The following is a 72,089-nucleotide window of genomic DNA, read 5'->3' as shown; positions in this document are numbered from 1 at the left end:
TGCTTTGCTAGCGGGAATGTAAAACAGCACAACTATTTTGGAGAAACAGTTTGACAGTTTTTTATAAAATTAAATATATAATTACTTTATAACCCAGTAATCCTATTCCTGGGTATTTAGCCAAGAAAAATGAAAATGTATGTTAAAAAGACTTGTACAAGAATGTTCATACCAGCTTTATTTATAATACCCTCAAAATGGGACTAAGCCACGTGTCCATAAATAGAAGAATAGGAAAATAAAATCAAAAAATATTCACACAATGGAATACTGCATAGTTTTGAGAATGAATAAATTATTGCTAAATGCAACAATATTGGCGAACCTTAGAGGTATAATGAGTGAAAGCAGCTAGCCAAAAAAGAGCACAGTACTATATTATTTCTTTTATATAAAGTTCAAGAACAGGGAGAACCAATCTATAGTGATAGAAATCAGAATAATTATTGCCTCTGTGGAGATGACTAGAAGGGGCAAAATAAACTTGCTCGGGTGATTAAAAAGCTCTATATCTTGGTTGGGGTTACGTGAGCTTATATATAATTGTCAAAATTCATCAAATTGTACACTTAAGATCTGTATGTAAATGATAATTCTATTTAAAAAAAAAAGAAAAAGAAGCCCCCCCCCCCCGAATCATGGTAAGGAACTGAATGCTGCAAAGAAAAAGAAAACTGTCCTGTAGCCCACATTCTATAATCCAATAGGTACAATTTCTTCAAAATTAACCTAAACTGGTAATTATCTTATTTAACAAAAATATATTGTGTACCTCCTGTGTATGAGGCATGTTCTCTCATAGGAATTAGTGAACAGAGCAAAAAATAGCCTTGTTTTCATGTGCTTTACCTTTTAGGGGAAGTAAAGGATGGGGTTGGAGGGAAAAGCAAAATATAAGCAAGCAAACATCTTAAAGGATAAACTAATTTCAGATATGTGCCATGAAGAAAACTGACTGGGAGAAGAGGTAGGGGGGAAATATTTTAGATGATGTAATGAGGGAAGACTTTTTCGAGGAGGAGATGACATTTGAGCTGAGTCTTAAATGATAAGAAAGAGCCAGCTGTGTGAAGATCTGTGGGAAGAGTATTTCAGGCAGAGGGGACAGCCAGTGTACAGGTCCTATGGTGACAATAAGTGTGGCACATTGAAAGAAAGGCAGAAGTTCTCTGTGTGACAGGGCATAGTCGGCAATGGCGAGAGGGGTAGACAGTAAAAGTGATCTTGTATCTGCTATTTATGGCTATGTGGATTCTCACTGATTGTTTTGAATATAAATATCCCTGGCCAGTGTCCAAATCATTATGGATTTACATGAGAATATGCTTTGCAAACTGAAAATAACTAAATGTATTCGGTTATTATTGCTATTATTTTTTAAAAATTAATTTACTTATTTTTATTTATTTACTTTTGGCTGCGTTGGGTCTTCGTTGCTGCACGTGGGCTTTCTCTAGTTGCGGCGCGCGGGGGCTACTCTTCGCTGGGGTGCACGGGCTTCTCATTGTCTTGGCTTCTCTTGTTGAGGAGCATGGGATCTAGGGGTGTGGGCTTCAGTAGTTGTGGCTTGTGGGCTCTAGAGCGCAGGCTCAGTAGTTGTGGTGCACGGGCTTAGTTGCTCTGTGGCATATGGAATCTTCCTGGACCAGGGCTTGCACCCTGGTCCCCTGCATTGGCAGGCAGATTCTTAACCACTGTGCCACGAGGGAAGCCCCATTGCTATTATTTTTAATGATTAAATATTTGTATGTTTTCATCAGTAAGCCCTGCTTGTAAAAACTCTGCTTTTTTATTGCTTAGTAATCAAAGTTATAGTGGAACAATTAGAAAACTATAGATAGAGACAAAAGAACTTTTTAAAAAGCCCTGTAGTTATCTTAGTTATATAACTCTGAACATAATCATATATATTAACTAACCATGTTGTACTGTTCTGAAAATTGATATCACTACTCTATTTCCATGTCACTTAATATGTATCAAAATATTACTTAAAAGGCTACATAGTGAACCACTGTGCAAACGTACAATAATTAAATCCTGTAAACTTGAATATTTAGGTGGTTGTCTCCTCTGCATCATCATAAATGATTGTGCATCTTTGCTCTCATCCCTAATTGCTTTTGGGATAGAGTTTTGGAATTGAAGTTCCTTTTGTTATATACTAATTGACCTTCCCAGTGTCTGTACCAATATAATGGAACTGTTTCAGGGTAACTTTTTCTGTTATAAAAGTTACCTGGAAAAAATGACAGTCTTTCTATTGTTTTGTAGGCACATTCTGAACCAGGAAATGTGCTGTTTTGGTTTTTAGAAAGTCAAGTCCAAGACAAAAGCTTTGTCTGAAAAAAAAAGAATAAAGGCTATGCTCCAGTGGAAAAGTGTGGCTCAGGGGTTGACCCATTATGCTTCCTTCTTCCTGTTTGGCTAGTGTGTTACTGGAATCGTTACGTGGTTGTATTACGAGGGGAAAGAATGAGAAGGAGACAGTGGTAATAGGATGAAGAGATTAGGTGCAGACAGAGCCTAGAAACAGGGTGAGGGAGATAGCATGAACCTGCTGTGGTAGCACATGTCCACCTCCCAATCCCCTGAACTTGTGTTATTACACATGGCAAAGGGGACTTTGCAGATGTGATTAAGCTATGCATCTTGAGTTAGAGAGATCATCCAGGATTATCCAGGTGGGCTCAATGTAAGTATAGGGGTCCCTATAAGTGAAAGAGGGAGGCAGAAGAATCACAGTCAGAGAAGGAGATGTGACAACAGAAGTAGAGGTCAGGGTTATGCAGTTGCTGGCTAGAAGGAGGTAGCCTCTAAAAACTGGGAAAGGCAAGGAAATCCCCCCAGAGCCTCTAAAAGGAATGCAGCCCTGCCAACACCTTGATTTTAGCCATTAAGCCACCAGTGAGATCCATTTTGGACTTCTTACCTCCAGAATTTTAAGATAATAAATTTGTTTTAAGCCACTTAGTTTGTGATAATTAGTTATAGCAGCAGTAGGAAAGTAATACAGGGGCTGAATTTAACAGGGGGAGTTAGGGAAGTTTTGTGATTTGAAAGAATATGAATATTTGCAGAATGAGTTTGATGTTTAGGTGGAGAGACAATGATGAAGATAGGTAACGTATGTGTGAAACTGCAGGGAGTGGGTAGATCTGAATAAGGTGACTTTTTTTTTTTGTGGTACGCGGGCCTCTCACTGTTGTGGCCTCTCCCGTTGCGGAGCACGGGCTCCAGATGCGCAGGCTCAGCGGCCATGGCTCACGGGCCCAGCCGCTCCTCGGCATGTGGGATCTTCCCGGACCGGGGCACGAACACGCGTCCCCTGCATCGGCAGGCGGACTCTCAGACACTGCGCCACCAGGAAAGCCCAAGGTTGACTCTTGAATAAAGTTGACTCCAAGACCTGGATAAGGTTGACTCCTGAGGCCACCACCCCCTCAGTACTTGTAATTTTCCTTCATAGCACTACTTGAAGTTAAATATATATTTATATAAATAATATATAATATGTTATCAATATATATTTATGTAATTATTATTTAACCTCTGTCTTGCATTCTAGACTGCAAAATCTATGAGGGCAGAGAGTGTTTCGATGATCGTGCTCTTCTGAGCATAATAATAATAATTAATAATAATAATAACTAATTAAGAACAAATGGGCATGATAAAGATTAAGGTGAATGAATAAATTGGGGGAAGAAATTGATGATGGGTAAATAGAAAATAATAGAAAATCTATTAAGGAGGGAACCTAACAGATAGCCAACTTCTTGTAGATGTAAAACTCCTTACATTGGCTCTAGTGATTTTCAGCCAGCAGGAGGTACTATTCTCTTTTGCAGTCCTGCTGGCATAGTGATTGATTAAGAGCAGGTGGGGGTTTTGGAACTAGACTTCTTTGGTTCAAATCCATATAGCTATGCATACTGTTCCTTGTATAGGTCTCTAACATGCTCAAACGTGATACATGTCAGATAAGCTGGGCTAAAGTATAGCAAAAGGGTCCATCCATCCATCCATCCATCCATCCATCCATCCAGTTCAGTGGTTAGGAGAGCACAAGTCATGGAGTCAGGGTTCTGTCTCAGCTCTGCCAATTACTATGTGGCCTTGGGTAAGTTACTTAAAACAATTATTTATAAAACAGGGACACTAATAGGGTTGTGTTGTTGTAAGAATTAGATATAAAACTATTAGAATAATTCCTGGCACATAGTCATTGATAAATATTATCTATTATTATTAATTGAATAGGATCAATTTTGGTTTAATAGAAAGAAGCAGAAACCAAGTCTGCTGCTAACAGCTGTGTGACTGTGGCCAGATATTTCCTCTCTGGTTAGGCGAAGGGATTGTTCTACACCAATGATTCTCAATCTTTAATGCACAAATGAACTGCTTGAAGGTCTTTGGAAAATGCAGGTTCGATTCAGTAGGTCTGGGGTAGAAGATGAGATTCTGCACTCCTAACACACTCCCAAGTGATGCTGGTGGTTCAAGGACCACACTTTGGGAGGCAAAGAACTAGACAAGCTCTAAGTTCTAGCATCAATATTTCTGCTGTTGGTATTATCATCCTGCTAGTTTCCCAGGCTATATAAATCTTGCAGTTTACATCAACTTTTTCTTCCTTCTCATTGCCTAAATCCAATCTTTTTTTTTTTTTTTTACTGATTTTGTTTCCTCTTTGAAAATGTCTTTTCAATGACCGCTGAACCTAAATTATGTTAGAATAATTTAGAAAATTGACACAACTGCTTGATTATGTAGCAATTAAAAATTGTTAAGAAGAATCTTAACATGGCAAAATTCGTATAATTTAATATCATGAATATAAAAACATACATCATGTATGAGTGAATCTAGGGAGATCCCCTTCTCCCACCTGTTGCTACATACAGGGGAAAATAAAGTAGGAAGGAAATGCCCCAAAGGGGTTGAGTTTGGATGATAGAAATATGGTTCTCTCTAGGTATGTATGTTTTCCTTTCTTTTTCTATAGTTTCTTTAGTGAATACTGTCATTTGGAAAATGAAAACATTGTTTTCAAAGAATTATCAGACCAGAATCCTTCCAATTCAAAGGTATTTCCAGAACCCTTAGGGATGGTTGGCCTCCTTTCTCTCATAAGTGTCTTTATAGGCTCCCCTCTTTATTCTTTGTCTTCTGGCTTCACTGACAGGAAAGTCCCCACTCTCCAAGAAGATTTTTCATTTCATCTCCCCCGTGAACAGAAACTCATTTTTTCCCCCAGCTCCTGCCTGACTGAAGGGATTAACCTCTTTCCTAAACTTTAACACGGTGCAGAATACTCGTCCCCGCACCACTGGGTCTCACTTCCAATGGCTACTGAGGGCATAGGCCCAGAGTTCTGACACCATCAAGAATCTTGCCCCAACTCCTTTGGGTCTGCTTTACATAAAAGGACAGGGGGAGAGTGTGGAAGGATGAAGTCAGATGTTGCCCAGCTGCAGCTTATGCCAGAAACAACTTGGGATGCAGTTCTATAGCTGCAAAGCAAACCAAGCAGCCAGCTATGTCCACAGCCGCTGAAGCTCCAAGGGGAAAAGAGCCATAGGGCCAGATGTTACTTCTAGAAAAAAAATTGCTGTGCAAATCTTGGCCCCTGAATGGTGCATCTGTCCAACTTATCTTCCACTTGGTCATAGATAATAAAAACTCTGCTAGGAAGGCCTGAAAAAAACAAAGAAGGAACATAACTTGTCTATGAAAAGAAAGTCATGAAATACATGTTTTTGCCAAAGCATTTATTTTGGAGTTTCTCAGATTTCTTAGCTTGAATTCATATTGAAACGTCCTTTCTGGGAGGAAAAAAGTCTTTTTATCGGCCGCTGATGAATGCTCCTCTTGATTCCAGTTTTTATTCCCATAGGGTATGTGGACGAGGCTTGGTTATTCCGTAGAGGAGACAAGGAAAGCCCTTTCCTTGCCCTCGATTCTAGACTTTTCCAGAACAGATCTTATCCTACTGTTAAAGCATTGTACTTTCCAGGTCAGCTGGGTATGTTGGACAGGTTGTTTACTGCCCAAGGGTGGCTGATTGAGGAATATGGAGGAGGCTAGAATCTAGCTGGCGTTCTAGACGCTAGGCTGTGCTCTACACAGCTCTGCAAACAACTGGGAGGGGCATCTTTTTATAAAGAACACAAAGATGCTGTCCATTTGCCAAGAGGTGTGTCGATAGGTTTACCTTTGCATGGACAGGGTGCCTTTTCCTCATTAGCATAAAGTGTTATGTGGGCTTATACGCCAACCTAACCCTTAGACTTCCAAACTGGGATCACCATCCTTTCAGCTGCTGGGCCAGCAGCACCCAAGTCTTCGTCCTGACTGCAAATAGAGAGCTTGTAGGACTCTGCCCAGGGGTCAGAGCACCAAGTCTGGCTCTGAACAGTGTCTCCATTCTGATTAGGGAGGCTTTGCCCTGAGACCCAGGCTTCCCACTTATACTTAAGAGATATACTTTCTTGCCTTATTTTTTGACCCAGATTGATGTCTCAGATACATGCCTGGTGTCTTGGTCCCTTTAAACCCAGGAACCTGTTTTGGTCTGGCAATTCAGTGTGCCGAGGAGTCAAGCACTGCCCCTGCTCTGCAACCTGGCTGGTGCTCCGAGTTTTCCCCGTGGCTGGTTCTTGCTTGGATCTCAGAACGTGACCTGCTGCAGGGTGGATCTCCCCTTGTTGTTCCACTTGCCTGTCTGCACGCTCCTGCCAATTTGTCTTATGTTCCTGAAGCTGACAGCTTGCCTGACCATCTCCTTTCTCTGTTGCTATGAATCACCTGGATAGTGCGTTCTCTTTCTTGGCCTGAGCTTGTCCTTAAAGCCTAGCTGTCTTCATTGGGTGGGTCTGGTTCTCTGTCTGTTCTTCCCTAGGGTGCCTCATCCTGCCTCAGAGAAGGGGGCACATACTTGGCCATCCTTTGAGATGAGGCGCTTAGCTCCGAGAAGGCCCAGCTTTATGTGACCAAATAACCACTTAAATATTATAATGAATACTTCCTAAAACTATCTCCCTACTAGGGACACAGTGTCTGAAATTCTACCAAGGGCATTTCTCCCTCTAGGGGTCCTCTGCAAAGGTAAGGAACAGTGACCAGTCAGTCACAAACACTCATCACCAAAGTTAGTAATATCATGATCTTCCCTAACGACAGGAATCCAGAGTGGTATGTGGGCATAAGAGGTCTGGGGAGAGCCGAGCAGAAGAGACTTATACAAGGAACAGGTAGTGGGGTGGAGGGGGGGCGCTGAGGACAAATTTTCCATTTTTCTGCTTTTATGTGGTCCCAGTCTTGGGCAAACAGTTCACATAACTTTACGCTTTGATGTGGTTTGGAATATCATGTAGGCTGAGAGCAGACTGGACAAAAACATTGTCTCTTGGGGTTAATAGAGAAAGAAACAGAAACAGGATTTGGTTATTATTTGGAAGTGAGCAGAAAAACTGAGGAAAGAACCATAACTTCACCAATTCAATAGATTATCATGTAAAACAGGGATCAAAAAATGGCTAGTGTCAGAAATGCATTAGGAACAGAGGTCAGGGAAAGGATGCAGGATTACAGGTAAGTCACCCTGCAGTTAGTCCTCACATCTCCAACATTAAGCTTTGAATGTGATGTACACCCTCAGACTCTGACAGACTGTCTCTGGCACAGGTTGGAGTGCCTCACTTCCTCCGTGTTAATAAGGGTAGTATGGACTGAGGGGAAGAGCTTAATATGTGATTACTAGGTCACTCAGTGGGGCTGAAGACCTTCCACTGATTTTTCTGAATCACTAAGGTTGCTTCATGGAAATTAACCTTGAGAGGTAGTGATCCAGAGGGGCAGGAACATGGCTTTGGTGTCAGCCAGGACTGGGTTCTCTCTAGTCCTGGCTCAACTATTGATACTTACTGGTTGTCAGAGCCAGAGCGCTTGACCTAAGCCTCACTTTCCTCATCTGTAAACTGGTGCTAAAATAGTAGCTACGTCAGAGGGTATTATGAGGATCACATATGTTGTTACATGGTATGATATCACAAGGCTTCAAACAGAATGCCCAGCAGAGGGTGAGTGTGAATGGTGCCTCTGTTTTGGAGGAATTCCCTATTTTCCTACAACACAACCTGGTATTCCTGTCAGCAGAGCTTCTCAGATGTCCAAAGAAGTCAGAGCACTTTCATTTTTGAAACCTCTGGTATATGAAGAAGTGAAATACAAAAGTAGATACACAGTTTACGTAATTGTATTTAACAAATCAATGTTGGTAACACATGCATGCACACCCAAATAGTATCATGCAACATGATTATATTATTCATGGGATCCTGGTGCCCTACAGGGTGGTCTGGAAGGGATCCAAGTTTAAAGTTGTGTGGGGAATGTCTTTCAGTTCTGTTTGTGTCATTCTGTAACTGAATGTTTAATCTTAATTGGAGATAAAGTGAAATAAAGTGAAAAGTCTAAATTTGAGACTTGGGCTCATGGCCCTCCTAGCCCCTCATGTGATAAGTTCCAGCATTTAGAGAAATCTGAGCTGTACAGACAGACCACTATTCTGTTTGTTTCTGCTGGTGGAAATTAGAGAGTGTCTGCTGTTCTCTTATCAGTGCAACAAACAGAAAAAGTGTAGGCTGAACTCGTCTTTATTTCAGGAAAATTGTGATGTACAATGAGAACTGGAATAGGAAGAGGAGCACTGCCTTAAGGTTTGATTCCAACGACCAGCACTAGGAGATGCAGAGGAAGGTGCTTTTCTTCCCCAGGATTCGATGTCCTGTCATTTGAATGACAGGGCTGGGATTAGCTCTTCCCAAGGTCTCCACTCTGACTTCTGTGATCCTGTTTGTGTGTGGAGTTTGCACATATGCATGGGGCATGCTTTCTTAAAGGCTGATATAATCTAGCAGAGTAAAAGATTTGATCTCACAATTTTCAGGTCAACTAAGTTAATTATAAAAAGTAATAAGTGGGTAGTTAATTAATCACTAAGTTGCTTATAGAGGTTTTTCCTTGAAGTACAATTAATGCTTTTCTTTAGGTCAATCGCTATCTTTACAAGATCTAAAACATCAGGGAAAGCAGTGAATCTGGAGATGGAAGGAGTAAGGAATCAAATCTGAAAAGACTTATGGTTAGAAAGGGATGGGTCTGGGATAAAAATCAATAAGAAGGTCTTCAGATACAACCCCAGGACCCCATTAGATGTTTTTCCATTCAGTCTTTACTTCTTTCATTTTCTCACTGTGTTTCCTTTTTAGCTTTATTATCTTCTTCTCTAACTATTTTTGTCCATCCACCATTCCACTTTTGTCTTTTCATTTTTTAATAAGTTCAAAGTGTAAAGCATAATGACTGGACATATATCTTTCGAAACGATTACCATAATAAATTGAGGTAAGATCTATCATCTCATATAAATACAAAAAATTTTTTTTGTTGAGTGATAAGAACTCTTAGGATCTACTTTGTACATTTTAAAATTTATATAGTATAAGGTTTAAATTGGCAGATGGTAGAATACTCTTGGACAAGAAGAAAATCCTATCTATGAAAAAATTTTGACTTTTTATTTTTCCTCTCTTCAAACAGTGATTAGGTGGAAAGTGGGAAATATTTTCCAGTAAATAACTCACATATTTGGACATGTTTAGATGAGGGATGAGAAAATAAATGTATAACTTTAATTGAAGAGGAAGTTAAAAATCTGTATTTAAGGTCTTTTGTGAAAGTGATTAATTTATTAAAAATAGGAGAGGGGTATTCAGAGGAAAACATTAGAAAGAAAAGGAAAAAAGATTATGCTGTGATTTAAAAAGTTTGTAAGATAAAGAATATAGCAAAAAGGCATTTAATAAGAGTTAATTTTTAAAATTTACTTGAATAAAAATCTTTTGGCTAGAGCAACAGATTTCTTTACAAAATATTATTCACATAAGTTATTCAAACATAATGGTAAATTTACTGATTCCAGATCAAGACAGATCTTGGGTGAGTTATGGGTGTGCCAGTCATGGTTCGCAAATTTCACCCTTGAGAGTTTTATTCCTTAAGATTCTGAAGATCTTTTGTCCCTCTGAGGTCCCCAGTAAAAATTCAAATATTTCTGAAGGGTGTGGTTGGTCCTTTATGCGTTTTGAGGGAAAGGGTGGTATCTGAGCATGGCACAGGACCTGGAAGAGGGCTCGCAGGGGCATAATCCCCTCTATTTCACCCATGTAGCAAGAACTGTATTACCAGTGCTGTGTGGAAGGCTAAAGGCTGAGAGGAAGAACAATAACTCATTAATTCAAATTCTGAGGGTTATCTTGATGAGAAGGGCAGGGAACTCATTCTTGGAAAGTGAATGCATAGATTCCAGGGGAAAGAATAATGACCCCCAAGTGCATGGAATACTTGGCGTCACCATTCATAGAGATTTCCTTTGTTCATAACTGAATCCAACCTACTATTTAGAGAAGTCACTCAGTGAATCTGGGGAACTAAAAATTCAGTTCATGCCTTTGGCTAGGGGGTCACTGGGTATCTTTCTCCACCTAGTGGCCAATGGCTCCTGACCACAAAGTTAAAAGACAACTGGTTATCACGGCAATGAAACAGGCAAGGTTTCTTGTTTTGCACTACTAGGCTATCAGATCCTAGAATGAAGAAGATATTTAAGCATATGTTTGGAAAAGCCAGTGGGCAAATTAATAATTAGGTTGGCTTACATAGCTTCCATTGTTCAGTTGACATGCTTTGCATTCTAGAGGAGAAAGAGCAGTCAGGAATGCTTGCTGAGAAGTAATGCACACATAGAGTTAAAGCTTGAGGCCGATTTCATGATATCAAATGTTCACATTATAAAACTCACTTTTCAAGGACAGAAAAAGATAAGAAGAAGAGATGCAAAGAAACTTAAATTATTAGTTTTATGTGATTTTTGGATAATCAGTTTCAATTATGCTCTGGGCACACTGTAGGTGCTCAGTAAAAGACTTTGGTATTGAATTGAATTTGATGGATCTGCCTGTGCCTCAATTTTTAAATTGCTCTTGTTGTTTCTACTTTTCCCAACTAAAATCATACTCCATTAAAAACAAATACATATTTAAAAATATGTATGTAATGAGCATTTTTCAGTTGTTTTCATGTTGGTCTCTGCAATATTTGATGCTGTTGGCAACTCCCTCCTGGAAACTTTTCTCTTCCTCTCTGCTCTGGTTTCCATGACACCACCCTCTCCTGCTTGCCTCCTAGCTCCCTGGCAGGATTATTTTGTGTTTGCTTTCCAGTGTCACCCTTCTATCGTGGTCTCTTTAATACTACTGTGGCCTAAGGTTCTATTCTTAGCCCTCTTCTTTTCTCCATTCAACTTGTCTTTCTCTATGATCACATATTAATATTTGAACTCTAATGTAGGTACTGGTGGTTCCAAAGTCTCCATCTCCAGCTCTTACCCATTCTCTCCTAAGTTCCAGACCCAAATTCCTACCTGTCTGTTAGTTATCTCCACCACAGTACCCTGTAGGCACCTAGAACCCTGTGAACTCCTAACTGAGCTCATTATTTTCCGCCCTTCTGCTACTTGCACTCTTGCTGGCATTGCCTATCTGGGTATGTGTCATTATTATTCAGTATTCATGATCCAAAGGATGAATAGTGTTTGTCTTCCTATAGCACAGAGTTGATTCTGATAACAAAATTAACATTAATAATAAGAACTATGATTTATTAAGTAGTAACTATTTTCCATTCGCTGTGCTTGGTGTTTCATACATTGTGCCAGATAATTTCTGAACCTAGTGCCTACATCAGTTTTTATTTATTTATTATTATTATTTTTTTTGCGGTATGCGGGCCTCTCACTGCTGTGGCCTCTCCCGTTGTGGAGCACAGGCTCCGGACGCGCAGGCTCAGCAGCCATGGCTCACGGGCCCAGCCGCTCCGCGGCATGTGGGATCCTCCTGGACCGGGGCACGAACCCGCGTCCCCCGCATTGGCAGGCGGACCCTCAACCACTGCGCCACCAAGGAAGCGACTACATCAGTTTCTAGAGCAGCTATGATGAAAAGTTTTGTGCTTGTTGCTAGTATCCCAGCTCAAGGACATGCCTCAGCTGTCCTGCCTCAGGGCTTCCTCTGAAGCTGGGGAAGGCTGCTGAGCCAGCGAACAAGCCAGCCATGTTGTGAGGGGAAAGTTAAGCTCCCAGGAGCGAACCTCTCAAATGAGGAGTGGGAGTTTGTGGACTAATGCCCCAGCTTTCCATCCTTTAAAGGTATAACTCTGAGGGCCATTCTATAAGGCTCTTCAGAATGCTCCCTGCAGGATTGAGCCCCAGTTGCTTGGAGTAGTAACCAGTCCTAGAATGCATCCTTGGTGGGCTTGGAGTTTCTCCCTCGTTAACTTACAATCCTGGCTCCCTGGGAGCACCTCCCAAACAAGCTACCTGAACCCAAACCCATTTTAGTCTCAACTTTGGGAGAACCCAAATTGAGACACACACATTTAATCCTCACTATAGACCTTCTTATGAACTAATACCAGCCTTAGCCCCATTTTATAGATGAGGAAACTGAGGCACAGAGAAGGTTACTAAACTTGCCCAGGGTTATTCAGCCTACTAGTTGAAGAACTGGCAGTCTGACTCCAGAACCTTCTGTCTGCCAAAACAGTGATCTGAGGGGCAAGCAAGAGAATAGCTGGGAAGAATACCCGATTGGCTCTGATATCCATACATCACTGGCCCTTCAATGTCAACAGATTTTTTCCTCAGCTTTTTCCAGTTTGATGATGAAAATTCTCAGGAGATTTTTGGTTTTATGAAAAAGTAGAATGGGAAGATTGACAGTTTTAAATATACGTGCCTCTAAAAAAAAATAGACTTGTATTTTATGACAAATTTAAAGGATGTTGATGATTTATAAGGGAAAATAAGAATAATTTTTGAAGTTTTTTGACACTGTGTACTTGAGGTTAATGCTTGGATGTTCTTGTGGATCTCTTTGCTTTAAAAACAGAGGCATCTGGGGCTTCCCTGGTGGCGCAGTGGTTGAGAGCCCGCCTGCCGATGCAGGGGACACAGGTTCGTGCCCCGGTCCGGGAAGATCCCACATGCCGAGGAGCGGCTGGGCCCGTGAGCCATGGCCGCTGAGCCTGCGCGTCCGGAGCCTGTGCTCTGCAACGGGAGAGGCCACAACAGTGGGAGGCCCGCGTACCGCAGAAACAAACACACAAACAAAGAAAGCCAGAGGCATCTAAAATGTTTCCATAAAATGAGCACTCAGCTTCATTGTGAAAAAGCATTTTAAAATGTAGATAAAATGCTGATAAGCATTTTAGAAACATTAATCGTTCCTTGTATGCTCATACTGAATCAGACAAAGGAGAAGTCAAAGATGAGAATTCACCTTAATTTAGAGTAGCAGATGGGTTTTGAAACTTTTTTGAAATTGGATGTAAAACGAGGAAAAGGAACCATGCTTTGCCCCAGGTTCTTTAGATACGTGATCTCCTTTCACTTTCCAGCAACTCTGCAAATATTCCTGTCATTTTTCTTGTCTGGCAAATGAGGAATTAATTTTAAAGGATTTGACAAATTCCTTTTAAGTCACACAGATATTAAGTGGGAAGCTGGGATTTAAGCCTGGTTTGAGTGGCTTTCCAAACCACACTCCCATTACATTGCCTGGGAAATAGAATGTAGAAACAAGATGCAAGCATTTTGCAGATGCAAATTTATAATGAGAAATCACTGTATATAAGTTGTTCCAGATTATATGGTATGCCACGTAAAGGCTGATGGTGTATTATAGGATATGCATAAATACATTTTGGTGGACCTTGAATTAAAGAAGATAGTGACCTCCTATGGAATGGCTACTTGCAAAGTTCTTCTGACAATGTTCACAAGAACAATCAAGGATTCTATATACAATAAAATCTCAAAAGTATTCCAATTTAGAAAGCTACCAACCTTGGCTAAATTATTACATTGAAAGAAGTTAACTTGTCTTGCTTTTATGAGAAAAGTGTCCAATGTGAGATGTTATGTTTATTTAATTATTTATTTTTAATTAAAATATAGTTGGTTTACAATGTTGAATTCATTTCAGGTGTACAACATAGTGATTCAATATTCTTATAGGTCATACTCCATTTAAAGTTATAAAATATTGCCTGTATTCTCTGTGCAGTACAATATAGCCTTGTATCTCATTTATTTTATACATAGTGCTATGCACCTCTTAATCTCCTACCCCTAGCTTGCTCCTCACCTAGCCCTCTTCCCACTGGTAACCACTAGGTTGTTCTCTGTATCTGTGAGTCTGTTTCTGTTTTGTTGTATTCATTCATTTGTTTTATTTTTTAGATTATACATATAAGTGATGATGTACAGTATTTATCTTTCTCTGAAATTTCACTAAGCGTGATACCCTCCAGCTCCATCCATGTTGTTGCAAAATTCCATTCTTTTTTATGGCTGAGTAATATGCCACTGAATATATATGCTACATCTTCTTTATCCATTTATCTGTTGATGGAAACATGGATTGCTTCCATATCTTGGCTATTGTAAATAATGCTGCTATGAACATTGGGGTGCACGTATCTTTTCAAATTAGTGTTCATTATTTTCTGGATATATACCCAGGAATGGAATTGCTGGATCATATGGTAGTTCTACTTTTAATTTTTTGAGGAGTATCCATACCGTTTTCCATAGTGCCTGCATCAATTTACAATACATTCCCACCAACAGCGTACAAGGATTTCCTTTTCTCCACATCCTCTCCAACATTTGTTATTTGTAGACTTTTTGATGATAGCCATTATGATAGGTGTGAGATGATATCTCATAGTTGTTTTGATTTACATTTCTCTAATAATTAGGGCTGTCGAGCATCTTTTCATGTGCTTTTTTGGCCATCTGTATGTCTTCTTTGGAAAAATGTCTATTAAGGTCTTCTGCCCATTAAAAATTTTTTTTTGATAAATTGAGTTGTATGAGCTGTTTATATAGTTTGGATATTAACCCCTTGTTGGTCATATCATTTTCAAATATTTTCTCCCATTGTGTAGGTTGCCTTTTCGTTTTGTCAGTGGTTTCCTTTGCTGTGCAAAAGCTTTTAAGTTTAATTAGATACCATACCTTTGTCTTAGGAGGCAGATCCAAAAAAATATTACTATGATTTATGTCAAAGAGTGTCCTGCCTATATTTTCTTCTAGGAGTTTTATGGTTCCAGGTCTTACATTTAGGTCTTTAATCCATTTTTAGTTTATTTTTGTATATGGTGTGAGGAAATGTTCTAATCTCATTCTTTTACATATAGCTGTCCAGATTTCCCAGCATTACTTATTGAAGAGACTGTCTTTTCTCCATTATATATTCTTGCCTTCTTTGTTGTGGGTTAATTGACCATAGGTGTGTGGGTTTATTTCTGCGCTGCCTATTCTGTTCCATTGATCTATGTGTTTGTTTTTGTGCCAGTACCATACTGTTGATTACTGTAGCTTTGTAGTATAGCCTGAAGTCAGGGAGCCTGATTCCTCCAGCTATTTTCTTTTTTCTCAAGATTTCCTTGGCAATTTTCAGGCTTTTGGGGTTCCATATACATTTTAGGATTATTTGTTCTAGTTCTGTGAAAAATGTCATGGGTATTTTGATAGGGATTGCATTAAATCTGTAGATTGCTTTGGGTGGTATGGCCATTTTAACAGTATTAATTCTTCCAATCCATGAACGCTGAATATCTTTCCATTTCTTTGTATAATCTTCAATTTGAGATGTTATCTTTCATACTAGTGGTTGGCACATTGACCAAATCTGGTCTGATCCCTGTTTTTGTACATTCCATGAGCTAAGGGTTTTTAAATTACTAAATGGTTTTTAAAAAATTAAAAGAAGAATTATATTTCATGCCATTTGAAAATTAAATGGAATTCAGATTTTAGTGTGCATAAATGAAGTTTTACAGTCATACTCATGCATTTGTGTATTGTTTATAGCTGTTTTTGCACATCTGAGTTGCGTAGTTGTGGCAGAGATTGTATGGCTCACAAAACCTAAAATATTTACCCTGTTTTATGCTATTTGGTGGCTGAAGGTAAGACTTGGAGCACTTGTTTCCTATGGCTTAATTTCCTAAAAATCATTAAAATGTCCAATGCAAATACACTCTACACCAAAATACTAAAGCGCATGTACATTTTATTTATATATGATTGATTTTCTTCTCCAGTTTCATGATAACACTACCTGAAACTTTATCTTTCAGAGTCAGCTCCAATAATAAATAACTATAGGGAGTGAGGACTGAATTCATATGGGGCGTGGGTCATTCTTTGGAAAGCCATTTGCCTTGTAGGAATCATATTAACAGTGGTTATAATGGTGACCTAGCACTTTAGAGTTTAGAAATCACCTTTATTTATGAAGTCACATTTAATCTTGATAGTTAACTTTGTGAGATCATATTATGATTACTTTCTCTTTTGTTTACAGATAAGGAAACTGAGGCTTTGTAAGATTAATTGACTTGTCCAAGATCCCCAAATCAGTAAGTGTCATCCAGACTCAGAGTATGTAATTTTCTTTTCTTTTTTTTTTTTGAGAGGAGAGATTTTATTGTTAAATGGAAACATTTATGTTTTTATATCTCTAAACTATAAGAATGTTTTGTTATCAAAAAAATGATGGGAATTTACTTAAAAGAACAGTTTTTAGAATTTTGATTTTATTTTTGGACTGCTTTACTATTTCTGGTGTTCTTCAAAGCAACATCCTTTTATCACTATAATTGCCAATATTTTATGCCAATTAAATTTCCAGCAGTGAGATAGATTTTACAAGTAGTGATGCATGTGAGTGTATAGTAAAATTATTTTTACTTGTATGAGGAAATATGTTCATTTGATTATAGAAAAATTTCCATTTTAGTATTTTTATGAATGAAAACCAATATTTCAAATGAATAAAATATATTAAAAAGAAAAGAATCAATGTCCCAAGGCACATGAATGAATTAACAGTGTCTTAACAAAGAGTTTATTTGGATGTGTAGTTTACTAAAGATATTAAAGCAGAATATCAAGCATTATATGACGTATTGGTGAAAGGGAAGAAGTCTTGTGCCTTTAATAAGTTCATGGTTTATGAGAGATTAGCATGTGAAGCAATAATTACAGTATATCTCAGGTTGATACACGTTATCATGAAAATCTGTGTAAAAGTGCTGTGGGTACTAATTAATTCTGACTGTAAATGGAGAATATTGTCAAAGGATGTGTTGAAGAATTGAGTGAATAGATGGTTTCACCTAAGTAGAAAATATAGAAGAAGGGAAGTTTGGGGGATGGAGAGTGAATGACTCAGTGAGTAGGGTGGGGGTGAGGAGAAGTTATTGAGTTTGGTTTGGACACGCTGAACCACGAACAGTTTAAGTAGGGGCTAACACAGGAAAACAGATGGTTGCAATATTTTGTGAAAAGGGCTGTGATCAATAGCATGAGGTACCAAAGGAGGACAGAAGACAGGCACTGACTTTGACCAAGAGAGGAAGTCTAGAAGAGCTTCCTGAAGGAAGGGACCTCTAAGCAGAGATTTAAGGAAAAAGCAAGAATTGTCTGGATAACATTGGCGGGCCAGGGCTGTCATGTATGACTGTGTAGACACTGTAAAACTCCAGGGGATGGTGGTCACATAGACTCAGATGTGATTGGAGTTCTCCTGGAGTTCTTCAGTGCACAGCCTGTACAACCATATATGCTGGACCTGTATGGGAATTGGGTGCTCTGGGTAGAAAGGAATGAAAGAGGGAGAAGGTTCCAGGCAGAGTAGGCCAGAAGAGAAGATAGGGCTCTGAGGCAGGAGAAAGCATGACATGGTCAAGGAACCAAAAATGGATTTCAGTTTCTGTTGTGCAGTTCAAGAATGGGATAGGGATGTAGAGGAGAAATTGTTACTGACCCTTTCAGGTGCGTCCTAAGCAAGGATCCTCCTGCCAATAGAATGAGACCAAGTTCAGTAGATAAGCAAAGGAAAGCTTTAGTTTTTGATCAAAGAATTGAGAAACGTGAGCTCACGCTCTAGGGCACACACTCCCTGACAGGCAGGCTGTGGGTGGGGCTGCCTTATAGGGGTCTTGTCGATGGGGAGGGGTTGGAGTTCTCGTGGGGCAGGCGCACCTATGCTGTTCAGGCTCCGGGTTGCAGTGCCGGGCGCAGCGTCTCTCCACTCGGCCCACCACCATCTTGAATGGCCTGCCCGGCTGAGGTGTCGGTGCATATGTTTTGCACCAGGAACTCTGGTCCGAAGGGCTAGGTGCCAGGCCTCTTCATGCGGGCTCTTATGAGCATGTGAAACTAGACAAGGCACCAAGGGAAAAAAGCGGTTAGACTTTATTTTATTTCCCAGATTCTATCTTTATTTCCTGGGAATTGTTAATGGGCTTTGTCAGTAACAAATCGCTCCTCTGCCTTTTGTCCTCCTCATTCTTGAGGGCACTGAGGGGCGCAGGTTCATCTTCTGTAACTGCTTCCTGCTGAGTCTGAGCATCGTCATAACCCCTGGTGGAGGAGCAGAACTTTTCCCCAGCTGCCTTTAGATGTGTGTGATTGTCTCCTGGCCTCAGTCCAAACTGTTCTATCCCTGAGCGACCAGCATTAGTTAACCTTTCGGAGACAAAGGACACCAGACAATTTCAGATGCTTGGCGCATATACTAGCAAGAGAATAATAGTCACATGTCAAATTTTTCCTAAAGACGAAGGCATCTGGATCTTTTGCCTGAAGACACAAGTGTGCCCTGCTGTCGAGGCTCACTGCCCTGGCCTGAGTATCCCTGGTCACACTTTTGTTGTTTTTCAGAAGAGAAGCTTCAGGTCAGAGAGAGGTTCACACCAGCAGTCGGGGGGTCCATTGCCCCAGGTTGTCTTTCTGGAGGCTGGGACTCGGGTTTCCCTCTTCACTCGAGTGTGATGTACCCCTGGAGTTACCCCTGCAGCTTCAGGGCAGAAATGGGTGGTTGGGATTACCAAGTGCGGTCCATTTGCTTAGGAGTGAGCTGATTTTGCCGGCTGCCGGTTTTCCAGGGTTTTAGGTTCACCCAGTCTCCTGGCCGGAACATGTGCAGGGCCAGGGTTGGTGGGTGCAGGCAGCACCTGGTTACCATATTCGTGAGGGCTTTTGTGGTTGCTCCTATCTGGAGGGCATACTTGAGTTGTTCTATTTCAAGGGGGTTAAAGTGTCCCTCCTCTCGGGATTGGGGAATGGGTCTACCATACATCAGTCAAATGCACTAAACTTATCCCTTGGGGCTAACTACGTGCGGAGCAGGACAATGGGAAGCAACTTAATCCAACTTTCTTGAGTCTCCTGACATTGATTGGCTAAGGGCTGTTACAAGGTCTGATTTGATCTCTCTACTTTCCCCCATGACTGGGGGCCTCCAGGCTGAGTGCAATGTCCGTTTTAGCCCAGGGCACTCATTATTCCCTTTTCACTTGAGACACAAATGCTGGACCATTACTGCTTTGTAGGGATCCTGGGAGCCCCAAACTGGGGAGTATTTCCTTTCATAATGCCTTAGCCACTTCAGCTGCCATTTCAGTTGTAGCAGGGAATGCTTCCATCCACTCAGAACACGTGTCTACTAGCACCGAGAGATAACTGAAGTTGCCCGTACTCTCGGCATGTGAAATCAGTCTGCCAGTCTTCCCCGGGAGACGTCCCTCTGGTCTGAATGGGCCTAATCTAGGGTCTCTGGGGGGGTCTGGTGCTGGGGCTGTTCACTGTGGAGATGGCGCAGGTCTCAACTATCTGAGTGATTATACTTTTCACGCCAGGAGTTACTATGACCTCAACTAACCAATTACATAGGTCTTCCCTTCTGCAGTGAGTTTCTTGATGAGCCTCCCTGATGGCTTGACAAGCTGCAGTTTGGGGAAAGAAGTATTGCCCATGTTCATTAACTAGCCACACATGGCCTCCTAGATCTCTGTGGAAGCCCCGTTTTGGGGTTTTATCTGATTCTTCCTTGTGTGGATTGGGGAATAATTGGAGGTATGAGGGGTAGTGGCCAAGTTACTTTACTGGTTCTAGGGCCGCCCTTTTGGCAGTTGCAGCCACCTTGTTTCCCTTTATTACCTCTGCACCCACCTTTTGGTGACTCCCCCAGTGAATCACTGCCACCTTTTCTGGAAGCTGTACTGCTTCTAAGAGCTTCAGTATACTTAAGCCATGTTTCATTTGTTTATTCTCCACAGTAAGCATACCATACCTCTTTTCTTCCACATGTGCTTGTTGGTTGGCATATGCGTACTGGGAGTGTGTGTAAACATTTACCACCTTCCCTGTCCTGAGCATTAAGGCTCCTGTGAGGGCTACCAGCTTGGCCTTTTGGGCAGAAGTCCCTGGGGGTAGGCTTCTTATTTCTATGACTTGGGTCTGTGAGGTTGAGACTCTCAGGACTGTGTATCCTGCCAGTCTTTTGCCTTCTCTGATAAAACCGTGGCTGTTTGTGAACCATCCCTCTTTGGTGTTTGGGAGAAGCTCACTTTCCAGGTCAGGACGACTGGAATAAATCGTGTCTATGGTTTCTATACACTCATGCACCAGGGTCCCCATTTCTGTGGGTAGCAGGGTGGCAGGATTTAGTGTGTGACAGGTTTTTATGGTAGCCACTGGTTTGTCTAAAAGCAGAGCCTGAACTTGAATCAATCTTTGGGGGATAGCCATTCTGTTCCCCTAGAAATTACTAAAGCCTAAACCTGGTGTGAAGTCCATATAATGACTGGCTGACCACACATTAACTTTTCAGCTTCCTTTAGGGTTGTAGTAGCTGCTACTTCCTGTAGGCAACGAGGCCATCCCTTAGTGGTTTGATCTAATTGTTTAGAGAAATAAGCAACCACCAGAGTAAGGGGTCCCAGTTTTTGAGCTAATACCCCAGAGGTGATTCCCCTTCTCTCATGAATGTAAAAGTCATAGGGTTTAGCAGAATCTGGGAGTGCCAGGGCAAGGGCCTGAAGTAATTGCTTTCTCAATTCTTCAGAGGCCCCTTCACATTCTGAATTCCATCCAAAAGGATCATCATCCTTTCCCTTCAATTTTTCATATAGAGGCCTAGCTATTAGACTATAGTTAGGGATCAGATGCAGCAAAATCTGGCCATCCCCAGGAAACTCCTAAGCTGTCTTCTAGTTTTAGGAGGGGTGAGGCTGCAAATGGCTTCTTTCCTTTACTGGGGTAGGGTTCTCTGACCTTCTGTGAGAAAGAAGCCTAAGTAGGTCACCCTAGTTTGTGATATTTGAGCCATTTTCTTGGATGTCTTATATCCTTTATCAGCTAAGAGGTTCAGAGTGGCTACAGTATTTTTGTCAGAGGGCTCCTTAGTAGGGCTGGTGATCAGAGTGTCATCCACATACTGGGGGAGGGTTCTTTCCTCCAGATGTAGATCTTTTAGGTCTTTAGCTAAAGTTTCCCCTAAGATGGTGGGGGAATTTTGAACCTTTGGGGCAGGACTTTGCAGCAGAATTGTTGTTTTTGTTGTGTGTTTGGGTCCTACCACTCAGAAGCAAACATTTCTTGTGACTCTGGGGCTAATGAAATACAGAAGAAGGCTTTTTTTTTTTTTTTTGCGGTACGTGGGCCTCTCACTGTTGTGGCCTCTCCCATTGTGGAGCACAGGCTCCGGATGCGCAGGCTCAGTGGCCATGGTTCACGGGCCCAGCCACTCCGTGGCATGTGGGATCTTCCCGGACCGGGGCACGAACCCGTGTCCCCTGCATCGGCAGGCAGACTCTCAACCACTGCACCACCAGGGAAGCGCCAGAAGAAGCCATCTTTTAAATCTAATACAGAATACCAGGTCCTGGTGGTGCGAGAGTGACCAGCAAGGTATAGGGATTAGGAACTACTGGATGTATATCCTCAGTGGCTTCATTGACTGCCCTGAGGTCCTGTACCATCAAGTATTCCCCATTGGGTTTCTTTATGGGAAGAATGGGGGGTATCACAGGTTGATTGGCAAGGTCTCATAAGACCGTGGTCAGTTAGGCTCTGTGTAACGGGAGCAATGCTCAGCAAGGTGTTCCAATGGAGAGGATACTGCTTTCTGTTGGGCCATGTATGCTGGGTTTTAGATGGACTGTTAGGGAACTGGCTCCTACAGCTCATCCTACCCATCCTTGGGCCCAGACCTTGGGATTCACTCCAGTGAGGTTGACTTGCTCTGTCTGCAGAGGTCTGTCCTCAGCCATTAACATTATCATCTTGTGCCCTTAGTCTGAGGGGACACCAGTCTCCAGTTTGTCTCCCATCAGGTGGATAGTAGACCCCAATTTATGTAAGATATCTCTTCCTATCAGGGGTATAGGGCATTCGGGAACATACAGGAAGGAATGGGTAAGCATGTGTTCATCCAATTTACATTCTAATGGCTCTGTGAATGCCCGTTCTTGGGCCTTGCCTGATACCCCCATAATTTTACAACTCTTATGACCGAGTTTGCCTGATCTGGTGTTCAGAACTCAGTAAGTGACATCGATGTAGACTAAGAATTCAATAAGCTTTCCCCCTATGTCCAATGTCATTCAGGGCTCCCTGAGGGTCAACTGGAGTGCCAGCTTAGGAGGCCCCGGCCCCCTCATTCTTCATTTTTTGGACCATCTGCCTTTGAGGGTAGTTGCTGAGATCTGCCATTTCTTTCCCCTTTGGGAGTGGTGAGGGCATTCCCTCTTCCAGCGTCCCTCTTGTTTACATATGGTACACTGATTGGGTCCTGGTTTCCTTGGCTTGCTATCCTTTGGTGGAGGCCAGGGCTCACTCACCAGAATTGAGAGTCTCTGTGGGCAGTTGGTCCAGATTCCCTGCACTGATCAGTTGACAGTGGAGGGCAACAGCCAGTAGGTGGGTTTGCCTCTGGGCCTTTTTATCCTCTGACTTTTCCTCCTCTATGTCTCGGTTATTAAACACCTGGTAGCTAACCTCGACCAGGCAAGAGGTAGGGCTATCTGGTTCTATTTCCAGTTTCTGAAGTTTACACCTAATGTCGGGGGCACTTGGGGAAATGAAATATGACCTCAGGATTGCATTCCCTTCCAATGACTCAGGGTCAGTGGTAGCACAGATTTGGAGGCAGTCCCTGAGGTGCTCTAGGAATGCTGAAGGGTTTCTGTTGATTCCTGATTGATTTCCTTTACCTTATTCCAATTGATAGATTTATTTCCTGCTGCCTGGATTCCCTTTAGGATCATATTTTTATAATGGGTCAGCCTTTGTCTTCTACCCACTTTTCCATTGTCTTGGTGGGCCCAGTTGGGTTTGTTATCTGGGACCACTTGATTCCTTGGTCTGAAAATAGCATGACCTGCATTGTTTCTGCTCTTTGTCTGCTTCCTCCAGGGCTTTTGAAAAGACTGTGGCTGTTTCTTCCCCTGTTAGGAGTACATTGAGGGGCCTCTGGATGTCAGCCCAGGTGGAGTCATGGGTCTGAAAGCTTCCCCTAATCAGATTCAGGATACTCTCTGGATTTTCCCTCAACCCCTTACTATGACTTTTCTAGTTATATAGAAGTAGTAAATGGGATGTGTACCTGGATAATCCTTCCTTCTCCATCAGGGACCTGTCTCAAAGGGAGTGCTTTTCCTGGTGGGCTGTTGGACCATGGTTGATAATTAGTTCTGCTTTGTGTAGTTGCTGGACTGGGTTCTGGGAGTGGGGCCTGGTATTGAGGGGGCCTCTTGGGCCTATGGCCCAAATTGGGACATATGAAGGAACAGAGTAGGGAGGCAGCAAAGAGGGTTATGAGTGACTTTAGTGGAAGCGATGTTAGAAGAATGAAGGGGGTAGAGACTAGCACATCCTAGGTTGAAAAGTGAATGGGAACTAGACATAATGGAGAGAGCCAAGGTATATGTTGATCGAAGTAGAAAAGAGGTCATTAACTAGAGAGGAAGAAGTTTAGTCAAGGGAGAAAAATATCAATCTGTCTGTCTGTCTGTCTATATATCTATCTATCTGTCCACCTAGTCGAGTCACCAAGGTGATATGGATCCACAGGCTCTGGATCAGCAGGTGGGTTACTTTTGATACCTGCTATATATTAGTTTCCAGAAGAATCAGAGTGCCATCTTCTGATGCATCAGACAGAAATGAGGAGTTCTTCTGCTTTAACTGCTTTCAACCTGCCCACATAAAGCTGCCATGCTTGAGGGGGAGGGTAGTGCCTAGAAAGCTACGGGAAGCCCCAGAATTTGCTCAGAGAGTTATTCCTTCCTTTTATTACTGAAGATCCACCTCACTTCAGTTCCTGCCTTGGTTCCCTCTTCACTTGTTTCCGCTTTCTCATTTTGCTCCATTCAGACAGTTTACTCTGGAAACAACTTGGAAACTCTGTAGGATACACTATTTCTGGCTGTAGCCCCTTGGTACTACCTGCCTTGCAGAAGGTCCCCATGGTACTGCTGGTGATGTTCATGGCTCTTCTCACAAAGAAAGTGATGAGTCACTGAAGTCATTTCTAGGCATGGTTAGAGACTGATGGGAAAAACCCAGTGGGAGGGAGATGCTTTGTCTTCTTGATTATTGAATTCATTTCCAGGGCCTTCTCAAATCCTTATATTTTTCCTCTTACTTTAAAAAATTATACTGTTGACTCATATCAGTGGAAAAATAAAGCATACACAGAAAATTTATGCCTTTCCTCAAACTCTCTATTCAATCTCTCTTTCTCTCTCTCATTTATCTTGTATAATGTTATTGAAAAATAGGAGCTTTTTTTCCCCATAAGTAGTAGCTGATTTTTTGTTCTTAGGAAAATGTTTTTTGTTCCACAAATTTTAACTGTTGATGCCAGAAGAATAGAGATTTATAAAATTAGAGCCTGTGATTCTGTTAGTCTAGAAGGATCTGCGTTAAAGTTTTTAAAATTATCTCAATAGTCTTTTACAGTGACGATCAAAAACAAAGAGGTTCCTATTGTGGCTATTAAAGTGTTCATTAATTAAGTATCAATATTAGATATTTGTAAAGTGTGTCTTTGAAGAGGAATTAGCAAAACTCCCTGAAGTCAGGAGCTGTTTTTCTTCTCATCTGTTTATTTATTCATTCTGTTTTGCACCATTCCCCCACCCACCCTCTGTCCCCCCAAACCGAGGGCTTAGTATAAATGCTTGTATATATAGTAGTTCTCAATGAAAACTATTGTTGTTTCAGGTATTAATTCTATTGATTTTCTGTTTTAACTCATTCATTTCTGCTTTCACCTTTGTTAATTCCTTCATACCACTTTCCTCTGGTTTATTTTCTTATTTACTTAAAATATTTTGAGCTCCATGCTTTATTTATTTTCATGTTTTAATGATGTAAGTATTTTAAAGCTATGAATTTTCTTCTGATCATTACTTTAGTTGTAGCCTATAGGTTCTGATATGTACTTTCTTCATTACTGTTGTTTTCCAGAAATTCTATAATTTCTCTTTTCATTTCCCATTTGGCTTAAGAGATCAGGATTTTCTTTTCCTAGGTAGAAGAATCTTTATTTTCTGAGTTTTTAATTAAATCCTACTTTTGTTTCATTATTATTAGTGAATATTTTCTATATTATTGTTACTATTTTAATTTATTTTTTAATTGCACTTCACTTTATTGTACTTTGCAGATATTGTGTGTTTTTACAAAGAAAATGTTTGTGGAAACCCAGTGTTTAGCGAGTCTTTCAGCGCCATTTTTCTAATAGCATTTGCTCACGTCATGTCTCTGTGTCACTTTTTAATAATTCAATATTTCAAACTTTTTCATTATTATTATATTTGTTATAGTGATCTGTGATCAGTGATCTTTTTTTTTTTTAAACATCTTTATTGGAGTATAATTGCTTTACAGTGTTGTGTTAGTTTCTGTTATATAACAAAGTGAATCAGCTATATGTGTACATATATCCCCACATCCCCTCCCTCTTGTGTCTCCCTCACTCGCTCCCTATCCCACCCCTCTAGGTGGTCTATATTATTTTAATCTTTGGGGATTTATTAAGATTTTCCTTGTGGACCAATAGGTAATCAATTTTTAAGATAAGATGCATTTCTGTTTTAAAATATAAAATGAGGGGGGGCAGAGTCAAGATGGCATACTAGGAGGACGCGGAATTCATGTCTCCTTACAACTAGGGAACCCACCAGGTACTGTTGGGGGACCACAGACACCTAAGGGGATGGGAGCAACCCCCAGTGACCCGGTAGGACATGGGGCATGGGGGGAGTGAAGGGGGAGGAGAAGTGGTGCGGGACAGGACTAGTGCCCCCGAGGGGCGGCTGGGGGATGGGAAGGGATCCCGTGCCCAAAGGGGGAGGTTGGGGGACCACTGGGAGGGCAAAGGATCAAAAGGGAGCATGGCTAGGTTTTCCCTGCACACTTGGGTCCCCAGGAACCTGCTGAGATCCTGGGCCTGATGCTCTGCCCACCGAGGCCCCCTCCAGCCACGCAGGTCCTGATGGAGTGGGAGGGAGGGAAGGGGGAGCAAAAGTAAAGGCTGGACCTCCGGGACTGGCATCCCTGAGGGGTGGCTTGGGAAGGGGAGGAGTTCCTACACCCAGCATGACCCACCCACATTTAGGGGTCCAGCGGTGATGGGGGAGACCCTGGGGGAGGTGGTGGGGGAGGGGCACAAAGGAACGGAAGGGAACGGGGCCAGCGCTTTCCCTGTCCACTTAGGCACCAGGGAGCCTGTTGGGTTCCTGTGCCTAAACCTCTGCCCTTGGAGCCTCCCTCCTGTGGTGCAGAACCCAAGCCCTGCCCCTATACCCCCACCCAGGGCCCTGCCTCTACACTTGGAGACCCCCTCTGACACCCCTTCCAACACGCTGGGCCTAAACCCCACCCACACACCGTCACTCAGGGCCCTGTCTCCAAACTCCGGAACTCCACATTCCAGATGCCCTCCTTTCGACGTGCTGCCTCTCCCCTTCTGCGCAGGTCCTAAGCAGGGGTGCCGCCCCACACTTGAAAGTCACTCTGCCTAGGCCCCACCCCCAGGGCCTTTTCCAGCTACGTGGGTCCTGAGGCTAGGCCCAGTCTCACGCTGAAACATCACCCTCCCACCCGCCTAGGTCCTGCCCCACCCTAAAGCCCACCCTTGCCTAAGTTCCACCCCTGCCTAAACTCTGCCCCCATAGCCAAGGCTTTTTTTTTTTTCTTTCTTTTTCCCTCTTTTAGATTGGGGTTCTGTTTGACCTTGTTGATTCATTATTGTTGATTCTTTTATATTTTTCCTAATAAATCTTTTATTTTTCTAACTTTATTTTATTCTTTATACTTTGTTATTGTTCTCTCCTGTTGGCTTGTTTCCCCCCACCCCCACTTTTTTTTTCTTTTTTCTGTTGTGGTTTTATTTTACCTTGTTGCAGTTGTTTCAATTATAGTTTTATTTTTCCTAATATATTTTTTATCTTTCTAATTTTATTTTGTTTTTTATTCTTTGATATTGTACTGCTCCTTTCTTTCTTTCTTTCTTTTTCTTTTCTTTTTTTCTTTTTTTACCATGCCACGAAAGTTGTGGGATCTTGGTTCCCAGGCAAGAGGTTGGGCCTGAGGTCCTGTGGTAGGAGTTCCGAGTACAAACCACTGGACTAACAGAGAACCTCAGACCCCAAGGAATATTAATTGGAGTGAGGCCTCCTGGAGGTCCTCATCTCAGCACCAAGACCTGGCTCTATCCAACTGCCTGCAAACTCCAGTGCTGGATGTCTCAGACCATACAACTAGTAAGACAGGAATAGAGCCCCACCCTTTAAAAAAAGAAAAAATGAAATGACAAAAAAATATGTTACAGACAAAGGAGCAAGGTGAAAACCTACAAGACCAAATAAATGAAGACAAAATAGGCAACCTACCTGAAAAAGAATTCAGAGTAATGATAGTAAAGATGATCCAAAATCTCGGAAACAGAATGGAGAAAATACAAGAAACACTAAACAAGGATCTAGAAGAACTAAGCAGCAAACAAACAGTGATGAACAGCACAATTACTGAAATTAAAAATACTCTAGAAGGAATCAAAAGCAGAATAACTGAGGCAGAAGAATGGAAAAGTGAGCTGGAAGATAAAATGGTGGAATTAACTACCAGGGAACAGAATAAAGAAAAAAGAATGAAAAGAATTGAGGACAGTCTCAGAGACCTCTGGGACAATATTAAACACAAAAACATTCAAATTAGAGGGGTCCCAGAAGAAGAGGAGAAAAAGAAAGGGTCTGAGAAAATATTTGAAGAGATTATAGTCGAAAATTTCCCTAACACAAGAAAGGAAATAATCAAGTCCAGGAAGCACAGACAGTACCATACAGGATAAACTCAAAGAGAAACATGCTGAGACACATTAATCAAACTATCAAAAATTAAGTACAAAGAAAAATTATTAAAATCAGCAAGGGAAAAGCAACAAATAACATACAAGGGAATCCCCATAAGATTAAGAGCTGATTTTTCAGCAGAAAACCTGCAAACCAGAAGGGAGTAGCAGGACATATTTAAAGTGATGAAAGGGAAAAACCTACAACCAAGATTACTCTACCCAGCAAGGATCTCATTCAGATTTGATGGAGAAATTAAAACCTTTACAGATAAGCAAAAGCTAAGAGAATTCGGCACCACCAAACCAGCTTTACAACAAATGCTAAAGGAACTTCTCTAGGCAGGAAACACAAGAGAAGGAGAAGACCTACAAAAACAAATAGAAGACAATTAAGAAAATGGTAATAGGAATATACATATCGATAATTACCTTAAATGTAAATGGATTAAGTGCTCTGACCAAAAGACATAGACTGGCTGAATGGATACAAAAAAAAGACCTATACATATGTTGTCTACAAGAGACCCACTTCAGACCTAGGGACACATACAGACTGAAAGTGAGGGGATGGAAAAAGATATTCCATGCAAATGGAAATCAAAAGAAACCTGGAGTAGCAATTCTCATATCAGGCAAAATAGACTTTAAAATAAAGACTATTACAAGAGACAAAGAAGGACACGACATAATGATCAACGGATCAATCCAAGAAGAAGATATAACAATAGTAAATATTTATGCACCCAACATAGGAGCACCTCAATGCATAAGGTAAATGCTAATAGCCATAAAAGGGGAAATCAACAGTAACAGAGTAATAGTAGGGGATGTGAACACCCCACTTTCACCAATGGACAGATCATCCAAAATGAAAATTAATAAGGAAACACAAGCTTTAAATGACACATTAAACAAGATGGACATAATTGATCTTTATAGGACATTCCATCCAAAAACAACAGAATACACTTTCTTCTCAAGTGCTGTTGGAACATTAGCATATCTTGCTAATTTTGGGTCACAAATCAAGCCTGGGTAAATTTAAGAAAATTGAAATCGTATCAAGTATCTTTTCCGACCACAACTCTATGAGACTAGATATCAATTACAGGAAAAACACTGTAAAAAATACAGGCACATGGAGGCTAAACAATATGCTACTAAATAACCAAGAGATCACTAAAGAAATCAAAGAGGAAATCAAAAACTACTAGAAACAAATGACAATGAAAGCACGACGACCTAAAACGTATGAGATGCAGCAAAGCAGTTCTAAGAGGGAAGTTTATAGCAACACAATCCTTCCTCAAGAAACAAAAAACATCTCCAATAAACAACCTAACGTTACACCTAAAGCAATTAGAGAAAGAAGAACAAAAAACCCCAGAGTTAGCAGAAGGAAAGAAATCACAAAGATCAGATAAGAAATAAAAAGAAATGAAGGAAACAATAGCAAAGATCAATAAAACTAAAAGCTGATTCTTTGAGAAGATAAACAAAATTGATAAACCATTAGCCAGACTCACCAAGAAAACAAGGGAGAAGACTCAAATCGTTAGAATTAGAAATGAAAAGGGAGAAGTAACAACTGACACTGCAGAAATACAAAGGATCATGAGAGATTACTACAAGCAACACTATGCCAATAAAATGGACAAACTGGAAGAAATGGACACAGTCTTAGAAAAGCACAACCTTCCAAGACTGAACCAGGAAGAAATAGAAAATATAAACAGACCAATCACAAGCACTGACATTGAGGCTGTGATTAACAATCTCCCAACAAACAAAAGCCCAGGACCAGATGGCTTCACAGGTGAATTCTATCAAACATTTAGAGAAGAGCTAACTCCTATCCTTCTCAAACTCTTCTAAAATATAGCAGAGGGAGGAACACTCCCAAACTCATTCTACGAGGCCACCATCACCCTGATACCAAAACCAGACAAAGATGTCATAAAAAAAGAAAACTACAGGCCAATATCTCTGATGAACATAGACGCAAAAATCCTCAACAAAATACTAGGAAATAAAGTTCAACAGCACATTAAAAGGATCATACACCATGATCAAGTGGGGTTTATCCCAGCAATGCAAGGATTCTTCAATATATGCAAATTAATCAATGTGATACACGTATTAGCAAATTGAAGGACAAAAACCATATGATCATTTCAATAGATGCAGAAAAAGCTTTTGACGAAATTCAACACCAATTTATGGTAAAAACTCTCCTGAAAGTAGGCATAGAGGGAACTTACCTCGACATAATAATGGCCACGTATGACAGACCCACAGCCAACATCGTTTTCAATGGTGAAAAACTGCAACCATTTCCTCTAAGATCAGGAACAAGACAAGGTTGCCCACTCTCATCACTATTACTCAACATAGTTTTGGAAATTTTAGCCACAGCAATCAGTGAAGAAAAAGATACAAAAGGAATCCAAATTGGAAAAGAAGAAGTAAAACTGTCACTGTTTGCCGATGACATGATACCATACATAGAAAATCCTAACGATCCTAACAGAAAACTACTAGAGCTAATCAATGAATTTGGTTGAGTAGAAGGATACAAAATTAATGCACAGAAATCTTGCATTCCTATACACTAATGATGAAAACTCTGAAAGAGAAATTAAGGAAACACTCCCATTTACCATCGCAACAAAAAGAATAAAATACCTAGGAATAAACCTACCTACAGAGACAAAAGACCTGTATGAAGAAAACTGTAAGATAGTGATGAAAGAAATTAAAGATGATACAAACAGATAGAGAGATATACCATGTTCTTGGATTGGAAGAATCAACATTGTGAAAATGACTCTACTGCCCAAAGCAATCTACAGGTTCAATGCAATCCTTATCAAACTACCACTGGCATTTTTCACAGAACTAGAACAAAAAATTTCACAATATGTATGGAAACACAAAAGACCCCGAATAGCCAAAGCAATCTTGAGAACGAAAAACGGAGCTGGAGGAATCAGGCTCCCTGACTTCAGACTATGCTACAAAGCTACAGTAATCAAGACAGTATATCATACGGGCACAAAAACAGAGATATAGATCAATGCAACAGGATAGAAAGCCCAGAGATAAACCCATGCACATATGGTCACCTTATCTTTGATAAAGGAGGTAGGAATGTACAGTGGAGAAAGGACAGCCTCTTCAATAAGTGGTGCTGGGAAAACTGGACACCTACATGTAAAAGTATGAGATTAGAACACTCCCTAACACCATACACAACAATAAGCTCAAAATGGATTAAAGACCTAAATGTAAGGCCAGACACTATCAAACTCTTAGAGGAAAACATAGGCAGAACACTCTATGACATAAATCACAGCAAGATCCTTTTTGACCCACCTCCTAGAGAAATGGAAATAAAAACAAAAATAAACAAATGGGACCTAATGAAAGTTAAAAGCTTTTGCACAGCAAAGGAAACCGTAAACAAGATGAAAACACAACCCTCAGAATGGGAGAAAATATTTGCAAGGAAATTGACAAGAATTAATTTCCAAAACATACAAGCAGCTCGTGCAGCTCAATATCAAAAAAACGAACAACCCAATCCAAAAATGGGCAGAAAATCTAAATAGACATTTCTCTATAGAAGATACACAGATTGCCAACAAACACATGAAAGGATGCTCAACATCACTAATCATTAGAGAAATGCAAATCAAAACTACAATGAGGTATCACTGCACACCGGTCAGAATGGCCATCATCAAAAAAATCTACAAACAATGAATGCTGGAGAGGGTGTGGAGAAAAGGGAACCCTGTTGCAGTGTTGGTAGGCATGTAAATTGATACAGCCACTGTGGAGAACAGTATGGAGGTTCTTTGAAAAACTAAAACTAGAACCACCATATGACCCAGCAATCCCACTACTGGGCATATACCCTGAGAAAACCATAATTCAAAAAGAGTCATGTACCACAGTGTTCATTGCAGCACTATTTACAATAGCCAGGACATGGAAGCAACCTTAGTGTCCATCAGCAGATGAATGATTAAAGAAGATGTGGCACATATATACAATAGAGTATTACTTAGCCATAAAAAGAGATGAAAGTGAGTCATTTGTAGTGAGGTGGATGGACTTAGAGTCTGTCGTACAGAGTGAACTAAGTCAGAAAGAGAAAAAGAAATACTGTATGATAACACATATATATGGAATCTTAAAAAAAAAAAGGTTCTGATGAACCTAGGCGCAGGACCGGAATAAAGACACTGCTGTAAAGAATGGACTTGAGGACACGGGGAGGGGGAAGGGTAAGCTGGGACAAAGTGAGAGAGTAACGTTGACATATATACACTACCAAATGTAAAATAGATAGCTAGTGGGAAGCAGCTGCATAGCACAGGCAGACCAGCTCCGTGCTTTGTGACCACCTAGAGTGGTGGGATAAGGAGGGTGGAGGGTGTTTCAAGAGGGAGGGGATATGGGGGTATGCATATGCATATAGCTGATTCACTTTGTTATACAGCAGAAACTAACAGAACATTGTAAAGCAATTATACTCCAATAAAGATGTTAAAAAAATAAAGTATAGCAAAGAACCAAGAAAAAAAAAATATAAAATTATATATATCAATAAGATCTATATTATAGATTATATTGTGTCAGTATCTGTGTACTAACTTTTGTTCAAAGTGATCTTAGACAAAGAGAGGTAAGTTTAGATCTCCTATGTTTAGTATTTCAATATCTCCTTCTATAATTTCTGTCTTTTAAAATATTTATTTATTTATTTGTTTGTTTGCATTGGGTCTTTTTGTGGCAGGCGGGCCCCTTAGTTGTGGCTCGTGGGCTCCTTAGTTGTGACATGTGAACTCTTAGTTGCGACATGCATGTGGGATCTAGTTCCCTGACCAGGGATTGAACCTGGGTCCCTTCATTGTGAGCGTGGAGTCTTAACCACGGCGCCACCAGGGAAGTCCATGTAATTTCTGTTTTATGAAAGTTGCTCCTTGGATTTTTTTTGCGTTTAGACATTGAGGGAAAAAGAGAAGCAGATATTAAGGGAAAAAAAAAAAAGCAGCCCCTGATAGCAGACAACTGGTTCCTGGCCTGGCTCTTACAGGTAGGCCATGATATTCCACTGTTGAACTCACACATCACAGAATACCAACATCAGACAAGGTCACAAGATAATGTGAGACAAAAAGACCACTCCATAATCATGTGTGAGCAAAGGTCAAATGAAGAACACCATGCAAGTCAGAAAAATGACCACACATCCCCCTCTCCCAGCTAACATGAGCAACCGCTGCTTCACTATATTAGTCAGACTTCTCCAGAGAAACAGTAGGATACATATGGACGTATAGAAAGACGGGCTTCCCTGGTGGCACGGTGGTTGAGAGTCTGCCTGCCGATGCAGGGGACACGGGTTCGTGCCCCGGTCCGGGAGGATCCCACATGCCGCGGAGCGGCTGGGCCCGTGGGCCATGGCCGCTGAGCCTGTGCGTCCGGAGCCTGTGCTCCGCAACGGGAGAGGCCACAGCAGTGAGAGGCCCACGTACCGCAAAAAAAAAAAAAAAAAGATTTAGCATGAAGGGTTGGCTCACATGATTATGGAAGCTGAGAAGTCCCACAGAGAGCTGTTTGCAATTACCAATCACAACCTTAACCCTACTCTGTTCTTAATAGACATTATTAAGATACCCAGTCATAGAATTAATCATTCCCACTTTCGGATACCACCTGATCCAGAGCTAAATCACATTTCCTTGAACCCTCCTCCCAATCACCTAACAGACCCAAATCTTCTAACAAGTCCTCCTTAGGTTACTGAGTCACCCCAAGTTTCCCCCTGAGCTGTGGTCTCCCTTCTTGCAGCAGTGTCAGTAAACCCAACTTGGTTGGTGAGCATAAAACATAACTGCAATGTCTTTATTGTGAACTGTGACCTTGAGCAATATAGTACCATTCTTTGTCTCTTTTGATGCTTGATCTGAATTCTACCTTGTGTAATATTATAGTCACAACCTCTGTTTTTTTTTCTTTGTTTTTCCTTTATTTTATTTCTTGTGTTTAAAATTAGTTTTAGGCATGTCTTTTGTATAGAGTACAGAGGTGGATTCTGTTTTGTGATCCTATCTGAAGATCTTTTCCTTTCAATAGATTACTTAAGCTTATATACATGTATTGATAGAAAAATGTATGTTTGGTCTTAGTTCTGTCATTTTTTATTATGTTGTGACCAGAGACTCCCAGGAACCTAACCCTGTGTTTATCTTAGGAACAATGGTTCAGGGTTTGCTAATTCAGTGTCTACAGTGACCTTATAGAACATAATTACCATGAACAATGAGAGTCATCTGTACTTGTCTGCAGACTTTATACTTTAGGAAGAGTTGAGCTGTATAAAATCCTTGAGCTACATACATCTTCTTAGCATGAGTATCTTGTAGGTGCTGCTCTGCTGTCTTCTGTGGTCTTTATTGAATGTTGTTGTCAATAAATCTGATCAAGCTTGTTTTTTCTGCCCTATAAGTGACTTGTTCTTTTTACTGTTTACAAAAAAGCTCCTTTTTTCTTATTTTAAAATTCAAATAATTTTCTAGAATATGCCTCAGTGTTGACCATTCTGGGTCATCTTTCCCTGGTGCTCTGTGTGCCCTTTCTATATGTAGATTAAGCTCAGTCTGTCTTCCGTCCTCTCTACTCCCCACCTCTCTCCCTCCCTCCTTTCCTTTCTTTGTTTCATTTCAGGAAAGGTTTTTGCTGTTGTTTAAATAGTTTAAAATGTTTGTTATGTTCCATCATTTTGGTTTTGTTTCTTCATTGACATCTATATCTATATATATAATATATATATAGATAGATAGATCTATCTATAAATAATATTTTAGTCCTGACTTTTTTAATGTAGTCCTTTTTGCCTCTTTCTATTTTATTTTGCATTTTGTTCAATTTTCTTTTTCTATCTTCTGTATCTTTACTGTGCTTTTCATGGTATCTGCTCTTCCTTGTATTCCTTGTAGTTTAGTCTTCATTTCTGAAGTGACTTTGTCATTTTTTTCTATTTCTTTTCTGAGTGCTGTCAGTTCCTCTTGCCTATCCTCCTGTTATTAACTGTCACTTCCTCTTGTCTGACATCTCTTCTCTGAGTTTTCGTATTTCTCCTTTATAGTTTCAGTTGCTGCATAAAGGTTTAAGATTCTCAGCTGGAATGTTAGGTTGCGCATTTTAACCTGTTTCGTATCAATATTTTTCTGGGGTTTTACTGTCTGTAAGAAAGCTATCTTGCTCTTTTGCATCTTTTCATCAATATATTTCCTTGTAGTATCTTTGTGTGAATATAGAGCATCTTTTTTTTTCTTACTCATATCTTAATGAGATAGATTTTTGTGTGTATGTGTTTAGCAGGAAGTTCCTGTGGAGGTATGAGGCCAGGGTAGATTTCCAGGCTTCACAGCTCTCAAGGGTGTCCTCTCCTGTTGCCCTAGCAAAAGACTTAACCGATGGCCTCTTGTGAAGTCCCATCTTTATTCATTTCACTCATCAGCCTTGGGCTCACCTAGACTGTTCAACAGGAGGTAGAGCCTTCCAGGCCAACTCACCCCTTTATGATTTTTGTATTTGCTGGTTCTTCCTGAGATCATTCTCCCTCAGGCCTCCTCTGCACATCTTTCCTTCCTTCTGGTTCTGCTCCATCTTTGGGTGGCAGTTATTTGCAATTTGAAGTTTTCTGATTTTTGTTTTTCCTGGTTTCATTGAAAATACAATTTATAAGTTTATTTTTCATTTTCCTTGCTCTTCTTTGTGGTGAGAAAGTTTAGAACTAAGATGTTTCTGTGTTTCTACCAAAATCAGAGCTCTTCTGGGTTGATGGTTCACCAGAGTCAGAATCAATATAATGTAGTGCTTGTTAGTCCTCAAGCTCATTTGGGCCCCAGACTTGATTCCCCATTTCCCAGACCTGCAAGCTTATCCCCAAGCCACATTTGACGTGATGGATAACAGTTATTTTGAAGAAATATAGGGATAAAGACTCAGACTAAAGCAGATAATTTTTTAAAATTTAAAAAATTTTTATTGAAGTATAGTTGATTTACAACATTGTGTTAGTTTTTGGTGTACAGCAAAGTGATTCAGTTATATATTTATATAATTATAATATATATATAATATATATACTCTTTTTCATATTCTTTTCCATTATGGTTTATTACAGGATATTGAATATAGTTCCTTGTGCTATACAGTAGGACACTGTTATTGATTTGTTTTATATATAGTTGTTTCTATATGATAATCCCAAACTTCTAATTTATCCCTCTCTCACCCCCTTTCCCCTTTGGTAACCATAAATTTGTTTTCTATTCTGTGAGTCTGTTTCTGTTTTGTAAATAAGTTCATTTGTGTCATATTTTAGATTCTAATTGTAAGTGATATCATATGATATTTGTACTCTTTCTGACTTACTTCACTTAGTATGATAATCTCTAGGTCCATCCATGTTGCTTCAAATGACATTATTTCATTTTTTTTAAATGGTTGAGTAGTATATATATATATATATATATATTCTACATCTTCTTTATCCAGTCATCTGTCATTGGACATTTAGGTTGCTTCCATGTCTTGACTATTATAAGTAGTGCTGCTATGAACATTGGGGTGCATGTGTCTTTTTGAGTTTGAGTGTTCTCTAGATATATGCCCAGGAGTGGGTTTGCTGGATCATACGGCAGCTCTATTTTTCGTTTTTTAAGGAACCTCCATACTGTTTTCCATAGTGCCTGCACCAATTTACATTCTTACCAACAGTGTAGGAGAGTTCCCTTTTCTCTACACCCTCTCCAGCTTAAAAAAAATTTATTTTATTTTATATTGGAACATAGTTGATTAACAATGTTGTGTTAGTTTCAGGTGTACAGTGAAGTGATTCGGTTATATATTTACATGTATCTATTCTTTTTTAAATTCTTTTCCCATTTAGGTTATTACAGAATATTGAGCAGCATTCCCTGTGCTATACAGTAGGTCCTTGTTGGTTATCTATTTTGAATATAACAGAGTGTACATGTCAACCCCAAACTCCCAATCTATCCCTCTCCCCCACCCTTCCCCCATGGTAACCATAAGTTCGTCCTCTAAGTCTCTGAGTCTGTTTCTGTTTTGTAAATAAGTTCATTTGTATCTTTTGTTGTTGTTGTTTAGATTCTGTATATAAACGATATCATATGATATTTGTCTTTCTCTGTCTTACTTACTTCATTTAGTATGATAATCTCCAGGTCCATCTATGTTGCTGCAAATGGCGTTATTTCATTCTTTTTAACTGGCTGAGTAATATTCCATCATATGTATGTACCGCATCTTCTTTATCCATTCATCTGTTGTTGGACATTTAGGTTGCTTCCACGTCTTGCCTATTGTAAACAGCGCTGCAGTGAACAGTTGGGTGCATGTATCCTTTCGAACCACGTTTTTCTCCAGATATATGCCTAGGTGTGGGCTTGCTCTCCAGCATTTATTATTTGCAGACTTTTAGTGATGGTCATTTATGGCCAGTGTGAGATGATACCTCACTGTAGTTTTGATTTGCATTTCTCTAATAATTAGCAATGTTGAGTATCTTTTCATTTGTAGTTTTGATTTGCATTTCTCTAATAATTAGCAATGTTGAGTATCTTTTTATGTGCCTGTTGGCTATCTGTATGTCTTCTTTGGAGAAATATCTATTTAGGTCTTCTTGGACTAAAACAGATAATTTTTGACTTATATTTGCATCTCTCTTCTTTTATGCTGAAAATATTTCCTGATGATATTTCTTATTTACTGTATTTAAAAAGTAATGGGGCAACATTTCTACTGAAAAGAATACAGCTGAATACAGTTTGTGATTTCTTGACAGTTCCTTTCTTTTGTATACGTTCCCAGAGGGAGATACACTCAAATATGTTTTAGAGTCACTTGAAATAATTCTTCTGTATATATTCATACTATCAATTTGATATACTATTAGGTACATTTGTTTCAGTTATTTTTACAGAGCACTCTTTTTTTATCTATTTTAAAAAATTATGTAAGAGCATTTACATGGTTCCAAAATCAAAAAAATAAAGTACATTCAAAGATGTAGCTTTCATCCTTGTTGCCTGCACCCTATTCTCTTCCTCCCCTATATATAGCAGTTTATTCATTTTTGGTTTATTCATCAACTGTTACTTTTTCATAAATACATATTGGTATCTCCCTGTCTCCATTCTTAGATAAAAAGTGTCATGTAATAAATATTGTTCTGAGTTTCAGTTTTTTACTCAACAATATATCCTGGAGATCATATCATCACACAGTAGCAATAAATAAAGTTCTCCTTCCTTCCCTCCCTCTCTCTCCTTCTCTTCCTTTCTCCTTCCCTCTGCTTTTTTCCTTTCTTCCTTACTTTTAAAAATGAGATATAACAACATAAATGCAGTAAAGTGCACAAATCCTAAGTGTTCATTTCATTGCATGTTTTCATATGTATGCGCCTGTGTAACTACTATCAGATCAAGATAAAGAAATTTATCATCACCCAAAAAGGCTCCCTTTTGTCTCTTCCCAGTCAGTATTCCAGAAATGAAATGATTATTTTGATGCCTGTTTTCATGGGATAGTTTTGCCTATTCTAGACATTCATATAAGTGGAATCACATGGATGTATAGTCTTTTACGTCTGGCTTCTAATATAATGTCTGTGAAATTTATCCATATTCTTGAGTATTTAGGAATTTGTTCTATTCCAACACTGTGTAATATTCAGTTAAATGAATATACCACAATTTATTTATCCATTCCTCTGCTGATGGACATTTGGTTATTCTTAGTTTAAAAAAAATTTTTAAATTAAATTTATTTTTTTATACAGCAGGTTCTTACTAGTCATCAATTTTATACACATCAGTGTATACATGTCGATCCCAATTGCCCAAGTTTATTTCTAGTTTTTGGAGAATATTTTATTTTCATACGCATATCCAATTGTTTAAATGACTATGTGTTCTCCACTGAATTCCCTTTGTCAAAAGTGTGTTGACTGTGACTGTGAGCCTATTTCTAGAACCTTTACTCTGCTATGTTGGTCTGTATCTGTCCTTTCATTAGTACTTTACTGTCTTGGCTACTAGAGCTTCATATTTTCTTGAAATCAGGTAGCAGGAGTTCTCCAGCTTTGCTCTTCTTTAAAAGAATTGTTTTGACTGCTTTAGTTTCTTGGCCTTTGACATAAATGTAAGAAATAGCTTGTTGTTATCTACTAAAAATGCTAGGATTTTCACTGAGATTATGTGGAGTCTAACGACCAATTTGGGAAAAATTCACAACAGTACTGAGTCTTCTGATCCATGAACAGTGTGTTTGTCTCCATTCATTTAGATGTTCTTTATCCCAATTCTGATTTCTTTGATAAGTGTTGTATAATTTTTGATATAAAATACCTGCACATATTTTGTTAGATTTGTGTCTGAGGTGCTATTATAAATAGTGCTCTTTAATTCTAGTTTCTAATTGTTAATTGTGAGTATGTTCAAATACAATTGATTTTTGTATCTTGTGATCTTGCTAAACCCACTTATTAGTTCTAGGGGCTTTTTTTAGATTCAGTGGAATTTTCTAATAGATAATCATGTTGTCTGAGACTAGGTGACAAACTCCATGGCTTTTATTTCTTTCTTGCCTTATCAAATTTGCTAGAAATTACCTCTTTTATGCTCAAACTCTTCATGTGTAAAGTTCAGGTGTTAGTCAATAACTTGAGGGGAATTTATATACAGCTCATGGGGCTTGCTTTCCTGAGGCTCCCTACTTTCTGTGATTTTAATTTTCAAGTTCTAGCTGCTTTGGCCATCTGAACTCCAAACTCTTTCTCCATAGCTCATTTAGACCACTGTATTTCTACTAGGGGTCTATTCCTCTGTTTACAGGAAATGGGAAAGCAACCTCAGAGAAAGAGTCAGATGAATATGCTAAATCTCACCACCTGTTCATTTCTTCCCGCATGTACCAAAGCTACATTCCCTCCAATGCCCACAGTTATTTTAAAATATTGTAATTTTTCAGTGGAATGATTAGTTTGATACTGGCTATCCAATTATGGCTAGCTTTTAAATGTACCTATTGGAAGCTTTTAAATGTACCTTTAAGTGAAAGAAACAAGAAAAATAAAAGAAGCTGATATCAAGGATTTGGCTGTACAAGTAATTTTTAGACTTTCCCTTTTCTATATGACTCAGGCTCATGCATAAGTATTTAAAAGTGTTATGGAACACCAACCAGATTGAGGAGGAGATGCTTTGGGATTAATCACAGAAGATCTGCAACATTGACATTGTTTGCTATCATTGTACAATGGTTAGAATTTCTAAAGTGGAATCCCAAAGTATGAATATGCACACATGATACTCCAAGAACCTTAGGTTTTTCTGGAATCTCTTGATAACACGAGTCCTTAATGTCAATACCCTTTTCTTTACTCTTAGAGTCCAGTCCAGGTACTTTGAGTATCCCTACACTTTTCTTGCTCCAGGCAATGACTCAAGAAGTATTAATCAGAAAGATTCTACCAAAATGTTGCTGATTCCTATCTCCATCTGAAATTTCTATTGCCCTTTCCAATTTTTATCTCCAAACTTGAGGCCTTTTCTATTATGCCATAAAATGCTTCCATTTGTTACATCTTCCTTCTAAACAAGCTCTTCTGAGCATGTAGCTATACATATTTAATCCTTTTTGGTTTGTTTCACACCTTCCTTTCATAGACTCTTAGCATTTACATTCTCAATTTGATTTCAGATGAGTTTATACCTTTCCTTACCAAAATACAGTGTTACCTCCCATACTCTGGACCCTATGTAGAGTGTACATTTTTTCAAGAAAAAGACTTTGTCATCTCTATATTTTGTGCCTACCTCAAATTGTAACAAAATCCTTTGGTTCACAGCTGTTCTGTAAATGTGCTTACCCGCTAAATTACAGCATCATATAATATTGCCTTTTAGTTGCTATTTGTATAGTTTTTCAAGGTTATTTTTTTTCAGATGTTATTGGTGTTCAACCTAAAATTAGCTCCTTCAGTAAACAATTTGAAGCACAAAAGCTGCTCCAAGACACCATAAATATTTTTGATATCATTGCCTGTTTAGTGCTATAGGACAGATTTTACCAACATTTTTCCATAAACCTTAACTTCAGGGATTTATAATTGCAAAAGTGAAAAAGAATGTAAATTTAATTTCAGGAACTCATAATGCTAAGCTGTTTTGGAAATAGAGTCAGTTTCACTGTATGTGTGTTGCAATTTGTTGTAGAAGTATTGGACACTTGGGTCATATGGTATCGTGTCTGAGGTGATGGTGGTGGTCATTCTGCCATGCACAGCAGCCCTCATTTGTGATCCATTAATCTTCTGCAGTTGGCCTTCTTGTGACCAGATTAATTGCAGTAGAAAAGTGTGGACATTTTATAATGAGGCTCAATTTATTCTGGAAATGAAGACCGTAAATGAATGTTTTTCTTTTTGTATTTCCTGATAGGACTTCAAATTGAGAGACAAAGATAAATGTTCAGAATAGCTAGAAGTTGGTCCTAGAAATTGAAAATGATCATGAGTTCTTTGAATTACATTTCTGTTAACATGGTGGTCTATTCCTTATTCTCCTTACACTGAGCCTTCCTTTTTTTGTCAGATTAATGTTCCTTCCTTATTCACACAAAAGATTAAAGAGGACATATGAATATGAAACATATTCTTTTCATTAATCAAAGTTTTAATTCGTCTTCTTGATAGACATCAAAAGACATACATTTCTGTGTTAGAATTATATAATACAACTAATATGAAGTGGGTAGCTTTATTTTAAACATGTAAAAAGTATTTAATATATTTCTTTATTCTTATTTTAGATGAGGAGATGTGTGACGGGTGATACTTTCCCAACAGGAATCACCCTGTTTTTTTTTTTTTTTCCTATAACATCCTAACCTTTCCTTCTCTTCGTGGGAATGGCAAGGGTATTTGATTGGAAGCAGTAGCTCTGTAGAGGGGGAGAAACTGTATCCAGGTGAAGGAAAATGGAGCTAATTTATTGTGATAATACAGTTCGAATTGTAGTGCTGTAAAAGACATTAGAGATGATCTATTCATGATTCTTATAGATGATGAAAACTGATATTCAGAGTAGAAGTGGACTTGCATGAGATCACCTCACCATTTGGCTAAGCAGGAATATAGCCAGGAAGAATGCCACTCCATATTGGTCACAACCCACAGTCAGTACTCACACTGCTCTTTAGTAGTCGGGAGCACCCTCAGCCCCACAGGGTATACAGCAAGGGTTCATGAGAAGAATTCCTGCTTAGGGAATTTCATGACCCAGGGAAATTAGGGCATTCATGCTTCATTTTTAAAGATCTTTGTGACAAGGTACAGTAAGGTTAAATGAGCACCTGTGAAGGAGCCTCATTCTCATGCAGCGTATCTGCCAGCTCCCCTCCAGCTACTTGTTCTTACACCTGGTGAGCCAGATCCCACCTGCTAAACCAGGAGCACAGCTCAGGTGAGATTTTCCCAGAGGGAGAGGGAGAGGTAAATGCTACAGCAACTCTAACATTGCCGACCTTTCTGATTGGTGCCAGGTGGTTTTGGCATTGTAGATAAAGGCAAAGTGGTTAAATGTTGGAATGTCTGGTATTTTAAAAATCTGGGAAAAATACAAAAATGATACCAAACCAAGCCAAAAATGATTGAAAAATACTTAAATAATACCAGAGAAATTTCTTATTCCATCCTCCCTTCTTTGCTCCATGATACCCACTGACATCAGATAAATGAGATGCCACCTCTTTTTCTATGGTTACACAAACAAAAAGAATTAGGATTTTACTTTGTTTTTATAAAAATGAAGCTGTATTCTGCATACTTGATTTCTATCCCCAAAAATCATTCTTGGATTGCATTCCATATCAGTACCCAGCTACATAGTATTCCAAATTATGTATTATAACATCTCTGTGCTGAAGGATATATGTCACCTCTGATTTTTTTACTTACAAGTAATACTGGAATGAATATCCTATACCTATCTATGTAATCATGTGTGAGCATTTCCTTTTGCTAAATCTATGGAGGTTGAATTTCTTGGTCAATGCATTCAGGCACTGGAAAAGTTTCTAGATATAGACAATTCATCTTGAGGATTTGATATATAGGTGAAAACCAAGGAAAAGGGATAGATCTATATGAAAGTTGTAAATGTTCTCAGTACCAAAAATCTACAGGGATAAAGAAGTTAAAATAATTGGCTTTTCTTACTCATTTTGGTATTCACTCAAAGTGGCTCTGAACCAGGGCTTCTCAAAATCATACTCAGACTTGATGATTTGCTAGGACTTACAGGATTCAAAAAAGCTGTTATATTCACAGTTATAGTTTATTACGGTGAAAGGATACAGATTAAAATTAGCAAAGGTAAAAGGTGAATGGGTGAAGTCCAGGAGGAGCCAGATGTAAGCTTACAGGTCTCTTCTCCCAGTGGAGTCACATGAACATGCTTAATTCTCCCAGCAATGACGTGTGACAACATGTACCAAGTGTTGCCAACAAGGGGAGCTTACCTAAGCCTTGGTATTCAGGGTTTGTAGCTTTAAAAGGTTTCAGGTTGTTCTTGTAAGCATGCAGCATCCACATGATTAACCTTAGCTACCCACTATTCAACCCCCCAGAGATCAACCTGGTAGAACATGGCCCAGGACCTCATGCATCCAAAAACAGGCATTCACCATGGGTCACATTATTAGCATAAATCATCTGGTCAAACTGATACAATCTGGCCCAAAGGCCTCAGGAATATAAAACCCTCATCAAGCAGGATATTCCAAGGGCTCAGAGGTTGTCTCCTAGGAGTTGGCCGAGGGCCAGTCCTGTTGAGATCAGGCCTTTCTTTAGAATGTGCAGGGGTTTGAGCAACCAGGCCCGAGTTAACCCTTTTCTGTACAGGCTCCTTGAACTTTATTGGAGTGATTCTGTCATCATAGGTCTAGATCTATTTGAAGAGAAGGAGATATTAGGGCTAACTGGAGGATGTTTGATCATTTCTTTATTTTAGGACTGAGCAATTTCTACTTATAATATGGAGCCATAATGCATGTGGTGGGGTCAGTGTCTGACCAGGGCTGACATAACTTGATTTGATCCTAGTCTGAGCAAGTCCTGAATTTGAGTCTGTAGAGACTCATTTACTCCCATAAAGATCAGGGATTTGTACATGGGAACAAAGCAAGACTTTTCAAGGATGGAAAGATAGTCATGTGTGTTTGAAAGAAGATGTACTTTTGGGGTATTGGTCCTTGGTCTGGTAAGGAAGAAGTGACATTAACAAACGTTAAATATCCAACACCAATTAATATCTATTCAAAAAACACAAACATTTGCTGTATGCTTACTATATGCAAGTACCATGATATCCAGGTGGAGACAGGACCAACAATTTTTCAAGGTGATAGGTGTTAACATTATAAAACTTTGACAACCCAATCAGTGACCTGACTCTAAGGAGAGTAAAATCCAGGACAAGAATACAATTTCTTGGTCATACTGAGATAGCAGGCAGAGAATTCAGAAATTGTAAATCCTACTCTTAAAGGGGAAAACAAGAATCTAGCCAGAGATGCTGGTCCAGAAATTAAGAACTTAGATAAGGAATAAGAAGAAAGGGTAAGGATTCAGTCACTGGGAGCCTGGGTCACAAGTCAGGAAATCAATTACTGACAAACTGAAGTTTTCTATTAGCATGGAACCAGCAGTATACCTAAAAGCCAGACTCTTACATTCACTGCATATTATCAAGATTGGATTCAGAGCCTGAGAGGGACTCATTGGGTCCATTTGTAGATTAGAGCTATTCGGGGACCAGGTGTGGGGGGCTTTATACCACTCTTGTGCCTGTGTATGGTAACTTTTGTTTTATTAAGAAGAAATGTGTTTTATTTATTAAGTGACAAAAAATTCAGTAGGAGATAGGAAAGTATAGATCCAGTTGGCTTATGGGAAGAGGGGAGGTGGATGATATGAATTAAGGGGTGATAAAGCAAAAAACATGGAGGAAAGAGTTTCCTAAAGTGCAGTGATTTTAGATGGCTTATTAAAGAGATATAAACTTCACTCCCTGGACAGCAGGTGGTGCCAATTCTATTCTGGTCCGTTCTCAGAAAGACTCATTCCTCCTGTTATGGGTTCAATTGTGTCTCTCCCCACGCTCCGAAAAATGTAAAAAGATATACTGGAATCCTAGTGATACAGAATGTGAACTTTTTGGAAATGCAGTCTTGAAAGAGGTAATCAGGTTAAAATGAGGTCATTAGGGTGGGCCCTAATCCAATATGACTGGTATCCTTATAAAAAGGGGAAATTTGGACACAGAGACAGTCATGCACAGTAGGAAGATGATGTGAAAACACATGGGCAGAAGACAGCCATCTACAAGCCAAGGAGAGAAGCCTGTAACAGATCCTTCCCTCATGGCCCTCAGAAGGAACCAACCCTGCCGACGCCTTGATCTCAGACTTCTGGCTTCCACAACTGTGATACAATACATTTCTGTTGTTTAAGCTACCCAGTCTGCAGTACTTCATTGCGGCAGCCATATCAAACTTGAGTATCTCCTATATCTGCCTCTTATGGCATTTCTCATCCTGTGCTCTAATTCCAAGGACATGGTCCTTTCTTTGATCCTTATCTTATATTCTCATTTTTTTTATAGATTTTTTTTGATGTGGACCATTTTCAAAGTCTTTATTGAATTTGTTACAATATTGCTTCTGTTTTATGTTTTGGTTTTATTGGCGGCGAGGCATGTGGGATCTTAGCTCCCCAACCAGGGATTGAACCTGCACCCCCTGCATTGGAAGGCCAAGTCTTAACCACTGGACCACCAGAGAAGTCCCTATATTTTCTTATCTATCAGTTCCCCTTAAAAAATATATTTGAGTAAACACAATAGGTCAATAAGATGTCATATTAAGTAAGTAATTGGATAGGTGGCAGGTAGAATATAGACTAGAGGGAAGTGGAGAAGAAAAATAAAGAATACAGTAAGTAGAACAAACACCCTTGTGAAAGCACAGAACCATTCAAGGCTATTCAGTTTCAAGTAAGTTGCTGATTAGGATAATAAAAGGAAGGTGAGAGAGAACTAATTTTAAAATCTTTGTCCTGGGGTAGTTTGTTCCTTCGCTGAATGAATAACTAAAACAATTCTCTAATATATTTACACTACATTACTGATAAATTTTGACATGTAGTGATTTTATTTTTGTTATTGTCAATCTGAAATTACATTTTGATCATTTTTTCTTTTTATTTGTAATAGTTTTTGCTTTACTTAGTTGATATAAAAATTTATGGTGGGGCTTCCCTGGTGGCGCAGTGGGTGAGAGTCTGCCTGCTGATGCAGGGGACACGGGTTCGTGCCCCGGTCTGGGAAGATCCCACTTGCCGCAGAGCGGCTGGGCCCGTGAGCCATGGCTGCTGAGCCTGTGCGTCCGGAGCCCGTGATCCGCAACGGGAGAGGCCATAACAGTGAGAGGCCCACGTACCGCAAAAACAAAAAAAAACACAAAAAACAAAATTTATGGTGGTTTGTTCCTTCTGTCAACGTAAATTCCTCTCTTTGCTACTTAAGTCTTTGTCTGTAATTGGTATGTGTCCCTGGCTTACTTATTTGTTCTTTACACTTGATAAATATATCTGCATCTTCTTGTTTTTGACCGAAGTGCTCCCAGTTCACTTCCTAGTGTCTGGAAGGCGTTCATGTGGTGTGGCAACTGCCTGGTTGAGGTAGGATCTTATTGTATTTCCACTGCTTCTGATTCCATGAATCATTGTGGCACATGAAAAATCATAATCCCCGGCACCGACTTCATCCAGTGCTCTTCCATTTGCTTCCTCCCTCCAAGGTTCTACACTGAGGACTGTACCTCGTGTTCCTTTCCCCCTTCCTAGTTAGTTGGTTCCTTGAAGTTGCAGCCTCCTGGTGTGTGTAAAAACAGATGTTGTACTGTTTGAGCAATCTGGGGAGTGGTATTTCAGAATGAATTGCCACCACAGGAGAGGGACTTACTCAGTTTTCCATTAGTGCAAACATGGAATTTCTAACCTGAGGGCAACAGTAAGTATAATAGGTATTGTTTTTGCCCTCTTTTATGCATTCTCCCATCTTTTGGTATCAAATTCAATTTTTCTTTGAGAGAATACTCTTTCTCTCTTCCCCAGAGCTGATATGGGGTGGGAATAGGGAAGCAAGTGTTCCCCTAGAGCACATTTTCCCAAAGTGATGCTGTCTCAGATAATTAAATGCTTTCAGAAAGTGTGTAGCTTTGTGTGTCCTCACCCACCCTGCAGGTAGAAAGTGACAATAAGTGATGCGGTTCCACTCAGTCCCTGTGTTTTTAAAAGGTGTCCTTCTCTGCATCTAAGGAGGAGACAGGTGGCTCGGGCACGGCAAATCAGAGAGCGCTGCATATTTCTATAGCCACAGTGATTCATTCAAAGGTGGGGTGTGACCTGGGCAGAGCCAGTGAGACATAATTTTCCCAGGCTGAGAAAGAGATAGATGCTCTTTCTTTTTGCATCTGAGCCCAGGAGAATATGATCTTGGAGCTGGTAGGGCCGCCACATAGAGCCTGAAATCCATTCAATTCAGCCTTTTTGAGACAAGGCAGAGTCAAAACATGAAGAGGAGCTGAGTCATACTAACTGCCTGAATTTTTATGCTAATCTGAGTTGAATTTCTGTCATTTGGAAACAAAGAAGCACTGGCTGATATAGTGGCAGAGGGATGGATTGTCTCTCTACTTTCTTTTTGGTCATCTTGTTACCTACGTTCTGGTAGCAAAGGATGACCCACAGGTCACCAATTATTTTTCATTCCTACTTTAATGGCCTCACGGTTAGTTGAAATTCCTTCCAAATTCTTAGGATACATTAACAGTCAGCCCTAGTTTTCTCTTTCTGGTCCTTGTACTTGTCTAGTGGGAGGTTGAGTGAGAATTAATGAAGGACTCTTTCAGATGCATTTTAAACTGGAATGGTGATGCTGATGACTGAGCTTTATCATGTTCTCATTTGACAATTTTTCCCAGTCCTCTCATGTTGATCCCTTATTAATTAGACTTTTTAAGTTTGGCTGCATGTAGCAGAAAAGCCAAGTGAGAGTAGCTTAATCTAGTTATGTTTTCTGTTTTCCTCACGTAATGAAAAGTTGGAGGCAGGCAGGATAGGGATGGCAGGGTGGTCTAGGTTGTCATCAGGGACCTGACTTCTATCTTTCTGCCCAAATATCTCAAGCATGGTTCTCAGTCTTCGGGTCTCAGGGCCTTGATACAGAATTCCAGATGGAGAAGAAAAAGACTGAGGAACAAACACCATGTGCCAGCTGAGTGAATTGTTTAAAAAAGCCTTCTTGGGGCTTCCCTGGTGGCGCAGTGGTTGAGAGTCCGCCTGCCGATGCAGGGGACACGGGTTCGGGCCTCGTTCCGGGAAGATCCCACATGCCACGGAGCGGCTGGGCCCGTGAGCCATGGCTGTTGAGCCTGCGCGTCCGGAGCCTGTGCTCCGCAACGGGAGAGGCCACAATAGTGAGAGGCCCGCGTACCGCAAAAAAAAAAAAAAAAAAAGAAAGCCTTCTTGGAAGCCCTGCTGAGTGACTTCCACTTACTTCTTATTGGCTCAAACTGTCACATGGCCACTGCTAGCTTCAAAGGAGGCTGGATCGTATAATTTCTTAATTGGGCACATGGGTGCTCCAAAGAATAACAGTGCTCTTTTAGTAAGAAGGGAGAGGCTAGGGCTTCCCTGGTGTCACAGTGATTAAGAATCCACCTGCCAATGCAGGGGACACAGGTTCAAGCCCTGGTCCGGGAAGATCCCACATGCCGTGGAGCGACTAAGCCCGTGCGCCACATCTATTGAGCCTGCGCTCTAGAGCACGCAAGCCACAACTACTGAAGCCTGTGTGCCTAGAGCCCGTGCTCTGCAACAAGAGAAGCCACCGCAGTGAGAAGCTCACTCACGATGAGCAGCCCCTGCTCGCCGCAACTAGAGAAAGCCCGCGCCCAGCAACGAAGACCCAACGCAGCCTAAAATAAATAAATAAATTTAAAAAAAGAAGGGAGAGGAGAATGGGTAATTGATAGGTGGCTGGCAGGCTAATCTATAAGGAGAATAGGTACTGGATGGGTAACTAAAAGTCTCATCTGTGAAGTCCTTAATGCAACAACCCTTTCTAACATACTCAGTGCTTTGTATCTATTCCTGTATTTTTTCATTTTTATAAATATTCTCTGTATTTATTTTTTTTGGCCTTGTGTCTCTTTGCTACAGTGCTCTGTTTTCTGAAGTCTCTGAAGCTCACACATACATATTGAAGGATACTAGTAGATTGCATGTTACTCGTGTTCAGAATTGTATTTTACATATTTAGGCCATGGAAGGACCAGTGGTATGCTGGAGCCTGCTGTACTGTCTCCTGAGAGTTGGTTGTTAAATTTTCAGGAATTTTGCAAGATGGCTGTTAAGCACAGTCATCATTAAAAAGTAAATTATGTAAACTTACAATGAAATAAGTTATATTAAAAACATAATTTTAATTTTTTAATTATAATTTTTTATTAAAAATTATATAATTTTTATATAATTAAAATTAAAATAATTTTAATTTTTAATTATAATTTTTTATAATTACTTCTTAATTATTTTACTCTGTAATTATCCCTATGCTATTGAGGTTACTTGTATTTATTTTATCTGTGGGATGAAAATTAGATAACAGCATGCTACTGTTTATCTCTTCCCAATTCTGAATTCAGTGACATCATGTTGGTAGCTGGAAGGGGCCATGGTGGGAATATTTACACCATGGAAATCAGCAAACACTACAAATTAAGGCTTGAGTTATTATTTTGTTGATTGTCTATCTAGACCTAAGAAAGTGGTGGAGGAAAGGCTAATAATGCAGATTAAACTTAAGTTTGTGATGGTTTTAGCTGTTTCATTGTGAATAGCACAAAAGAAGAAAAAATATTCTTTCAGTATTAGGAAATTATTATCTGGTTCAGCAGAGTTTGTTCACATAATTGGCGAACTGGTGAAGTTTCAACATACATCTTAATTGTTTCATATTCATCTTTCTCACTAACAGTAACCAAAACATCAACCAAAATTCAAGTCAGAATTACACTTAGAGAGCCAGTTGTTAAGCAGTTACTAGTAAACCATGGCTGGAGCCTAAAGGGGAAGGAAGTTATATTCTTGACTTCTAGACTAGAGTTAGTTTATGTTGGAAAGAAACATGAGAGAACTTGCTTTACTTTTATTCTAGACTAGAGTTAGTTTATACTGGAAAGAAACAAAGGACTTGTTTTACTTGACTTCTAGACTAGAGTTAGTTTATGTTGGAAAGATATATCAGAGAACTTGCTTTACTTGTAAGTGTCAACAGAGCATCACTAGACCCCGATTCCAGCTTCTGCCTGCCTCTTATGCTCAAATGGAATCTGCCTTGCACCAGGTTCACTGACACACTTTGATAATATTCTTTACTTTGTCTGTGGTTTTCTTAAGTTATGCTTATTTGAACAAAGGGCTGGTTTGGAGTTTACCTACCTGTTTACCATTCATGAAGAACAGAGATTACTAAATGAATAGTCAAACAGGAAGGTAGAAGCAAGAATTTTGAAGTACTTTCCCTGAACATTTGTAAGTGGTTTTGTTTGCTGATGTTGCTAATTAGCTAACCGTTAATGCAGATCCTGGGGGCCTCCACTTGGCTGAGTTGTGTCAGTCACTAGGTGTGTTCAACTTACTAAAAAGTAACGTCATTGTATATCCTTACAAATCACCTATAATTAAGACTTTTCACTAATTCAGGTTTTTCTTCAAGTAGACTCAAACAAGTATTATGGTATAGAGTTATGCATAGTTCTTAACTATTATACAGTAAGTTGCATATAAGCTCACTGGAATGTATTTCTCACTGTTGTCAAAATTTTCGAATTTTTCATCCCTTGAGAGTCATCAGCCTCTAGTGTCTTTGTGTAGTTGTGTGTGCATGTGTGTGCGTGTGTGTGTGTGTGTGTGTGTGTACAAGCTAGAGGAGGGAAGAGTCTTGGGTCTTCTCCCCCTCCTTCACTGGATCACTGCTCTTCTGAGTCTTGTCTTCCCACCCACCACTCTTCATTCTACCGCTAGACATGGCTGTCGTTGGCTAGAGTTAAATCCAACAACAAAAAGTCCATAGTACCTTTAAGACAGTGTTGTTCCTGTCTCAAGGGCCACTGTGGAGAGGGTTGTGGAGAAGGTAGAGGTAGTACACACTTGGCAGGGCTCACTTCTCTTCGTGTTCCTCCTCATTTTCTTTAAGGACTTCACTGTGCTAAGTTGTATGAACAACAAGGATTATATAAATGGAAGACATTTAAAAGTTTATTCAAAGTGCTACCTTTCCCATGGTTCTATAGCAATGTATCCAAGAGCCTAAACCATTGTCAGCCACTTTGTGGGCCCTTGTCACTCCCCTGTAACATTTCCTAACTTTATTTTTGTGTCCTCAGGTTTACCTTCTCTTCTAACGTCCTCAGGGTGAATCTCTGCTCATCTTTTGGAAACCTGTTCCACAGGGCCAAGTGAGGCTTCAGGATCTATCTCTTTTACCCAGTAGTACATTTCTCAAAGTTTGAGTAATGTAGTGTAGAGATATGCCTTAGGGGCTCTAGGGAGACAGTGTAGGATGGCTTTTGAAAGGACTTCAGTCTGGAGTCTGGTCCTTTCCCTTTCAAATCTCTCTGTTAAGATGAGTGCAGATGTGCTCTTTATATTCCTTTTTGAGTAATATTGATAAAAGTTTCTCTCTCTCGAATACACACACAACACTAAAACACTATAGACACATATAAATTCTCAGAAATTAGTTTAGTATAGTATAAATTCACAGATGGAAGAATATTCTCAACTACATTTTAATTTGTGAAGTCACTTATCTCAAGATATAAGATTTCACACTTTTATGCAGAGCATAATTCACTCATCTTCATTCATTCCTCTCCATTGCCTCTAAATTGTGCCCCTTCAGTCTCACTGAAGATTAAAAACCAACCAAATGGTATATACGTCTTAAAGAAAGCATTTAATGAAAAAAAGCCCCAGCTTGTGAGGGCTTCATTAAGCCCCAGGTGACTTGTCAGCTATTTCTTTAGTTTCTATCTGGATTGGAGAACGTTTGTTTTTCCATTCGCACTACTCTTCCCCATCAAGCAATCTTCTACTCATTCTTTGTGACCAAATATTGGAAGCTTTTCTCAACTCCATAGACAATTGGTCACTCGCTTCTCTTTGCTCCTATATTACTTTATACGTATCTCTTCAACAGTCTTGGTCACCTGGTAATTATTTTTTTATATAATGGTCTAGATTGTATCATCCAATAGGGTAGTCACTAGTCACATGTGGCTGTTTAAATTAATTAGAACTAAGTAAAATTAAATATTCATTTCATCAGTTGCATGAGTCATATTCCATGTGCTCCATAGCTGCATCTGGCTAACTGTTACCATATTGGTAAAAGAAATTATACAACATTTACATAATCACAGAAATTTCCATTGACCAAGCTGGTCTGTACTTCAGACTGTGAACTCTTGTATTACTAATTTTTGTGATCCTGGCCCTTAGTGTAGTGCCTGTAATAGATGCTCAATAAATGCTTGTTGAATAAATGACTGATGAAGAATTCCTTTATGTCACTTCTGAAGTCTAAGTTTTCTACAAATTTTCAATCTCTTTTTTATTGGAATGAAGAATCTAGAGTTTGTTTCTGAAGTTTTAAGAGTACACTAGAAGTCACAAAGAATGAGTAGGAGATTGCTTGATGGGGAAGACAGGTACAAATAGAAAAACTAAACTTCCTCTAGCCCAGAGAAAATCTGAAGAAGTAGTTGATAACGAATCTGAAAGCTTAATGTAGTCCTCACAAGCTGGGGCTCTTGAGTGGCTTTTGAACAGTGAGGACTTTGCCTGGCAAATAAAATAAGAAAAGGGGTTTGAGGAAGATGCACAGAGACAGGAACAAAAACATCAGGTTCAAAGAAATTTGGGGTGGCTTGTCCATGAGATGGTAATTAGTGTCGGGCCAGGTACTGTTCCATATACTTTACGTATATTACCTCACTTAATTTTTAGGGAATAGTATTGTCTCCATTTTGCAGATGGGAAGACAGAGGCACATAGAAGTTAAATTCCTTGTTCAAATAACTCAGGAAGTGACAGAGCCAAGATTCAAACTCAGGCAGTCTGATTTCAAAGCCTGGGCTCTACATCTATAAGTAAGACTACCTCTCCCCATGAGTGGGAAAGGCTTAGAAATTAGGCTGGAGAGGAAATGAGAGCCAAATCATGGTGGGTCTTTCAGGGCCCCCTGAGGTGTTGAACTTTCCATAGCTGTGGAAAAAAACTGTTTGGAGCTTTGTTTTAGAAATATCATTGTGGCTGTGGGAGAGAGGATTGACTATTGGGGGGAGATGTACTACCATGGGATTTATTACAAAAAACCTGGCCAAGAAATGATATGGGTAGTGTACAGGGGGTAGGGTGGAAAGGAGTTGGTTTGAGAGAGATTTAGCTGTTTTTCTCATTAATAAAAAGAGCTGAATGGAGGAAAACACTCCAGTTGTTAGCTGGATGTTGTCATCTACCTGCGATATCCAAAATGCTCTAGCTATCTTGTGACCATCAGGGGATGGTCCTGCTCCTGCATGGTAAGCACGCAGAGCAGAGAGAAGAAAAGAACCCAGAGGCTTTAAGATGTTATTCTGAAGCTGAAATAATTGGTCCAAAACTGACTCAAAGCTGCCTTTTCCTTGGTTTTCTAGTTGTGTGACATAATAAAAATTTTAATATTTAGACCTCTGTTAGTTGGATCCTCCATTACTTTTAGCTAAAAGGATCATAATAGGTTCAACCACTCTTCTGGCATAAAGGTGATGATCCTCAGAACCCATTCATTATTTTATTTTATTTTTTTAACATCTTTATTGGAGTATAATTGCTTTACAATGGGGTGTTAGTTTCTGCTTTATAACAAAGTGAGTCAGTTATACATATACATATATCCCCATATCTCTTCCCTCTTGCATCTCCCTCCCTCCCACCCTCCCTATCCCACCCCTCTAGGTGGTCACAAAGCACCGAGCTGATCTCCCTGTGCTATGTGGCTGCGTCCCACTAGCTATGTATTTTACGTTTGGTAGTGTATATATGTCCATGCCACTCTCTCACTTTGTCCCAGCTTACCCATCGCCCTCCCGGTGTCCTCAAGTCTGTTCTCTAGTAGGTCTGCATCTTTATTCCCATCCTGCCCCTAGGTTCTTCATAACCATTTTTTTTTAAGATTCCATATATATGTGCTAACATACAGTATTTGTTTTTCTCTTCATTCATTATTTTATACATTTAATAAATGCTAATTGAACATGTATGTGCCAAGCATGGCCCAGGCGCTTAGGCTACAGTAGAGAAGAGCACAGGTATGGAGCTGATGTTATGGAGTGTTGTAAAAACAGAGAGAAACTTAGTATGTCTGGAGCTGAGTGAGTAGGGGGGGAAGAGTATTGTGGGACACAGAAAGATAGGCAGGAACCAAATGCAGGTAGAAAACATTGAAGAATATAAAATGAAGGAGACATGATCAGATTTGAAGTTTTAAAAAGACGTGCTAGCCTCTGCAGAAGCACTGAAGAAAGTTTAGAATAGGGGCAGAAAGGACAACTATTTACACTAGACCAGGTAGAGATGAAATTGGTTTGAACTACGGTGGTCACCATAGAAATGGAGAAAAATATGTGACTTCAAGTTATAATTTAGTGGTAGAATCATTAGGACATGATGATCATTTGGATCTGGGCACTAAGGGAGAGACCATTGTCAAAGTCGACTCCCAAGTTTCTGGCACTAGGTGGAGAACAGTCCAGCTTCCTAGATAAGGAACGCTAGAGAAAGAGCAGATTGAGGTATAAGATTGAGGCATAAGCTACAAGAATTCATTTTCGGACATGTTAAATATGAGATAACTGTGAGACATTTAAGTGGAAATTTTAAGAAATAAGTTAGAGATGCAAGTCTGGATCTCCAAAAAGGAGTCTGACAACTAAACACATGGGATTGCAAGATGTCTGCTTATAGGTCTTTGGCCAGGAGATCTTTAACAATAAATAGGAGCAAAGTTAACAGGAAAGTGAACTTATGCTCTCAGCCTCATCCTGGTAGACTTCCAACAATGCGAAGTAACCTGCATCTCTATGTCATAGACACTCCTGTTGACACAACTCTTAAAGTATATCTCAAACTACTTCTTTTGCCCATCTTCACTGCTACCAATATAGTATTTCAACTGGACCAATGCTATAGACTCCTCATATCTCTTGGTGGAGATGAACAAGGCAGTTAGATGTGTGGTTTTGGGAGTCAGGAGAGAATCTGGGAGTAGAGATGTAAATTTAGAGTCATTGGAATAGGTAGGAGTTGGTAGACAAGGGGTCAGCGTAGGGAGTATTCTAAGAAGGAGGATAATGTATGAAAGCACAGAAATATAAGGTAGTATTGGTTTGGGGAACTAAAAATTAAAAAAGGAAACTAACATTGAGTGCAGTTAGTCACTGGTGGGGAGGGGGAAGCTGGGGTGAAATGAAAGTAACATCGACATATATACACTACCGAATGTAAAAGAGACAGCTAGTGAGAAGCAGATGCACAGCACAGGGAGATCAGCTCTGTGCTTTGTGACCACCTAGAGGGGTGGGGTAGGGAGGGTGGGAGGGAGGCTCAAGAGGGAGGGGATATGGGGATATGTGTATACATATGGTTGATTCACTTTGTTATACAACAGGAACTAACACAGCATTGTGAAGCAATTATACTCCAATAAAGATGTATTAAAAAATAATATGGTACATTGTTATTTAATCAATATAGCTTAAAATATATATGGGTTGGCACATAGTTCTGGGTGAATGGGAGAGATAAGGCTGATAAAGGCACAAGTATATGGCCAGTCTTGCATACTACACAAGGTATTTAGATTTTGTGCTATAACTCGATTTGCTTGGATGGTGTCAGAGGAGGCTTAGATGAAAACGAAAGAAAAATGTTCGTTCAAATTCAACAAGTAATTATTGAGAACCTGTCATGTAAGCTCTGGGTGATAAAAAATGAGGCCATACTTGGTTCTGACTTTTGAGATGATCATCTGGTCAGGAAATGAGACGTGCAAACTAATAACTACATTATGAGGTGGAGCGTGAGGCCTGAGGGCTTTAAAGTCAGGAAATGTGGGAAATAAAGATGTTCCAGGGAAGGTGGGTGAAGAATGATGGGCATAGACAAAGCTTTTGTGCATATGCAAGTGCGTTTGTTGTCTGTGCAGAAGAAGAAAGGACTGAGATTTTCATAGAGCATGTGGTGCAATCAGGAATAGATGAAGACAGAATTTGTGAGTAAATGAAAGTCATTCCATGAAATCCAACAAATAAAGATTCAGATTTAAAACAGGTAAACTATGTTACCAAGTGATATTTGGTTTTATGAAGGAAGACACTGTAGAATAAAAGCAGTGCTCTCCCCAAAGGTAAGACAGAATTTTATTCAAAGATTTTTCTTTATATAACTTTCTAGCTCTAACTCAATGCAAGGTCTGTCAGCTCCACACACATGCCTCTACCACTTCTCTTTTGGTACACTTGACTATACTGCTACATGCCATTGCCTGAACCTGTAAACTGTATCAACCCCAAAACAACTAGGGGCACACACAAAGTAGAATTAAAATGTAGGTAATGAAAATAGATTAATAGCCTGAGCAGGTAGTTTGGGTGGCTGCTTTGGGGGAGGCTGATCACTTTGCTTTACAAGATAAGGTTATTGTGTAATGTTGGTCAAAATCTGCCCAGGGGAAGCAAACTGCTTTTATCTGTACTGCTGCTGGTTGGCAAACCATTAGACTGATTTTTGTGTTTGTTTGTTTATTAATTCTCCATTAAACCTGGGTAATACTCTAAGCATAAAGCAGCAAGCTTAAAATTAGAAAAAAATTTGAATTTACTCTGAAATCATGGTAATACTTTGTAAAGGAGAAGGAAAAGCAAAACTGTTTGTCAAAGCTAGTTATTTTGCTAGAAAAAATTGGAAGGTTCATAAGGTAAAACAAAAAAGTTTTATTTTCATAGTCTGAGATTCAGAGCAAACAGGAGGAAAAAAAAGAAAGTCTAAAGATCTTACTACTCATTTAATAACTAGTCCAGTGTCTATTTTAAAAAATTGCAGAATTAAGACTTGCATTCTGAAGTGGTGTGTTTTTTCAGAATACAGGTCTATTGACGCGTGTATTTCAGAATACAGGTCTATTGACGCCTGTTAACTGTGAGCTTCCCAGATTGGAGGTACACTATATCTCGCAGTTGCACGTGTGTGCGTGTGTTAAAAGCTTTTGCTAAACTGGATTTTTTCGTACCAATCTTACAGGAGGATTTGTGGAATCCTTTCCAGATATAATATTGCATTATTGTAAAAGCTTTACTCCTCTTATCTTTGTGGGCAGAGCGTCAGAATGGACTGCATATGAGGATTAAAATCAGCCCGTCCTGGAGTCAAATAAACCGGGATGGATTACACAAAACATTTTAACAAATACTGGAGGTTCTGGCTCGCCTTTATCTTATACCTCTGAGATTTCAGAAGATGTTCCAAGAATTTGGAGGAAAACAGAAATCAGATAAAAATTTCAGCAGCCATGAAGGCTGAACTTATGTAAAACATGGATCTTAGTTTCAGGAACCACGTAAATGCTTTTAAAAAAATAGTAGAAATATTCTTAGCTCTTCCTGCATTGGTGAGATGGGGCACCTCAAGGCCTTGCCCTATGCTCTGCTCTCCCCAGTCTCTGTCAGAGGAGCTCATTGGCATTCCCTGGTTTCCTTTGTAACCTACCAGTGTGGGTCTGGGCAGTTTTCAGCTGCACTTTTGAGCTCACCTCACATCCGGGGCCATCCCACTGCCTGCGATGCTCTAATTGGAAGTTCTGGAACGTCTCTCATTCCATGTGGCTAAAACATAGACCAGTCTCTTTGTTACTTATTTGTTATTGCTAAAGATTTTGTGGGAAAATATTAATTTAAGAGTATATTAATAGTGTGGTCTAGTATTAATATAATAACTTTTCTCTAAAATGTTATAACCTAAGAACAGTTTTGGCCTGCCAGTGCCCCTAGAGAATTAGTAACAATGCCTCTTGCTACCGTCATTTGAAGACAGGTGTTTTCTGTGTAATTAAATTATTAGTAGGTTATAAGTAATTCCTTAATTAATGTTAGTAAGAGTCAGTTAAAAAAAACTAACTACAATGAACAGCATCTGACTTTTGAAGTAGGTAGAATAATTTACACAGGTGAGAGAAATAAACCTCTATCTGGGAGCTGATAGGGGAGAGGGAAAGAAAAGAGAGGAAAATGGGCTGTTGTCCTGTTCTTCTGGACATGCAAATCAGGGAACTCAGAGAAGCTGGTCCATTATTGAGCACATGAATGAATCTTAGAAAAGCAGCAATGCCCAAGCCAAGCCACAGAGAGCAGAGAGCTGAAGTGTTCTGCAGATTAAAGACGGGAATTGAGTTTCAGAGGATTCCTGAGGGAGGAGAGCTTGGGAAGCAGAGAAGCATCAAGTCTTTAGGGAATATCTAATGTTCAAATTTTGTTTGCCACGCAGTACATGGTACTCAAACTTCACGCCTTGCGTTTTGGGTAGAGATCAAAGAAAAGGGGTCATGTTCTTTCTCTGACACAGAACTTGAAGGACAGAGAAAGCATGTCTAGAAAAGACAAAAGCAACCTCTTTTACTTTCTCTTTTTCTATCCTGCCTCACTTAGGGAGAATCCCTGGTGAGGATGGGCAAGGTAGCCCGTTTCCACTGCCTAGGCGTTGAGAAGTGCCTTCCTAATCTCTAAGGTCATCTGAGTTACACCTGGCTGTAGATGCCAGCTTGTTTGGCATTTTCAAAGGGAATTTTAGAAATTAGAAAATTATCTTAGGAGCCATCCTGTCCTGGATTTGAATCTTGGATCTGAAAATATATAAAACCTATATGACTATGGATAAATTTTAAGACTTGTAAAAAAAAGTTTGACTCCTCGCCTATGAATAAGGGGCAATGATCCTTGCTGCAAAATGTACTGAATTATATAATATTTGTCAAGCAAGCGGCACTGAGCCTGATATGTGATAGGTATGCAATACACAGTACCTTATATTAATGTCAGCAGATTGAGTTTTTATAATGAAACTTCAGAATGTGCTAAAGCTGAGGCAGGAGGAAGCATGGAGGTGGCTTACCCATTTCTCCTCTTGCCTCTTTCCTCCTTTTTCTCTTTTTAAGAATCTAAATTTTTTATTTTTTGGGGGGTGCGTTGGGTCTTCGTTCCTGCACGCGGGCTTTCTCTAGTTGTGGCGAGTGGGGACTTCTCTTCGTTGCGGGGCTCAGGCTTCTCATTGCGGTAGCTTCTCTTGTTGCGGAGCGCGGGCTCTAGGCACGCGGGCTTCAGTAGTTGTGGCTCGCGGGCTCTAGAGCGCAGCCTCAGTAGTTGTGGCGCGCGGGCTTAGTTGCTCCGCGACATGTGGGATCTTTCCGGACCAGGGATCGAACCGTGTCCCCTGCATTGGCAGGCGGATTCTTAACCACTGAGCCACCAGGGAAGTCCCTCTTCCCTCCTTTTTAACCTTCGTTATCATCTGTTCTTCCGTCTCGCAACTGGCATTGGAATGATGTAAGAATTGAAGCCAGGTGGTAGGGTAGGGATTGCTAGCAGAGAGCAAAGAGGAAAGGAAATGCAAAGATGGGCGCTTAGCAGCAAAGAGAAATTTCCTTGGTCTTCTTGGTCCAGGCAGCATTTCCTGTGCTCACTTGGCTGACAGAGGAGGGATGCTCCCTTCTACCTGACCCTATCTCAATCCATCCTGTCCCTCGGGGCACCTCCTTGTAACTTTGTCTTGGGCACTTTTCTCACAGGCGCTTCCCACAGTTGTCACTACCAGGCATTAGGGGTGGATGGAGGTGGGAGGAGGGACTGACTGTCCTGTGGTTATTGGATCCCCACTTCAGTTGGCTAATTACAGGTTGGCCCTACTAATTTATCATACAGAGCATGTCAGGAGGTAAAACAGCTTCCCACAGCCTGTTTTCTGTCCATGGTGCCCGGCCCTCTTCTGCTCTGGACAGCCATTTCCTGCACCTCTGGGTCCTAAATCCTATCTTCGCTTCTGCTCTGGACAGCCATTTCCTGCACCTCTGAGTCCTAAATTCTATCTTCACAGAGGTTTCTTACGATTTTTGGTCTTCTGAGTTCTGTTAACTTCTGGGCATTTCCAAGTCTCAGTTCAAGGATGAGAAGGCTCAGTTCTACATGTGTCATCTTTTCCCACAACTCCCTTTGGAAATGTTCCTTTTTTGCATCTCTGATTCTGTTCTGATATACTCAGCCTATTAGAAAGTTTAATTTTTTAACAGGTCTTTTGAATCTGAATGAGTCTACTCAGTATTGTGGAACCTTGGTTACACAGATTAGGTAGGAAGGGAGGGTGACATTGATTTCAGATAAGGAGAAACTCCATTAGGTGCTCATTCTGTGTATCGGAGAGGTAGTTTATAACTTGTTAAATGCATATTTTAAAAAGTACTTGCAAATTGACCCAAAGTATAATTTGAGAAAATGGCAAAGTGTCAAGCTTATCACTAAACTCTACAGGCTGGGCATCATCAGAATCATCAAGGTAGAGATGTCTTTTTATTTTCAGATCACAGTTAAGTATTCTAGATACAAGATGGAATAACAGATATTAAGAGCCTTCATCACAACATGCAAATAAGCTGTCTCAGGAGGTGAAGAATGCTGGCAATTTAGCTGAATTTGTTTCCTTTCTTGAGGAGGATTTGATCATCTGAAGGCACTGTGTGAAGGAAAACATTATAACTGCAAATCATGCCTTTATGAGAAACAGTGAAAAACCTATTCAAATCGGCTTACTTGCTACATCAGCTTCCTTGTACTACGGAACTTCAAAATGTAATTACTGGGCCAAACAAAGACAATGAATTAAAAAAAAAAATGTCATACAACCAAGAAAAATCACACTCCCCAATGTTTCCTTGGTGGTGTGTAATCCACACTGCTTCCACGCAATAAACAATCCTTTGGGTTTTCTAAAGCTTTATTAATATTACAGTAAATTAAGTATCCTCAGAGAGTGATTATTTTCCCTTAATGAGTAATAATAATTGTTCTGTGCTGGCTTAACATGGCCGCTTTTCTCCAAAGAACTGATAATCTCTGTACTTTTGTTGCACTTTTGTGTTTATATTTGTGATTTTATTTTTATAAATAAAGTGACCTTCATGCTAACAATCTGTTGCCTTTTTTTTTTTTTCTGTTGCCTTTTAAGAAACGTATTGTTTATTTGACTTGATCTATCATCAAGACTCCTGCTTGGGCATAAGCCATTATGTCCACTGATAGATTTGCAAACCGACATTTTACCATATCTTTGGGTTCTGCATTCATGGTTTGTGTGGTTCAAGTGGTTCCCCATGTAGCATATTTGCCCTTTTCTGTGATCATTGTATAAAGCAAGCACACCAAAGACTTAAGTCACTCATCTGCCCAGAAGGTTAAATTTGGTTCACTCCTTGAATTTGTTTGTAGGACAAAGGGCCTTTAAAAGATGTCTATATCAGTATTAGTTGCTTTGTTTTATTCAATTGACCTCACCCATTTTAGGTGGTTTTCAAAAACTTGTTCTATGAATTTTGTTGCTATGATTTAAGTTTCTGGACCTCTAGAACTTATAACAATGCTCTTTTGAAATGATGGAGACCCATCTCTCTGACCAGGTTTAAGCACTCCAGGCCTGTGTGCAGCAAGATTCGCAGTAGCCTGGAGACACTGCCTGGACTAATAGTTATATGATCCCCCAAAATGTCGTACTTAACTGGAAAATGAAACATGTCACACTCTTAAATATTTGTCTTTTATCTTCAATATTGTGACTTTGTAGAACATCTTTATTTGATCTATCTGTAAAAATTTTTTACAGAAATTTCCAAGTGTTCCCATTTGGATTTAAGAGGTCCTTATGCTACCACTTTCAAGTTGATGAAATATGAACTCTTTAAATCCATGCCTTAAAGCGAAATGTCTCAAAGAGATAAATTCCTAAGAAACATATGCCGCAAATTGAAAGTTATAATTCAGTTTCATAGGAAGACAGCCAGGGGTTATTTTGATTTTAGATCATTTTATTCTGAATTTCTAAATATTCTATATCATTTTCCAGGCACTTGCTGTACGTTTTTGCCTGCATATAGTCTTCAGTAATTTTTGAAATATGAGTTGTTCGCCTACCTTTGTGGCCCTAATGGTGCCTTCTGTTCTTCTTTGACGAAGGGGACTTACATTCATTGAGTACTAGGTCCTGGGTGCGGTGCTGGGTATATTACCTGCATTATCTTATTTAATCCATAGAGTATTATTATGAGGAAATATATTATTGTCCTTATACAAATGAAAAAAATGAGGAAAAGAGAGCAACATATTCTGACATAATAGTAAACAAACTAGTATATGACAGAACTTGGATTGGATGTCAGACTCTGAAGTTTATGATCTTTCTACTATACCAGGTGGAGGTAAGAATGTTTTAAAGAAATCATCCAATTATAGTGAATTATCACAGTGTGCATGAATTTAATGTGTGTGTGTATTTAATGATAGTCTGCCAACTTGCAAGTAAAGATTTGAAGTATCTTGGAATCCCGGTGTATGTAGAGACCACAGTTACAGAACCTAAACATGGCATGGTCTAGCATTTGCCTGCACTGTTGAGTCAGCATGGACATGACCCCCGCACATAACTTTGGATGCAGAGATCTTGCCTTTGGGTGTTTCCCTCTGCTGACATCTAGTGCAAGGGTATCATTGCTAATGAATGCAAAGAATTTAGAAAACTGGAATTTAGAAAACTCTAAGTTACCATGAAATTCAGTGCCAGTGCTGTCCTGCTGGTGGGACTTTGAATCACTATGGGACCTAAAAGACGTAAAGTTAATTTAATCAGCCTGAGATGAAGCCAGTGGTCTGGTTACAGACAGGTTTAGAAATCAGCACTCAGGACCCAGTACTGATAGTGATTCACACTTCCATCCCTCTTGGAAGGAATAGGAATCGTGAGTGCTGAACAATGGGAGGATTAGGCCTTTTCATGATGACTCATATTTTTAAAAAATAAATTTATTTATTTTTGGCTACATTGGGTCTTCATTGCTGCGTGCGGGCTTTCTCTAGTTGTGGCGAGAGGGGGCTACTCTTCATTGTGGTGCACTGGCTTCTCATTGCGGTGGCTTCTCTTGTTGTGGAGCACGGGCTCTAGGCACGCAGGCTTCAGTAGTTGTGGCACGCGGGCTCAGTAGTTGTAGCTCACGGCCTCTAGAGCACAGGCTCAGTAGTTATGGTGCACGGGCTTTGTTGCTCTACGGCATGTGGGATCTTCCAGGATCAGTGCTCGAACCCATGTCCCCTGCATTGGCAGGCAGATTCCTAACCACTGCGCCACCAGGGAAGTCCCGATGACTCAGATTTGATACAGAAGAAGATTTTAATTCCCCAATTGAATGGAGACTTGGAAAATGCAGGCTTTTCTTATGGCTCTAAATTAGTAATGTGGCATATAGGTAAAATAACCCGGGCAATATGTGGCTTCAAAAATTATTAAAAATCTACCTTTGCTTGAATGTGGAGAAACTGATCATGTAAAGTATAATAACTTCCTATGCAGGGGAAATTATATATGCATATATATAGACAGAGGGGTAGATCCATTGATCCATCTATCCATCCATTGATTTATCCATCCATCCATCCACCCACCCATCCATCCATCCATCCATGTGCAACATAAGAATTAACAGTAGATTATGAGATTAAAGTGGGTTTTCTTCTATGGTCAATGGAACAACTGCAGTAGTAAAATTGAATCAGCAGTACTAATATCTGGATAAAAAATTAAAAAACCCCTCAGTACTTGCAGTGACTCCAATAAGGAATTATCCTGGCTCTGTGCTTGTATTTTTTCATTAGCAGAACAATGGTGTCCATGTCTTCTCAACTCTCAGAGTCAGGAATCAGAAGTTCTACTTTAACTCCTTTAAGTTTCCCCACATGTAAAACAAAAGAGTGAATTAAGTGATCTCTAAGATCCCTGTGAGCAGCTCAGGATATATGGAAAGAGCTTTTTTTTTTTTTTGAAGTGACCTTATTTATTTATTTATTTATTTGTGCACTCTATACACACATACATCTCATTGATATGAAATCAGGTTTCTATACCCTATACATTTTTTTTCCTTTCATGTAATTTTTTTTAACATCTTTATTGGAGTATAATTGCTTTACAATGGGGTGTTAGTTTCCACTTTATAACAAAGTGAATCAATTATACATATGTCCCCATATCTCTTCCCTCGTGCATCTCCCTCCCTCCCACCCTCCCTATCCCACCCCTCTAGGTGGTCACAAAGCACTGAGCTGATCGCCCTGTGCTATGCAGCTGCTTCCCACGACCTGTTTTTTTTTTTTTTTTTTTTTGCGGTATGCGGACTTCTCACTGTTGTGGCCTCTCCCGTTGCAGAGCACAGGCTCCGGACGTGCAGGCTCAGCGGCCATGGCTCACGGGCCCAGCCGCTCCACGGCATGTGGGATCTTCCCGGACCGGGACATGAACTCGTGTCCCCTGCATTGGCAGGCGGACTCTCAACCACTGCGCCACCAGGGAAGCCCGACCTATCTGTTTTATGTTTGGTAGTGTATATATATGTCCATGCCACTGTCTCACTTTGTCCCAGCTTACCCTTCCCCCTCCCCGTATCCTCAAGTCCATTCTCTAGTAGGTCTGCATCTTTATTCCCGTCTTGCCCCTAGGTTCTTCTGACCATTTTTTTTTCTTTTTTTTAGATTCCATATATATGTGTTAGCATACGGTATTTGTTTTTCTCTTTCTGACTTACTTCACTCTGAGTGAAGTAAGTCAGAAAGAGACCTACTTACTTCACTCAGTCTCTAGGTCCATCCACCTCACTACAAATAACTTACTTTCGTTTCTTTTTATGGCTGAGTAATATTCCATTGTATATATGTACCACATCTTCTTTATCCATTCATCTATTGATGGACACTTAGGTTGTTTCCATGTCCTGGCTATTGTAAATAGAGCTGCAATGAACATTCTGGTACATGATTCTTTCTGAATTATGGTTTTCTCAGTGTATATGCCCAATAGTTGGATTGCTGGGTCGTATGGTAGTTCTATTTTTAGTTTTTTAAGGACATCCATACTCTTCTCCATAGTGGCTGTATCAATTTACATTCCCACCAACAGTGCAAGAGGGTTCCCTTTTCTCCACACCCTCTCCAGCATTTATTGTTTGTAGATATTTTGATGATGGCCATTCTGACCTGTGTGAGATGATATCTCATTGTAGATTTGATTTGCATTTCTCTAATGATTAATGATGTTGAGCATTCTTTCATGAGTTTCTTGGCAATCTGTATATCTTCTTTGGACAAATGTCTATTTAGGTTTTCTGCCCATTTTTGGATTGGGTTGTTTGTTTTTTTGATATTGAGTTGCATGAGTTGCTTGTATGTTTTGGAGATTAATCCTTTGTCAGTTGCTTCATTTGCAAATATTTTTACCCATTCTGAGGATTGTCTTTTCGTCTTGTATATGGTTTCCTTTGCTGTGCAAAAGCTTTTAAGTTTCATTAGGTGCCATTTGTTTATTTTTGTGTTTATTTCCATTTCTATAGGAGGTGGGTCAAAAAGGATCTTGCTGTGATTTATGTCATAGAGTGTTCTGCCTATGTTTCCCTCTAAGAGTTTGATGGTGTCTGGCCTTACATATAATCCATTTTGATTTTATTTTTGTGTACGGTGTTAGGGAGTGTTCTAATTTCATTCTTCTATACGTAGCTGTCCAGTTTTCCCAGCAACACTTATTAAAGAGGCTGTCTTTTCTCCACTGTATATTATTGCGTCCTTTATCAAAGATAAGGTGACCATATGTGCGTGGGTTTATCTCTGGGCTTTTATCCTGTTTCATTGATCTATCTTTCTGTTTTTGTGCCAGTACTATACTGTCTTGATTACTGTAGCTTTGTAGTATAGTCTGAAGTCAGGGAGCCTGATTCCTCCAGCTCCGTTTTTCTTTCTCAAGATTGCTTTGGCTATTCGGGATCTTTTGTGTTTCCATACAAATTATGAAATTTTTTGTTCTAGTTCTGTGAAAAATGCCAGTGGTAGTTTGATATGGATTGCATTGAATCTGTAGATTGCTTTCGGTAGTAGAGTCATTTTCACAATGTTGATTCTTCCAATCCAAGAACATGGTATATCTCTCCATCTATTTGTATGATCTTTAATTTCTTTCATCAGTGTCTTATAATTTTCTGCATACAGGTCTTTTGTCTCCTTAGGTAGGTTTATTCCTAGATATTTTATTCTTTTTGTTGCAATGGTAAATGGGAGTGTTTTCTTAATTTCACTTTCAGATTTTTCATCATTAGTGTATAGGAATGCAAGAGATTTCTGTTCATTATTTGTATCCTTGTACTTTACCAAATTCATTGATTAGCTCTAGTAGTTTTCTGGTAGCATCTTTAGGATTCTCTATGTATAGTATCAGGTCATCTGCAAACACTGACTGCTTTACTTCTTCTTTTCCAATTTGGATTCCTTTTATTTCTTTTTCTTCTCTGATTGCTGCAGCTGAAACTTCCAAAACTATGTTGAATAAGAGTGGTGAGAGTGGGCAACGTTGTCTTGTTCCTGATCTTAGAGGAAATGGTTTCAGTTTTTCACCATTGAGGACAATGTTGGCTGTGGGTTTGCCATATATGGCCATTATTATGTTGAGGAAAGTTCCCTCTATGCCTACTTTCCCAGGGGTTTTTTCATAAATGGGTGTTGAATTTTGTTGAAAGCTTTCTCTGCATCTATTGAGATGATCATATGGTTTTTCTCCTTCAATTTGTTAATATGGCGTATCACGTTGATTGATTTGCGTATATTGAAGAATCCTTGCATTCCTGGGATGAACCCCACTTGATCATGGTATATGATCCTTTTAATGTGCTGTTGGATTCTGTTTGCTAGTATTTTGTGGAGGATTTTTGCATATATGTTCATCAGTGATATTGGCCTGTAGTTTTCTTTCTTTGTCTGGTCTTGGTATCAGAGTGATGGTGGCCTCGTAGAATGAGTTTGGCAGTGTTCCTCCCTCTGCTATATTTTGGAAGAGTTTGAGAAGGATAGGTGTTAGCTCTTCTCTAAATGTTTGATAGAATTCGCTGTGAAGCCATCTGGTCCTGGGCTTTTGTTTGTTGGAAGATTTTTAATCAGTTTCAATTTCAGTGCTTGTGATTGGTCTGTTCATATTTTCTGTTTCTTCCTGGTTCAGTCTCAGCAGGTTGTTCATTTCTAAGAATTTGTCCATTTCTTCCAGGTTGTCCATTTTATTGCCATATAGTTGCTTGTAGTAATTTCTCATGATCCTTTGTATTTCTGCAGTGTCAGTTGTTACTTCTACTTTTTCATTTGTAATTCTATTGATTTCAGTCTTCTACCTTTTTTCTTGATAAGTCTGGCTAATGGTTTTTCAATTTTGTTTTTCTTGTCAAAGAACCAGCTTTTAGCTTTATTGATCTTTGCTATCGTTTTCTTCATTTCTTTTTCATTTATTTCTGATCTGATCTTTATGATTTCTTTCCTTCTGCTAACTTTGGGGTTTTTTTGTTCTTCTTTTTCTAATTGCTTTAGGTGTAAGGTTAGGTTGTTTGAAATGTTTGTTTCTTAGGGTAGGATTGTATTGCTGTAAACTTCCCTCTTAGAACTGCTTTTGCTGCATCCCATAGGTTTTGGGTCATCATATTTTCATTGTCATTTGTTTCTAGGTATTTTTTGATTTCCTCTTTGATTTCTTCAGTGATTTCTTGGTTATTAAGTAGTGTGTTGTTTAGCCTCCATGTGTTTGTATTTCTTACAGATTTTTTCCTATAACTGATATCCAGTCTTATAGCGTTGTGGTAGGAAAAGATACTTGATATGATTTCAATTTTCTTAAATTTATGAAGGCTTGATTTGTGACCCAAGATATGATCTATCCTGGAGAATGTTCCATGAGCACTTGAGAAGAATGTGTATTCTGTTGTTTTTGGATGGAATGTCCTATAAATATCAATTAAGTCCATCTTGTTTAATGTATCATTTAAAGCTTGTGTTTCCTTATTTATTTTCATTTTGGATGATCTGTCCATTGGTGAACGTGGGGTGTTAAAGTCCCCTACTATGATTGTGTTACTGTTGATTTCCCCTTTTATAGCTGTTAGTATTTGCCTTATGTATTGAGGTGCTCCTATGTTGGGTGCATACATATTTACTATTGTTATATCTTCTTCTTGGATTGATCCCTTGATCATTATGTAGTGTCCTTCTTTATCTCTTCTAATAGTCTTTATTTTAAAGTCTATTTTGTCTGATACGAGAATTGCTACTCCAGGTTTGTTTTGATTTCCATTTGCATGGAATATGTTTTTCCATCCCCTCACTTTCCATCTGTATGTGTCCCTAGGTCTGAAGTGGGTCTCTTGTAGACAGCGTATATATGGGTCTTGTTTTTGTATCCATTCAGCCAGTCTGTGTCTTTTGGTGGCATATTTAATCCATTTACATTTAAGGTAATTATCGATATGTATGTTCCTATTACCATTTTCTTAATTGTTTTGGGTTTTTTATTGTAGGTCTTTTCCTTCTCTTGTGTTTCCTGCCTAGAGAAGTTCCATTAGCATTTGTTTTAAAGTTGGTTTGGTGGTGCTGAACTCTCTCAGCTTTTGCTTGTCTGTAAAGGTTTTAATTTCTCCATCAAATCTGAATGAGATCCTTGCTGGGTAGAGTAATCTTGGTTGTAGGTTTCTCTCCTTCATCACTTTAAATATGTCCTGACACTCCCTTTGGCTTTCAGAGTTTCTGCTGAAAGACCAGCTGTTATAACCTCATGGGGATTTCTTTGTGTGTTATTTTTTGTTTTTCCCTTGCTGCTTTTAATATGTTTCTTTGTATTTAATTTTTGATAGTTTGATTAATATGTGTCTTGGCGTGTTTCTCCTTGGATTTATCCTGTATGTGACTCTCTGTGCTTCCTGGACTTGATTAACTATTTCCTTTCCCATATTAGGGAAGTTTTCAACTATAATCTTCAAATATTTTCTCAGTCCCTTTCTTTTTCTCTTCTTCTTCTGGGACCCCTATAGTTCGAATGTTGGTGCATTTAATGTTGTCCCAGTGGTCTCTGAGACTGTCCTCAATTCTTTTCATTTTTTTTTCTTTATTCTGCTCTGCAGTATTTTTTTCCACTATTTTATCTTCCAGCTCACTTATTCGTTTTTCTGCCTCAGTTATTCTATTGATCCCTTCTAGAGTATTTTGAATTTCATTTATTGTGTTGTTCACGTCTGTTTATTTGCTCTTTAGTTCTTCTATGTCCTTGTTAAACGTTTCTTGTATTTTCTCCATTCTATTTCCAAGAGTTTGGATCATGTTTACTATCATTATTCTGAATTCTTTTTCAGGTTGAGTGCCTATTTCCTCTTCATTTGTTAGGTCTCGTGGGTTTTTGCCTTGCTCCTTCATCTTTTGTGTGTTTCTCTGTCTTCTCATTTTGCTTATCTTACTGTGTTTGGGGTCTCCTTTTTGCAGGCTGCAGGTTCATAGTTTCTGTTGTTTTTGGTGTTTGTCCCTAGTGGCTAAGGTAGTTTCAGTGGGTTGTGTAGGCTTCCTGGTGGAGGGGACTAGTGCCTGTGTTCTGGTGGATGAGGCTGGATCTTGTCTTTCTGGTGGGCAGGTCCAAGTCTGGTGGTGTGTTCTGGGGTGTCTGTGGCCTTATTATGATTTTAGGCAGCCTCTCTGCTAATGGATGGGGTTGTGTTCCTGTCTTGCTAGTTGTCTGGCATAGGGTGTCCTGCACTGTAGCTTGCTGTTCGTTGAGTGGAGCTGGGTCTTGACGTTGAGATGGAGATATCTGGGAGGTTTTCACTCTTTGATGTTATGTGGAGCTGGGAGGTCTCCTGTGGACCAGTGTCCTGAACTTGGCTCTCCCACCTCAGAGGCACAGCCCTGTCGCCTGGCTGGAGCACCAAGAGCCTGGCATCCACACGGCTCAGAATAAAAGGGAGGATAAAAAATAAATAAATAACTAATAAGATAAAATAAAATAACAATAGTTATTAAAATAAAAAATATTAAGAAAAAAAATTTTTAAGTAATAATTAAAAAACCCCCACAAAAACAGACAGGCCGAACCCTAGGACAAATGGTAAAAGCAAAGCTATACAGACAAAATCTCACACAGAAGCATACACACACACACTCAGAAAAAGAGAAAAAGGGGGAAAAAAAAATATATATCGTTGTTCCCAAAGTCCACCTCCTCAATTTGGGATGATTCGTTGTCTATTCAGGTGTTCCACAGGTGCAGGGTACATCAAGTTGATTGTGGAGATTTAATCAGCTGCTCCTGAGGCTGTTGGGAGAACCTTCCCTTTTTCTTCTTTGTTCCCACAGCTCCCAGGGTTCAGCTTTGGATTTGGTCGCCTGAGGGCGTCTGTTCTTAGCTCAGACAGGAAGGGGTTAAAGGAGCCACTGATTCCGGGGCTGTGGCTCACTCAGGCTGGGGGAGGGAGACGTTCGGAGTGCCGGGCGAGCCTGCGGCGGCAGAGGCCGGCATGACGTTGCAGCAGCCTGAAGCGTGCCGTGCATTCTCCCGGGTAAGTTGTCCCTGGATCCCGGGACCCTGGCAGTGGCGGGCTGCACAGGCTCCCCAGAAGGGGGGTGTGGATAGTGACCTGTGTTCACACACAGGCTTCTTGGTGGCGTCAGCAGCAGCCTTAGCGTCTCATGCCCGTCTCTGGTGTCCGCGCTGATAGCCGCGGCTCGCGCCTGTCTCTGGAGCTCCTTTAAGCAGCGCTCTGAATCCCCTGTCCTCACGCACGAGCAAACAAAGAGGCAAGAGAAAGTCTCTTGCCTCTTCGGCAGCTCCAGACCTTTTCCCGGACTCCCTCCTGGCTGGCCGAGGCGCACTAGCCCCCCACAGGCTGTGTTCACGCCGCCAAACCTAGTCCTCTCCCTGCCTCAGACCGAAGCCCAAGTCTCAGCTCCCAGTCCCCTCCTGCACCGATCCTCTGTGTGGGAATCTCTCCGCTTTGCCTTCCGCACCCCTGTTGCTGCGCTCTCCTCCGTGGCTCTGAAGCTTCCCACCTCCGCCACCCGCAGTCTCCGCCTGCGAAGAGGCTTCCTAGTGTGTGGAAACCTTTCCTCCTTTACAGCTCCTTCCCACTGGTGCAGGTCCTGTCCCTATTCTTCGAATTTTTTTTTTTTTTTTTTTTGCCCTACCCAGGTACGTGGGGAATTTCTTGCCTTTTGGGAGGTCTGAGGTCTTCTGCCAGCGTTCAGTAGGTGTTCTGTAGGAGTCGTTCCACATGTAGATGTATTTCTGATGTCTTTGTGGGGAGGAAGGTGCTCTCCACGTCTCACTCTTCC

This window comes from Monodon monoceros, unplaced genomic scaffold (assembly GCF_005190385.1).
Source record: "Monodon monoceros isolate NGI ecotype Baffin Bay Population unplaced genomic scaffold, NGI_Narwhal_1 Super_Scaffold_21, whole genome shotgun sequence".
NCBI lineage: Eukaryota > Metazoa > Chordata > Mammalia > Artiodactyla > Monodontidae > Monodon > Monodon monoceros.
This window is presented reverse-complemented; position numbering follows the sequence as displayed.